The sequence below is a fragment of the Panicum hallii genome, chromosome 4 (genome assembly GCF_002211085.1).
Source record: "Panicum hallii strain FIL2 chromosome 4, PHallii_v3.1, whole genome shotgun sequence".
Lineage (NCBI taxonomy): Eukaryota > Viridiplantae > Streptophyta > Magnoliopsida > Poales > Poaceae > Panicum > Panicum hallii.
This window is the reverse complement of record NC_038045.1, coordinates 45,900,702-45,970,394: the sequence shown is the minus strand read 5'-3', so window position 1 is coordinate 45,970,394 and position 69,693 is coordinate 45,900,702. Positions and strand designations below refer to the sequence as shown.

General features: G+C 48.7%; 5 protein-coding genes, 1 non-coding gene and 1 pseudogene across 15 annotated transcripts; 3 read left to right on the top strand and 4 right to left on the bottom strand.

Annotated features, from left to right (window-relative positions):
- Positions 1-20,263: 20,263 nt before the first annotated feature.
- LOC112888530 (transcription factor TCP15-like) lies at positions 20,264-22,438 on the bottom strand. Its single transcript, XM_025954755.1, has one exon. It carries the CDS (start codon positions 21,948-21,950, stop codon positions 20,778-20,780), a length of 1,173 nt encoding a protein of 390 aa, XP_025810540.1. The 5' UTR covers positions 21,951-22,438; the 3' UTR covers positions 20,264-20,777.
- Positions 22,439-32,377: 9,939 nt separating this feature from the next.
- On the bottom strand, positions 32,378-32,571 carry LOC112891234. The gene has a single exon (XR_003228462.1). It is a non-coding gene; the product is annotated as a U2 spliceosomal RNA (small nuclear RNA).
- Positions 32,572-33,098: 527 nt separating this feature from the next.
- Positions 33,099-36,259, top strand: LOC112890812 (HVA22-like protein a). Its single transcript, XM_025957673.1, has 5 exons — positions 33,099-33,379; positions 34,583-34,609; positions 34,715-34,837; positions 34,973-35,213; positions 35,624-36,259. The coding sequence occupies exons 1-5, from the start codon at positions 33,324-33,326 to the stop codon at positions 35,735-35,737; spliced, it is 561 nt and encodes a 186-aa protein (XP_025813458.1). The 5' UTR covers positions 33,099-33,323; the 3' UTR covers positions 35,738-36,259.
- Positions 36,260-38,119: 1,860 nt separating this feature from the next.
- Positions 38,120-46,058, top strand: LOC112889809 (annotated as a pseudogene).
- A 1,062-nt stretch (positions 46,059-47,120) lies between these two features.
- On the bottom strand, positions 47,121-51,551 carry LOC112889185 (ATPase family AAA domain-containing protein 1-B-like). Its single transcript, XM_025955687.1, has 9 exons — positions 51,507-51,551; positions 50,844-50,940; positions 50,687-50,745; positions 48,656-48,739; positions 48,331-48,515; positions 48,056-48,194; positions 47,882-47,941; positions 47,704-47,775; positions 47,121-47,617 (listed from the first exon to the last, which is right to left on the bottom strand). Exons 3-9 carry the CDS (start codon positions 50,690-50,692, stop codon positions 47,504-47,506), a joined length of 660 nt encoding a protein of 219 aa, XP_025811472.1. The 5' UTR covers positions 50,693-50,745; positions 50,844-50,940; positions 51,507-51,551; the 3' UTR covers positions 47,121-47,503.
- LOC112889184 (pentatricopeptide repeat-containing protein OGR1, mitochondrial-like) lies at positions 51,550-56,003 on the bottom strand. Of its 10 annotated transcripts, none has more exons than XM_025955680.1 (7): positions 53,404-55,999; positions 52,973-53,098; positions 52,714-52,870; positions 52,495-52,619; positions 52,307-52,401; positions 52,142-52,226; positions 51,550-51,597 (listed from the first exon to the last, which is right to left on the bottom strand). In XM_025955680.1, the coding sequence occupies exon 1, from the start codon at positions 55,643-55,645 to the stop codon at positions 53,846-53,848; it is 1,800 nt and encodes a 599-aa protein (XP_025811465.1). In that variant the 5' UTR covers positions 55,646-55,999; the 3' UTR covers positions 51,550-51,597; positions 52,142-52,226; positions 52,307-52,401; positions 52,495-52,619; positions 52,714-52,870; positions 52,973-53,098; positions 53,404-53,845. The 10 variants fall into 10 exon arrangements, with proteins under 10 accessions (XP_025811465.1, XP_025811469.1, XP_025811462.1 ...); XM_025955684.1 differs by lacking the exon at positions 51,550-51,597 and having other exon boundaries at positions 52,076-52,226; positions 53,404-53,700; positions 53,775-56,003; XM_025955677.1 differs by lacking the exon at positions 51,550-51,597 and having other exon boundaries at positions 52,076-52,226; positions 52,973-53,222.
- A 5,945-nt stretch (positions 56,004-61,948) lies between these two features.
- On the top strand, positions 61,949-64,553 carry LOC112890551 (ensconsin-like). The gene is made up of 3 exons (XM_025957424.1): positions 61,949-61,986; positions 63,143-63,688; positions 63,806-64,553. Exons 1-3 carry the CDS (start codon positions 61,949-61,951, stop codon positions 64,551-64,553), a joined length of 1,332 nt encoding a protein of 443 aa, XP_025813209.1.
- Positions 64,554-69,693: the final 5,140 nt, after the last annotated feature.

The following is a 69,693-nucleotide window of genomic DNA, read 5'->3' as shown; positions in this document are numbered from 1 at the left end:
GACCCCCTGGGACAGAGCCACTATGAGTCTAAAGATTAAGGCCTCATACTCCGCCATATTGTTGGTGGCCTCAAAGTTGAGGTGCACCATGTACTTCACTTGCTCGCTATGTGGGTCGATGAGGACCACGCCAGCGCCAGCCTTCTTGCAGCGTGCGGGCCCATCAAAGAAGAGTGTCCAGTGGGGTCCGGTAAACACCGGAGCCCTGGCTTAAGGTGGGGGTCCGACCCATGGTCCGGACCCCCTGAGACACTTGGAGTCGGAGTCCATTCTGCAACGAAGTCTGCAAGGACCTGGCTCTTGATGGCGTGGCGTGGCTGGAAGTCGAGTTGAAAACCAGCAAGCTCTACTGCCCACTTGGCGATGTTGCCCGTGGCATTGGAATTGTGGAAGATGGCCCTCAATGGGTAAGAGGTCACCACCACAATCTTGTGGGCCTGAAAATAGTGATGGAGTCCCCTGGACGCAACGAGAATGGCGTAAAGGAGCTTATGCGTCTCAGGATACCTGGCTTTTGCCTCATGAAGGACCTCGCTGACGTAGTGGACCGGCTTCTGGACAGTCTTGACTTTGCCTGCCGGACTGGGTCCTTCTGTTTGAGCTGGGGACGCGCTGGACCCCAGGTCTCCTGATGCTTCTCCGGGTCCAGACCCGGCCGAGCCCTCCGAAGCAGGGTCGGTTGTCACACTGGTGGAGGCCGGACCTCCATCCCCCACAGGAGGGAGCACGGGGGCCCCTGCAGGAGTTGCTTGGACCTCTCAGTGACCAGCACCATGCTGATCACTTCAGTCGTCGCTGCTAGGTAAAGAAACAGTGTCTCACCTGGGTCCGGTGTGACCAGGACCGGTAGGAAGGTGAGGTACTGCTTCATCTCCTGAAAGGCTTGTTCTGCCTTTTCAGTCCATACGAATGGACCGAGCCCCCTCATCAGCTTGAAGAAGGAAGGGCCCTCTCTGCCAGCCTCGAGATGAAGCGGCTGAGGGCTGCAAGGGACCCCGTCAACCTCTGTACATCCTTGAGACGCGCCAGGGGCCTCATTGCCTCGATTGCCCGGACCTTGTCCATGTTTGCTTCGATCCCCCGGTGGGAGACCAGGAAACCAAGGAGCTTTCCCACCGAAACGCCAAAAACGCACTTCTCGGGGTTAAGCTTTGTAGAGGTCGCGCGCAGCTTGTCGAAGACTTGAGCTAAATTTTCTAGTAAGGAATCCGATTCTCTAGTCTTGACTACGATATCATCAACATACACCTCAACTATATCTCTAACCAAATCACCTAAAGTGATGTTCATTGCACGAGCAAAAGTGGGTAGAGCATTAAGCAGTCCATACGGCATTACAATATAGCAATAAAGACCATCCACTGTTACAAAAGCAGTACGCTTCCTATCATCTCTAGCCATTTTGATTTGATAAAAACCAGAATAGGCATCTATGAAGGACAGCAAGTCACACCCGGAGGTGGAGTCTACAATCTGATCTATTCGAGTAAGTGGATAAGGGTCTTTTGGACATGCCTTATTAAGATTGGTGTAGTCGATGCACATCCGATGCTTCCCGTTAGCCTTTGGGACTATGACCGGATTGGCCAACCACACTGTGTGGTAGACCTCTTCGATGAAGCCAGCCTGCAGTAGCTTACGGACCTCTTCACGGATGAAGTTTTGCTGCTCGATGGACTGCTTCTGTGGCTTTTGACGGACCGGTCTGGCGTCGGGCCGGATCTTCAGATGGTGCTCAATCACCTCCCTAGGGATCCCGGGCATCTATGACGGTTCCCAGGCGAACACGTCAACATTTGCCTGGAGGAAGGCGATGAGCGCGCTTTCCTATTTCTCTCCCAGATTCCCACCGATGCGGGTGGTCTGGGAGGCCTCCGGTCCGACCTGGATGGTCTTCACGGGAACACTGTCCGTATCAGACGGACGGACCTTGGGTGCCTTGGCCCGAGCCTTGGCACGTGAGGATGAGGGGTCGGACCCCTCTGCGCCAGCTGCTGGGGCAAGCCCTGCTGCCAGCACATGGAGCCTCTCAACCGCCACGATGCCGGCGGTCCGGTCGCTATGCACGGTGAGGACACCTGCCGGGGATGGCATCTTGAGGACCAAATACCCGTAATGGGCAACGGCCATGAACCGGTACAGGGCCGGTCTGCCTATGATGGCATTGAAGGGGAGGTTAACTTCCACAACTTCGAACTGCACATTCTCTGTGCGGAAGTTGACCTCCGTCCCGAATGTGACCGGCAGAGAGATGGTCCCTACCGGGTAAACGGGATTCGGGCCCACTCCGGAGAATGGGCGCGAGGGAGCCAGCTTGGACTCCGGGATCTGTAGGTGTTTAAACGCCACATAGCTGATGATGCTGAGGCCTACACCTCCGTCGATTAGCACGTGGTGGAGGCGGACGTTGGCGATGATGGGTGCCGTGATGAGGGGCAGCACACCAGCGCCCGCGATGTTCTCCGGGCAGTCAGATGGCCCAAAGGAGATGGTGGTGCTCTTCCACCGTTGGTGGGGCGCCGCCTTTAGCGTCCCCGGCTTCACCGAGAGGACCTCTCAGCCAAGGGTCTTGACGTCCCGTCGACAGACGAGCTCCGAACTGCCGCCATACATGACGTACAGCTTCTTGCAGCGCTCGTCACCACTAGACTCGGAGTCGGACTGGTGGAAGAGACCCTTGAGGTCTTTGTTTGGGGTTTGATACCCCAACTCCCTCTCCGTCGTGGCAGCATCGGCATCGGAGGCCTTCTCCTTGCCGGACCGCCGCGGAGGGGAGGAGCCTTCCCTGGAGGCTTGGTCACGCCGTTTGCTAAGGCGCTCCGCGAGCTTCTGGATCTCGCGGCACTTGGTGGCGCAGTGGCGAGCCCCAGGATGAGCAGGGCACGACCCGGGGTCGGTGCGCTATTGTCGTGGCGCTTGCCATGGGAGTTCTAGCCTCCGGTCACTGCTGCTGCAGCGACCGGACCCCCAACTCGTGACTTATCGAAGCCACGGTTCTTCTTGTTCTTTTTCTTGCCGCTGCCTGGGGCCGCTCGTCTGAGCGGGTCCTACCTAAGTTGTAGAGTGCCATGCACGACCCTCTGCAGCCCTGGCGCATTTGTTCGCCAAGGCAAACAAGGTGGTGACAGTTTTCACCTGATGTGTCGCCAGCTTCTCCAGCATCTTCTCGTCACGGACCCCCTGGCGGAAAGCCGTGATAATAGATGCATCGGAGATACGCGGAATAGTTTCACGTACCTTGGTGAAGCGGGAGATGAAGGTCCGGAGGGTTTCTCCGGATTGTTGTCTCACGGCGTGAAGGTGGGCCTCCACACCGTGCTGCTGGTACACACTGGCAAAATTTGCCGTGAACTGTGCGCAGAGCTCACCCCAGGATTGGATGGATCCCGGAGTGAGGTTCATGAGCCAGGTCCGAGCTGGCCCGATCAAGGCTACATGAAAGTAACTTGCCATGATGGCGTCGTTACCCCCAGCCGCCGTGATGGCGGTGATGTAGACCTGCAGGAATTCTGACGGGTTGGTGGACCCATCATACTTTTCCGCAGGTGGGGCCAAAACTTGGACGGCCAGGCGACCGCGCGAAGGTGGTCTTCGAGCACTGCGCAGCCCACGCCAGACATCGGTGCCTGAGCGAGTCCCTGCAGCCTAGCTACGGCCGCATCGAGCTCGAGCGCAAGATCCCGACCCTCAATGTTGAGTCAGCGGTTGCACCCCCGCTCAATGGAGACACGGGCGTCCTCTCCCGCACGTCTGCGGTTGAGCTCTGCCCAGAGATCCTCGGTCCGTGCACTCCTTACTGATGGAGAGTGCACAGAGCCGGATGCACTGCCCTGACGACGGCGCTGTCTGGACACAGATCCCCCCGCTGAATCTGGGGAGGCCTGTGCCAGGTAGGGATGGCAACGGGTCGGGTAGAGCAAATACCCGCCCGCGAGCGTACCCGCGGCCATAGTTCATACCCGCCCGCGAGCGTACCCGCGGGTAAAATCTCGTACCCATGCCCAAACCTGTCGGGTTTCGGGCGGGTTTCGAGTACACGTCGGGTTTTCAAAAACAGCGATATACAATTAAATACAACAGCATAATCACTGACCAGCTAACAAAACTCTAATGCAACAGCATTCCAACAGCAATATTAAGTAGAACTGCATTGAATAACATGAAAATATGAATATGAAAGTCAATTGATCAAGTAAAACCACAAATTTTAGTTGATACAACTAGAAATTACAATCATACACGCATTATTGAGTACAATTCCAACCACAAATTACAGTTCATACAACCAGCAGCATGGCAGCAGGCAGAAGCTAGCACATATGAAGAACCACCAGCAGTTAGGCCTACCAACAATCCAGCAGGCAGGCAGCAAGTAGGCCTAGCAATATGAGAAAACACCTCATATGAGAAAACAACATGAAAATATGATGGTAGAATCACTTGACAGCATGAGGAAACACCTCACCTAATCACTTGACATGAAAAAGCAGCATGGATTGTGTTGCTATCTTCCTATATTTCAATCAATGATGGTAGAATCAGGATCATCCTAATAACAATGATAATGTTAAGAGTTGGTTCAATAAACAAACAAAAATAATATAAATGCTAATGAGTTTAACTTTAATATTACCATTTCCTCCTCTTCATCCTCCAAACAAGTCATTAATGCATTCATGAAACCAGATTGATCACCTAACATATCAGCACGAGACCAAGCTTGCATGCACATCAACCCTTCAACTGTTTTAGGAGCAAGTCTACTTCGATGCGGGCTAATTACCCTTCCACCAGTAACACAGATTCTGATGCCACTGTCGTAACAGGAATTGCCATTATATCTCGAGCAATTCTTCTAAGAGTTGGATACTTAATTCCTGCATACTGCCACCAGCTAATGATGTCAAGTTCTTGAGTTCTAGGCAATGTTGGCTCCTCCAAATACAAATCCAACTCAGTGCACAAATAAGTTGAGGATTCTTCGGGTTCTTCCGACAAGAACTTATCAAATATACCAAACATAAGATCATCTCCTTCATTTAGAGCAACGTTTCTATTAGCTGCACCTAGAGCATCAGTTGTTGCCATACCCTCCATGGAATCTTGGTATTCCAATACCAATTCATATAATAAACTTTTAACTCTAGACACTTCAATATCTGTAGCTTCTTCCCCATAAATAGTTCTATAAAATGCTTTCATGAATATCAATTTATACCTAGGATCTAAAACAGTGGCTATCTCCATAAGGCCATGCACATCTGTCCAATACTTTCTAAATTTATCTTTCATCAAGGCTGACTTCTCTTCTACCTTTGGGATACCACTAATTTTCCATTTCTCAATAGCTAAATAGATACCACATATTTTGGGGAAAAAAAGATTTGCTGTCACATAATTGGAACCTGACAATAATTCTGTTGCATCAAAGAACATTTTTAGCCTACCACATAGCTCCCTAGCAAATATCCAATCATCCTCCGTTGGCTTAAAAGGAGCACAGAGTTTTTCTTTACTTGCTAGGCCATCAAAAACTGATTGATACTCTAATGTAGTGCTAAGCATAATATAAGTAGAATTCCATCTAGTTTTCCAATCTAGAGCTATCCTTCTATCATATTTAACATTCATTTGGGCTGCTGTGTGCTCAAAACGCTCATGTCTTTTGGGAGTGGCACACCAAAATCCAACACTATCACGCACCCTTTCAATGCCCTCATCCATCACAGCCATTCCATCTTTGACAATAAGATTTATAATATGTGCCGCACAACGCATATGTAACAGTTTACCATGTAACATGAGAGAGGAAAGAGGTAGCTTATCTTGCATAGTATTCATCAAAGTATCGTTGCTGCTGCAGTTATCAAGAGTAACTGTCGAGATCTTCTTTTGAATTTGCCAATCTTGTAGGACTTCATAAAGTACATCACTTATGACTTCACCGGTATGTGGAGCGGGCACATATATAAACCTACAAACAGCATGCATCAACATAGGATAGTATGATTTTCAGCTAATAGGATAGTATAAAAATAGAAAATACATCATTTACCTCAAAAGAAAAGATTTCAACTTCCAATCATTATCAATAAAATGCACTGTAACTGACATATATCCCTTTTTTGATGATTTGCTGTCCACATATCAGTTGTTACAACAATTCGAGATTGACATTGTTGGAAGAAGTTCACCATAGAACGCCTTTGCACCTTGTACATATCCAATATGTCTTTTTTAATAGTGTTCCTAGACATTACTTTAAAAAGAGGTTGCATTGCTGCACAAAACCTCCTAAAACTAGCATGATCAACCATAGAAAGTGGATACTCATGAAGACATATCATTAGTGCGAGTTCTTTCCTATCAACTTGCTTACCAAAGACATACTTGTCCAGTAATACTGCCCCATTCTCATCTTTACCCAACTTCAAGGTTGATTGCTTTAAACCTTTCCTAACTTGTCTTGATTGACAACTTGCAATGTGATTACGCAAGTGAGTTGTGCCTGCTCTACCATCCCCAGCTAATGTTTTTTTACACCATTTGCACTCAGCTCTAGTTCTGCCACTAACAGTTACTTGTTCAAAATCTAGCCAAACAGCAGGGGGCGGTGTGCGGCGCCCTGGGGCCGGGGCGCCGGGCGGCCGGGGCAGGGGGCGCCGGGCGGCCGGGGCAGGGGGCGGCGGGCGGCAGCCTGGGACGGGGTCACGGGGAGGGTGGGCTGGGTGGGCAGGTGGCGGCTGGTCTGGTAGTGGGGTACTGGGTGGGTGGTGGAGGACTCAGGACTGGAGGTGGAGTGGTGCTGTGAGAGTTAGGGTTTTTATTGGGTTGGGCCAAATCTAAATATGGGCTGAATTCGGTAACCCGTCGGGTACCCGCGGGCGGGAATTAAGACCCGCGCCCGACCCAATTTTTTCGCAGGTCGGGTTCGGGTAAGACCCACGGGTCAAAATACGTACCCAGACCCGTGCCCGTCGGGTCGGGTACCCGCGGGTAACCCGAACCTGCGGGTTAAATTGCCATCCCTAGTGCCAGGTTGAGGAGGCGATCGACGTCGTCACGCCACTACCTCTGCGCGTCAGGCGAGGCTGCCTCACCAGGAGGGTTGCGGAGCAACTCCATGGCTGCCAGAAGCGGCCCGTTCGGTGCAGGCACTGATTGGGCCACGGAGGCCCGCTCCACATCACGCTATGGATCTCCGCACGCGTTGTCGCCCTGGGCGGGGGACGGCGCATGGTGTGTGGCATGGATGGCGCCACTTCCTCACCCAAGAGGAGATCGTGAGGCCCATTTTCCCGCGCCATTGCGGTCTAAAGCTTCAACCAAGCGCAAACCAAACCTAGCTCCCCTATCTGGCGCGCCAAATGTCGGAGGAAATCTCCAACCGGGTGGCGGAATGCACCCGCCTAATCCTAGTTTATGAAGAGTTTGGGGGAGACCTAGGAGCGCTTGATTGATGGGCGGATGAACACAGGAAGGACACAAGGATTTAGAGTGGTTCGGGCCGCCGAAGCGTAATACCCTACGTCCACTTGAGTGTTGTATTGATTGAGTGCGCTTGTGGACGGCTTTGAGTCTAGACCTTGTGTAGACTGAGAAGGAGCTTGTGTTCTAACGAGTGCACTCTCCCTTTTATAGACTAAGGGGAGTTCTTACACTGTGCGGGGCCCCGACAGGTCAGCCCGGCCAACAGGAGCCTGTAATATGAGAGATATGTGATCTTCTTCTCCAGCTCCTTCCTGTAGTCCTCACGATCGAGAAATTGATGTGCGTATCTATAGCCAAGATATGGCCGTGTGCCGCCTTGCCGGCACAGTGACTGCTGTCAGTGTTACCCAACAGTGGAAGCCGTGCTGCCACTGTTGGGTCAGGACCCTCTGACAGGCGAAGGAACAGCGCTGACCCACCGCACCATCGCTGCCGCGCACATTGTTGCAGCGTACGCCTCGGCTCACCTGCAGCAGGCCATCATCACCCACGCGCGGCATCGTGATGTGACTACACGCCGCCTGCCTGTGCACAGAGCACAGTGAGCGCTGTCTTGGAAATAGGCGGGCTTACCGAGGTCTCAGTTGGGCAGACCATGCTTTGACTTGGGCACGCACAGCTCACCTACCCGCATTTAATGCGGTAGTTGGGCTGGTGCCCCGCGAAGGGCCTTCTGCCACGGGCACGTGGCAGGGCCGGCCCTGCAGTCTTGGAAATAGGCGGGCTTACCGAGGTGTCAGTTGGGCAGACCATGCTTTGACTTGGGCACGCACAGCTCACCTACCCGCATTTAATGCGGTAGTTGGGCTGGTGCCCCGCGAAGGGCCTTCTGCCACGGGCACGTGGCAGGGCCGGCCCTGCAGTCGCCTCCGTGGCGGCACGTGGCAGCGCCGGACCCCTTCCCGGGGGAAGAGGGGTCCGGGCCCCCGAGGCCAGTTGGAGTGGTCAGGTCCGTGGGGGTCTGGCCTCCACACGTGGTGGCACCGGACTTTCCTGGGGAGTCCGGGTCCGTGGAGGCCGCGCCAGAGCACCCTGCCTTGTGGGAACGTGGAAGCGCCGGACCTATAAGAGCACGGGGGAGGTCCGGAGACCACGATCCCAGCTGTCAGGCCCAGGCCGTGCGCCATGTCGCCTAGAGAACGAGGGAGAGGTTACGGATAACCTTACGCCCGTCTGGATGGACACCCTGTCAGAAGACTCACTAACAGGCTAGGCCCGCGGAGAGGTAGATCTCCTCGCAGCGGACTATTACGACCTTCTGGTCGTTGAGCAGTTCCTTAGCGATGATGGAGGATAGGCGGCCGAGCATGTGGTGGCACGCGTCCACCACGATGCTCTTGGCGCACACGCCGGAGCCAGACACCATCGCGCCCTTACCTGTGTGGCGACAGTGGCGCTCAAAGGGTTTGAAGGAGGCGGATCGTGGGTCCACCCTGGCACGCCTGGCCCACTCGTCAGGGCCGGACACCCTAGCAGGAGGTACCCCTGTCCGTGTGTACCGACAGGTACACTAGTACAGAAATGGTTTCTGCTGGCGGCTCCCATTTTGGGTGCTGGTGGTTGGTATCGGATGCTGCCAGCACAAATGTTCTGGGGGGCACCCGGTCATGGACCACCTACATTAATATATTTGTACTGGAGGGCCACATAAGCATCCACAAGTGAAAATAGTTCCAATTTTCACTGGTGGTTGTTTACGTGGCCCGCCAGCACAAATCTGTTGTCCATGGAAATTAGGAGAACCCAAGTTCATCAAGCATTGCACAAACATGTCTGAATTCAAGCATAAAATAATAAAAACTATGCTCACATACCACATATGGCTCAAATTCATCAAACATAAATCAAACACAAAGTTTGTCAACACAAGTCTCATCAGTCGCATACACAAATGGTCCAAGTTCTACATTTCACAATTAGAATGGAAACAACAAGCCTAAAACATTGGTACAATACAGCTACATGAGTCTCACCCCTAAGAGACCAAAAGCAAAGAGGTATGCCAACACACTAGCAAATAGGCCCAAAATAACTACAAGGATACTAAATCCAACTCCATTCTTGTTCAAGTCATGCATGAAGTTAGCAATGTTTTGAGATGTTACTCCATTCTGCATCTTCATTTTATACATCTCCATCCTCATATCACACAATTGCATCCTCAAGTCTTGAAACTTCATGCTCATACTACTGGTAGCTGGTTCAACTCTTTGAGGCTGAACAAGACGTGGCTGAACTAGTCCTGGTGCGTCTGCTGTAGTCATGCATGGCGATTAAGCAACAATTCTAGGTGTTTGTCTACCAACCACTTCAGGTAGATGTTTTCATTCCATTAGTAAGAGGGACAGGATGTCGGATCCTCTTACCAAAATTTGACAAATATCTAAGAATACGTTGAAATATGCTAACTGGAATAATCTAACTAAACAAGCAAGTTAAGAAAAATATATAATATTAGTGAACTAGCAAAATAACCTAAGACAAATAAGGCAACAAGCTCAGATAAATACCTAACATTACATTGATTAACTAGAATCTAACTTAACAAGGAAGCTAAGGCAAATAAGCTTAGACCAACAACTTAAAATAAGCAACTTAAGTGATGTCAAACTAGCAAAATATGATCTTAATGCGTAAATACTCACCTTGTAATGGTTCGAGAACTTGTGGAAAATCTCGCCTGCCCTACTCCTTAGACAAATGATCTTGGTTTGACATGATTGGTTGGGACAGTCAGGAAGGGGGAGAGCCACGAACTGGGAGCTGGTCGGCGCCGCGGTTGTGTTGCCTGTGGTGCTCACCATGTGGACCTCACCTTGAAACTCAAGTGATGTTGACGAACTAGAGGTGGAAGAGAAGGTCGACAGATTTGCGTCGGCGGCGGCCGTGGCAGCGGCGCGGTGAAGAAGGGGCGGCAGCGCGGCAGCGAGCATTGGAGCCATGGGGAAGGGGCCGAGCGAGGAAGGAGCAGCGGCGGGGAGGCGGTGGTGAAGCGGTGGAGCGATAGAGGATGCGGCGCAGCGGTGGCGAGCGGCAGGGAAGTGGTGGCGGCGGATGCGGTGGTGACGAGCACATACATAGCAAGCTAAGAGAGGGAGTGTGTCATGCCGTTCGGACAATGAACTCATACATAGCAAGCTTTAGCTTGAATCTCACATTTGTGCTAGCGGTTCCTGAAGCCACCCGGCAGCACAATCATTTGTGCTGGCGATTTCCATAAGCCGTCTGCCAGCGCAAATCAATTGTGCTGGCAGACGGCTTAAGGACCCGCCAGCACAAATATTTTTAAAATAAGCATCGAAAATTATTTAATCTATAGAAAATAGTAAATAAGTTTAAAAATTATTGAATCTCCTAATCCAATACTTATTTCCTGTACAGTATTTGTAAAAAGTAGGTTGAAGTTCATATCACTTGAAACACCTTTAATTTAGTGCACCCTTGAATGTTTCCATTAAGGTTTATGTAACTTCAAGGAAGATGTGTCAATTCGATACATGTATGCATTGATATTTTGTAAATGAGCTTAGTATTTTTATATATGGTCATTGACCTATGAAGGTATCATGGAATGTCTTAGTTTTTTTGGAGTATATATAAGATTTATTATTATTTTTCGAATTGACTTGTAAATACAAACTTGGTTTATGTTAACATTAATTTGTTTATACGAATCACTCTTTTGTATACTATCTATATTATCACTAGGAAACTGAAATATGAATTTTTCTAAAATTTTATTACTAATGTATAAGACACATGTAGTTGAAATATGGTTTCAATTAATTATCCAAAAATTATATAAATTTCTAAAATATAGCAGATGAATGTTAAAATTACCTTATAACACTTAAATATATTTATTTTCTTTTATACAATGATTTTAGTCATAAAACACTACACAATCTGCAAATTTCATCTAATATTTGTAATTACCAAAAAAATAAACTCCAAAAAAGATTTCCCTTGGTGGTTGCTTATGTCACCCGCCAGCAGATATAGCACATTTCTGCTCGCGGTTCCTTATATCGCTCGCCACCAGAGATACCACCATATATCGGTAGGGACGGAGCGAAATTTTCAAGGTTCCTGGCGAACAATCGGACACACACCGCCAGGCTGCCAACTTTTTTTCCTCCGCCGGCCCTCACCCTGCCGCCGGCGGCCCTCATCCGCTCCGCGCCGCCGTGTCCTCCTCCACACTGCCGTGTCCTCCTCCGCATTGGCCCCTCCTCATCCTCCTGCGCTGGCCACGACCTCGTCCTCCACGCCAACCCTCCTCGTTCTTTTGTGCCGCCACAACCTCGTCCTTCTCCCACGCCGCCGGCCCTCATCCGCTCCGCACCACCGTGTCCTCCTCCGCGCCTGCCCCTCCTCATCCTCCACGCAGCCGCGACCTCGTCCTTCACGCCGCCAGCCCCTCCTCGTCCTCTGTGCTACCGGCCCCTCCTCATCCTCCGCGCCGCCACGACCTCATCCTCCACGCCACCGGCCCCTCATCCTCCTACGACGCCGTGACCTCATCCTTCGCACCCCTAGCGATGTGTCCTCCTGCGATGCCGCGACCTCATCCTCCTCCTGCGCTGCCGGCTCTTTTTCACCCGAGAAAATTGATTTTAGTCAAGTGCACTGCAATCTATCTATTCGAATGTGTCATTTATTTATAAAAAGTGTAGAATTTGTTATTTAAATGAAATTTCACAGAATATGTGAGTGTGACTTGATTGCGACTTGTTATTAGAATGAAATTTGATAGAATGTGTGAGTGTGACTTAATAGCAACTTGTTATTTGAATGAAATTTGATAGAATGTGTGAGTGTGACTTGATAGCAACTTGTTATTTGTATGAAATCTGCAAAACAACCTTATAAAATTGTTCATGAATAGGCATATGGAAAGTCGTGGCTTTGGTCATGGTAGTGTCGGTCGTGTCCTTGGTTGTGGTATGGGGTATCAGGATTACCCTTTACCTGTGGCTTGCCCTCTAGGCATCATGTTCAGCAGACTCAACCGAACTAGACCGACTTGATGTACCCAAGCAACCATACCATCTTCAAGAATAGTAAGATCTTTTTTCTTATTAAGATCATTTTAATCCTTAGTAATGTTACATTACCTCTAATACAGCGGATCAATAAGTTTACATGGCTTGCTGACGTAGTAAACAGCTTAGGTGGTACACCTCCTCAGGTGCAAACCATGGAACACCAACAATTCAAGAAATTAACAATATCTTTTGAGATACCAGTAAGAGAAGATCTAGGAACCATGATTCCAATAGTGGCTAATGGTAAAGAATGACCTATTGAGATGACTTATGAAAGAAATGCTATAGAAGCTTGCCTGACAGAACTCAAGAGGCATGGTTATCTAAATCCAGACTTGTTATGGTTCAAAATCCGAGCGCTTCAACAGAATGAACATGATATTATTAGTCTCTGTGAGAGACTTGCACAAGAAAACCAAAATGACATGGTATGTGAATTTTTGTCAATTTAATAATATTATGGTCCTTTCTTTTATTGTGTGAAGCAGTTTATAATATTTGTCTACCATCCCCGTTATAGGATATGTTTGGTAACACCCTCACGGCGATGAGTTTCCAATATATTTTATATCAAGCTTTGGAGAAATTGGGTTACCATTGGTACGAGTCAGCGACACCCCGTACTAGTGAAGGCATGTACCAGACTTCTATTGACTTTCAATCTACCCATCCTCCTACTGCGAAACCAATGTTCACCGTTTACGGCAAAGCACTTCCTCATCGATGTGAAGAGAGGGATAGTGCACTTATCCGTGCTTTGATTTTTATTGATGAAAGTTTAGGGTACAAGATTGGCGATGTTATCTATGTTCAGTACCTCTTGCTTAAGAATAATATCAACTAGATAATGTAATGTAGGCATGCAATTGGACATTTGCATCTTGGATGGAACAATTAGAATGTAATATGTATCGGCTTCATCAAATATTTCAATCGCTTTTATATTTGGGGCCATGCAGTGTGATGTGGTTGTAAATGGATATCAATCTATTTATATATATATGGGGATTGATCAAGCATTTATGCTGGCGGGTTACCAACCGCCAGCATATCAACTTTGTTGGCGGTCAGGAACCGCTAGCACAAATAAATCATTGCTGGCGGGTTTGACCAACCGCCAGCAAAGATTGATCTGTGCTGGCGGTCACGAACCGCCAGTATAATTGGCCATTTGTGCTGGCAGAGAGTTTCTGGCGGATACTCGAACCGCCAGCATAATGCCAATTAGAACGTCAGCAAAAACCTTTTATGTACTAGTGGTAATTAGACCGTCAACAGTGAAAGGAATTTGTATAGTATCCTAATATATCCTTTCCATGTGTTGTAATAGTTCTGCTAGTGAAATACTTAGTACCCTGAAGTTTGCTCAGAACGCAAGGTTCATTCAGTTAATGGCGAGTATATGCCTCAGCAGTCATTATTCAGTTTTTCTTCTTCCAGAATATAAAAAGTTACTCATGACCAACAATTCTTACCTCTTGAAATTTTAAGGCTGTTATGATGAATACACTGCAAGAGATGTGCTATTCAAAGACTATTCTTGTATTCTAGAAAATGTGTTAAACCTGCAGTTGGAATTGGAAATATATAGAACAATGCTTGTGGAAGAGATAGCCCGTGGAGAAGTTCAGCGTTTCTGAAGAAGAGGGACATGGAAATCTGTGTGCTTAATGAAATGTACCAACAAGATCGGGCATCTCAAAAGTTCTTCTGTTGTAAAGCTATTAGAGAGGACTATCTCAGATCTTGAAACTACTGTATTCAAGATTGCGCCACTTCTTATATTTTTATTGGTGTTGATCAATCATCTATCGCTCTTTCTTGATAATGAATTTCGCTATTGGTTGTTTCTCCTAAGTTGGACATCCTCAAGGAGGAAGCTGGGCAGCAAAGGTTGCAGCGAGAAGAACTAGATGAAGAGCTACATAAACTCAGGGCGAGGAGTTTCATGGAAGATGGAATACCATCAAGGTTTCTATTTGTTAAGTTATTTGATCGGTTACCTAATTTTACAGCAGTAAGAACAAACAGTTTAACACGCACCTCGACTCTCTTGCAGGCAGCCTTCTATTCCAATGAACAGCTAAGAGAAATCTTTAGATCAAAGACAGACAGCAAAGGTTTTTGTGTGCTTTAAAATTGTTATAGACTTTAGGAGCGTACGCGCTTCAATCTCGCCACCATATCAAGCAACAATGGAGTGGGGGTGCTCAAATCTTCAGTTTTGTCAGACATCAGCATCAAGGTATACAGAACAAGTCGGCCGCTTAGCCGCCGTCCCGTCGACTTTGCTTTACACCGTTGATTCTTCATCCGACGGCGACAACATCCAGCAGTGCTTCATCAGTAAACTGCTTCATTAATGTAATAATCGAGCTTGTACTATTTAAGCTGAGCCGACTACTATTTAAGCTGAGCCGACTGGTGCAAGAGGTAGGCATTCTGTTGAACACCAAGTAAATCCTAGATAGGCTTTGTCTGAACTTCTTCCTGGTCCGTAAGTTGCAGATGCTATTCCCTATCATTTTGCTTGTGACTCCGTTCTGCCTGTGTTCTTGTTCTCTTTACCTCGACTGTTCTTTGCCATTTCGTTGCTTAGGATTACCGGATCTTGACACCCTACATGATGGTGTAAATTATAGGGTTTTTTGGATTACTCCAACTAAACTTTAGTTTCTGCCACATCGGATGTTTGACACTAATTAGGAGAGGCTTGTACTATTTATATCTGCGTACTAGATATAGACTCATTAGAAAACTAATTACACATATGAAGGCTAATTTTCGAGATGAATCATTAAGCCTAGTTAGTCCATAATTTGATCATGATGTGCTGCAGTAAACATGTGCTAAAAAATTGATTAATTAATCAGAATAGATTCGTTTCGTGAACTCACTTCCATTTATACAATTAGTTTTGTAACTAATCTATATTTAATCCTTATAATTGATGTTGAAACATCCAATATGATGAGATTACCTGCGTCCAGACAAACCCATAATCGACGAGCCGGGCCGGCACGTCCGCGTCCGTGTACGTGGCCGTACATGTCCCGAAACGGCAAATGCCGCTTTCCAAGCGATGATCGAGCAAGCTCTCGCCATGGGCGGCCGGCGGTTTCCAGAGAGCTCTCGCTCTATCCCAACCAAACAGTCGCCTCCAGTGAACTAACCCTGAAACCCGATCTACGTGGTGAGCGTGATGGCAACAACACGAGCACACGACACGGCACGGTCACCGATGAGTCATTGGCAAGATTATTCCTATATAGTATGAATAATTGAAGACGGAAGTTTCCGTTTCGGCCTTTCGGGTGAGATCGCCTGCCGTAAGCGAAGCGATCTTATCTGAAACCTGCCGCATCAGGTCACCGTCTCCAGGCCATTGTATTCAGGCCTCTACGGTCGCCTGTCTAACCTTTGCAGCAGCAGTCAGCACCGATAGCACTCGATCAGAGCCGCAGGGACCACACGGAACCAATTAAAAAAACCATTAGAGCCTTCTAATCCTGATTATATAGCGTCTACTAATATTGCGAAGACGCAGGCACTACCACTACCACTGCCAGTGGCCGCAGTAGCCGCCATTAGGCTAGTCAAACATGTATTTAATCCATGATAAACAATAATTGTGCAGGTAGCCAGCTGTGATTCCTGCAATCCGTGCCCTGTACAGGGACAAGAGGCAGCCAAAACCGCACTAAAATCCACGCCACTTTTTCGCAGTAGATCTTGCAGCTAGCTAGCTAGGACTACGCTAGCCGACTGGCACTACCGGTCTACCGGACTACCACAGAGGCCAGTGACCAGTGACATGTAGTAGCTGGCTGCTAGGTCCTTGATGATCCATGAGATGCTGGAACAACGCTGCAGCTCCGTTCGTTTTTGAGTGTTCGACGGCAGAGGCGCAGCAGGCGGCACGTCGTGCATCATCGGCGCATCGAACGCAAATCATGGCGCGGGATGGCCTCGCCCCGGCCGGCGGGGCTGCAGAAAGGAGGGGAGGTAGACGAGGCTCGCGGCGTCTCAGAGCGACGAGCGAAAGCTGACGAGCCCTTTCTGAAAAAGCTCCGCCCCGCGCCGCGGCAAAGGGGGAAAAACACAAGCAGAATTCATCGCCTCGCGCCGCATGCGCTCGCCGCGGAAAAGGCCATCCGAAGGGACAGAGCGTAGGGCTGATGAGTAGGAGTGGATGGGCTGCGTCTCGGTCACCGGCGGGCGCGCGCGCGCGCACTGTGCCCGCGGCGTCGCGGCCGGCGCCGGCGCCCCCACCCGCGCACGCACGTAAATCTCTGACGGGGGTCCGGATAAAGCTGCGCCGGCTGCCACCCAAAGGCCCCAGAGGGGCACCAAAGCCTGCGGCGGCAGCTGCACACAAATGCAAACGGATATGCTGTGTCGTGTGTGGCATGGCGACGCATCCCGAGCCAGCCACAAAAGCGATAAAGAGAGGGGGGGAGTGCAAAGCCAGCCGTGGCCTCTGTAACTGTGGCAACTGTAGGTGTAGACTGTAGCGTGTCCTGTGCGTGTGACTCCGCGCCCGTACGTGGCCGGCCTCTGCAGATTCCCTTCTGGCTCCGGTAGCGAGGGAGGGAGCAGATGAAATGGTGCAGCCGTGCAGTGCAGCAGGGAGGGGAGGAAGGAAAGTGACGCGACGGCGACGCGTTCGCCGGTTCGCGTCCACTGCTGCCGCCGTCGCTGTGCGTGTTACCGGGCGCGCGGGCGATCGGCCGTGACGACTGGCGCGCAAGCGAGCGAGCAGATGGTCGCTGCCGCAGTGCCGCTTTGGCACTCATGATCCCTGTGAACGAACGAGATGGGATTGATACCCCCTGCCCCCCCCCCCCCCCCCCGCTGCAAACTGTTGCCTGCCGCCTCGGTCGCCACGCACACATGCGCCTGCCTGCGTGCGTGCCTATCTTTTCGAAAGAGGAATTGCGCGCGCCAGTCGAGGTCCAAAGCTCAAATTCAGAGCTCCCTAGTGTAGCTAGTCAGAGTACCCTGACGTGCAGCAGAACTAACACTGAACTTGCACACACACATCGCTTCAGCGTCCTTGGAATCCGGCCGTAATTGTGTTTGAGAATTTTGAAACCTCGGCACCCTGCCCTCCTCTTAATGAAATAGGAGTACGGTCGCGAAAGAAGAAATCTCTGCACCCTGCAGCGCATGCCCACCGGATTGAGTACGAAGTCCTATTGCAAATTCACCTCGTGTATTAACTCTCTCGGTCAAAGTGTGTGGTCATCAGATCATCATCCAGTTGGCCAAGTGAAGGAGAGGAGGATGAATGGCACATTACATGTGGTTAGGGAGCAGCTGCCGCCGGTGGACCACTCGATGCAAATTGCGAGCATGCATCCAATCGGCCGGCTCGACATGTGACGGCGCAGAGAACAACCGACAGCTCCAGCACGTTATTGGCCTCATCATCCCCCCGCGCTCCTTTTCGCGTCTGCGCAAACCACACCGCAGCTAATCATGTGGCCATGCCAGTCAGCCGGTGTGCATATGCATGCTGACGATGTTGCCAGCCACCGGTATATTTGGAAACAAAAGGCCGCTCCGATGGATGACCTAGCTAGCAATCCGAGCCAAACATGAGACCGAGATCAAACTAGCTAGCAGCATTCGTTACCACAAAGCCGTATATACGCACATGCCAGCTCAAAAGTGTTATGAAAAACATTGGGCGTGTTTAGAAATTCTGGGAGCTTGGAGCCATGGGCAGATTGGAGGTATTTGATCGTTATTTTTTTCAAATATTTGTTTAAACTACTCTATTTTATAAAATGTTAAAAGAGAAATTACAACTACTACAAGCGCCATCTAGAGATCCTTACATGTATATCTCCCCAAATGATTGTCCGTGTGAATGAAACCTAGGAGTTGTTGGGTCGATAGTGAGTGATAGCGAGATTAGAATAAGGGGTCAGTTTCAGAGTCAATCGTCGCCCCCTGGTTAGAGGAAAAATATATATGACAGCGGCTAGACTGAGAGTGTGCGAGTTTGGAAGCTGGTCTGTTAAAGACAGGGGCGGAGCTGCCTTGGTCCGTTAGGGTCGTCGGACCTCGATAAAATTTGCAAATTCCAATATACAACACTGTTCACCTACCATTATATTTAACCCCGTTGTGCCAGTAGAGCCGACCCCGGTGGTTTGATCGGCTGGCTTTACCTTAGGTTAAAAACCAAGTTGATATCATGGTGGCGGGGCACTGCAAGAGATGTCGATGACCTGATGGGGCAGGAGAACATAATGTTTTCATTCTGATCAAGAGAACAAGATGAATAAGAGCAGATGGAGAGGCTGATGAGAAGGAGAAGGAAAAAAAACCATCGGAGAAGATGGAGAGGCTGATGAGAAGGAGAAGAAACAAAACGTCGGATAATCCATAGCAAAAGCAAGTCATGACACCCACCAGGATTCAAATATAAGATTATACTTGGTTCATATGAAAATCCTATAACACTTACCGATCCCACGTATTATTTCAGCAACTTTTTTTAGCAAACATATATTCCAGCAACTGATCGACCGTCCATACGGCGGGTCCGCCACATTTTGGTGCACCTAGCGACTCCGGTCCCGGGCCAAGCCCGAGCGGCCGAGCCCCCCATGCATCCATCCACAGTTCCAGTCCAGCACAGTCAACCTCTCAACTTGCATGCACGCACCCTTGCCATCTTTGCCAGTACACTGCTACACGACGTACGTGCCAGGTTTCCAACCCCACACCTCCTCAGTTACTCGTCCTGGATCGATCAGCGCTCGGAATCGCAACGTCCCGGCCGCCAGCTCGCACCGAGCCGCCGACCGCGGCTCACGAGTGCGCCTGCCTCTCCGTGCACAGGCACACACACCCAGACTCATGCGTAGTCATGGACACAAAATGGAACGTGCTGTGCGCGGCGCAGTTCGTCGTCGGTCACCGTGCGAGCCGTCGCGCCCGACGACGACGACGGATCCGCCGGCCGGGCCAGGGGGGCCGGCCGGGGGAGTGTGGGGGGGGGGGGGGGGAGGTGGGGGAGGACAATAAGGGCAACCCTGGAGCGCAGGCCGGGCCACTGGCCGCTGCCATCCGCTCGCCTGCTGCTGCTCTGCATGAGTAGGGCCTGTCCACAGCCAGCGCCCGCGCGTGGTCCGGTCGGCGCGGGTCCTCCTCCGATCCCCCTCCCGGCTCCCGCCCGCGGAACTCGCTCGCCGCCGCGCCCGCGCGCCAGTAGCTGCCAAGGGAGGACCAATCCTGGCCCCGAACGTCTCGCGGTGAATCACCGGCCGGCGGCCGGCCATGCATGGTTGGTGCGCAGAAGCTCGCGAGTCGCGAGTCGCGCCCGCGACCGCGTCGTCGTCGATCGCCGGGGTTGGAAACCTACTGCTCGGAACGGGTCGTGGTTGGTGCCGGCCTGCCGCCGGGCGGGCGAGCCGTGACGTGGTGTGGTGTACGGCGCCCGGGCGGCCGGCCGGTGGCGGTCGGCTCCGGTTCTGCTGGCTGGGCTCATACATAGATAGAATATGCCAACATGGCCGGCGTGTGTTGCTACTGCTGGGTGTTACTGTTGCCGTGTTTCGTTTTCGGCAGCATAAATCCGGGTGCCAACGCGATTCAAACGAAAGGAGACAAACTGGTATAGCTAATTAAGCTAAGCATAGCCCTGCCATCATATGGATGGATGCAAAATTTTAATCAAATGCTGTGGGGAAGAAGAACACGATTTACCATGGATTAATAATAGCTTGTATTACTTCTTAATAAGGGTGGTCTTGTTTGTGCTTGCAAGACAAATAGAGAATGTAGAGAGCTGGGAGAGAAACGCAAGGAAGGTAATTCGGCATCAGAAATCACCTGGTGGTACATCCCGGAAGAAGGATCATGGCTGAATGTTGGTCAATGGAATGTGTCATACACTCATATCATACCACACATGGTTGTCTTCGATCTCCCGGCATGCGCATCGTCAAACCCTAACGATGCAAGCCTCTCCTCCATGGATTCCTTTCCCTCGCCTCGTCTTCTCTCGATGTGGTCAGTGACACAAAAAAGGAGCACAGAGAATCATTATCCCAGATGCATGCAACGAGATGCAACTGTATGATCCTTGCTAGAATTTGAATGAGCTAGAGAGGGCCAGGACAATGCAAGCCAGAAACCGAAAACAAGAAGTCAAGAAGAACAGATTAAAAACAGGAGAGGCGACAACGCCTTAGCGGACCAGCAGCGCACGCCCGCGGAGACCTACGAGTCGTCGCTGGGGCTCATGCTCTCCTGCCGCTCGCCGCCGCCGTGCTGGGGGTGGTGCTGGCTGGAGCCGCCTTCCGCCCCGTTCTGCGCCGCCGCCGCCGCAGCGTCCGAGGCGGCCTGCGCGCGGTACGCGTTGAGCGCGGCGAGGATCCCCATGTGACCCTCCCCTCCGCCGCTGCCGCCGCCATTGTCGCTGCCGCCTGCCGCTTGGCCGAGCCCCAGCTGCTGCCCGCCGGGGAGCAGCGCCATCGGCGCGGGGAAGTTCATGAAATGTAGCCCGCTCGGCACGCCGCGGTACAAGGTCGCCGCGCCGCCGCCGCTTGCTGCTTGCGGGAACGTCCAGATCGACTCGCTGCCGCCGCCCGCCGCCGCTGCCGCCTGCGCGTTGCTGCTCGGCACCATCCACACGGTGCCCGGCATTTGGCTCTGCGTGTACCCGGCCATCTGCTGCTGGTATTGCTGCTGCTGGTGGTGTTGCTGCTGCTGCATTTCTTGCTCCCACCGCCGCTTCCTGGACAGGTCGGAGCTGGCTGCGGCAGATGTCGACGACGGTGACACGTCGAGACCGACGCTGCCGGAGTGGAAGCTCAGCAGCAGCGGGGACGACGCCGAGGAGGTAGCGGATGGCGGACCCTCGGCGCCGCCGAACCCGAGGCCCACGACGCGGTCCCACGGGTCGCCCCGTGCGCCGCCGAAGCGTGGGCCGGGCAGGCCGGCGGCGCGGAGATGTGCCGGGATGGAGAAGGACGAGCCCGAGGAGCGGAGGGAGATGTTGAGAGAGGTGAAGTTGGCCGGGATGGTGCCGGTGCCCGTGGCCGCGATCACCGCCGGCTCCGCCTGCTGCAGCAGCCACTCGATCGTCTCGCCGTCCGTCTTGTGCCCCAGCTCCCTCGTCAGCTGGAACACCCGCGCAGCGCAAATCGCCGGCATCCGGATGCGCCGCCCGCGCCCGTCCACCTTCGTGTGCCGGTCCTTGGTGGAGGTCCGCTTCGGCGGCGGCGCCTTCCTCACCTGCAACTCTCCCGGCCCTGCCGACCCATTAGCCCCGGCGCCGGTGCCCACACCAGCCGCCGGCGACGTGGAGCAAGGCTGCTCCTCCTTCTTCTCCAGCAGCTGCAAGGGGAAGTTGGGGCGGCGACCTCCGCCGGCGTCTCCGGTGACGTCCATGGTCGATTAGACCATGGTATATATAAACAAGATGATCTTTTTTTGGTTCAGGGAGCTGGAGGAGTATGGGTAGTAATGGATTCCGTGACCTACGAACAGTTCTTGTGGGGCTGATGAGCTGATTTGGTGTGATGATGTGGGGCGGTGGAGGCACGGCAGCGCCGTCGGCGGCGGGCGTTCGAGCGAGAGGCAGATAGTGAGTTCAAGCAAAGCACGGGCTAGGTGCTAGGGATTAGGGAAAACACTGTGGCTCCGCAGAATTTTTTTTCGGAAATAGAAAGAGAGAGTGGTGTGCTTGTGGAGATCGACACTATTTTATGGAGTTCTGGTTGGGCTTGTCGACCAATCTAGTGGGTTGCAGGGAGGACGTTGGCCGGAGGAAGGAGAAGAGAGGAGAGGAGGACAGGAGAGGAGCATATGATAGGAGAGGGAGACGGAGGGAGAACAAGACAGGAGACGATGGTGTTCTTTGTCGGGATTGGAGGAGAGAGATCACGACGACGCATTAAAGGTGCGCAGAGAGAGAGAGAGAGAGAGAGAGAGAGAGAGAGAGAGAGAGAGAGAGAGAGAGAGTGTTGAGGACCGATGAGGATAAGGCCGAAGGGAAATTATTAGGCACACACTTGTTGTCCAGAAAACAGAGTAGCTTCATGCTCACTGGAAAAATTCGCCAGTTCGACGGTCACGCATTTCAGCTTAATTAGGATTTCGCTGGATTTTAGTTCAAAAAAAGGTCTTAGTTGGAGCACATGGATTTTTTCCCCGAACCTTACCAAAGCGAACTGATTTCATGCATTTGCTAGTCGATATGAAAAAAAGAACTGAGATAGCATTTGTTCATGTACGCGTGCACACACCAACCCCATCACATCCGCACGCCACACTCACAACCCACGCACACAATTAGACCTACAACTCTACACAGAAACGAAGACCGCGTTCTTCTTAAGATCACCGAAAATTCCGTAGACAACGGGCACATGGTACTCTCGTTTTGGCTCCACGCTAATAGGCTGCAGACTTATTAAATGGGACACGGTGAGAAAATTCAGGACAAGCCCAGGGCTCGAACCTGAGCGTATTCTAATTATTCAAGATTCAAGAAGGTAATGATTTCTTAAATTCGTGCTGACCGATGAGTTGAGGAGGAAGCAATGTTTACTGTTGTTCTCATATGACAAGGGTTGGCAAATAGTAAACACTGTCAATAAATCGATTGGGATTGCAAAGATCTGCAAGGATATGTACTAGATTTTAGGAAGAGCCGGGACCATTCAATTTCTAGCTTTGCCTCTTGAAGAGAGTATTGAGTTGTAGTTAGCGATTCCATATTTATGATATTATATATATATTACTCCCTCGGTCCACCAATGTAAGGCATATCTTTAAGGGATCGATATCTTCCTTCCAAAATATATTTTGATCTTTATTTTTTCTCACAGTATTTTTTTTTTCAATTTCTACCAGGTCGTTATTCATCTTCAAATTAGTTTACTTTTAGCATGAACCTAGTGATAAACCTTTTGTACATTGAGCATTCATATAATTTGACCAATTGTTATTATTCTAAACTTCCAATAATGTTTGACTTTATCCATCGATGAAAAGAATGTTTAAAATTTTAGCTCACACAAATGAAAAATCGGTGCAATAACTTGGTGAATGCAACCCCTAGAGTAAAATCCTTGGGAGACAAAATAGTAGTTTTCTTTAATGAATTCTTGACTAAAGATAACGCTCAAAACTAAACAACCACCATAAATGATCTAGCTACTAGAGCGAGAACATGAACAAACTTAGGCACATCCTCCATTGACGATGTGCAATCCGTGCTTTTCAAGCCTTGTAGTAGGACGATACACCGATATATCTAGTAGAGTTCAAGTAGTTGAACTACAAGGCATATATTATATATAGATACCAGGAATGTACAGCAGCAACAGCCTCAGACGGAAGTGGGCAATGTTCATGTTCTCATCTCCTGCACCCTTTTACCCTGTCTCGTGTTTGCCAGCGAAAGAATCCATCATGATGCCCTAGTGTTTGCTGCTATGGGCTGGTTGTAGCGGAGAATCCTTGCTATTTTTCCTTTGAACCTAAATCCTCACATGTATGTTATGCCCAGAGGAGAGAAACCAAGACACACTTAGCTAGCTATAGCCTATATATAGCGCCAAAAAAAGACTTGAAAAGGCTTAGCCTATGACCATTTGACTAACTTAAGAAACAGTACGTTTAAACAAACCAACGCATTTATGAGCTCTCATCCAAGTGATTTAAATTGTTGGATTCTAAGGCTATACTTGAAAGTTTAACCAACACACGATAAATGTCTTTATTTAGTGTTTTAAGAAGCACTTTAACTGTATTATATTTTATTTCAAATATACAAAATATACATAAGCCATAGATCTTTCCATAGTGCCAATGATCAAAACAGAAACTTTTAAAGATATTTAGTATTAACCATTTTTGAATTGTAGAAAGTATTTTATCCCTAGCCATATACTACATCAATGTCATGTCACCCCAAAAGCACCCAAGGTTCGAGCTAAGATTGAAAGGTGAACTGTTTTAGTAGTTGAGGGTTGAAAATCAAATGGTTTTGTGGTTGAGGGTTAAAAATGTACATGTAAGCCATTGTTGACGGTAGGGTGTTTTCCTTAACGTAATTAATGATGTGCTCTCACAATAATCCAGATTTAGTACATATAGGATTGTTGTTCGTCAAATTTTTTTAGCTTTTATCATCATTAAATTGACATAATATTAACTTTGACCATGAATAGTAAAAAAATTATAAAGATTGGCAATATAAAAATAATATTAGTTTATTCATAATGAAACCAACTATCATAACATTAACATTTTCTATTTAAATATAATTATTTTTAAATATTATTGGTTAAAGATGAAAATGTATGACTTTGACCAAGCGTAAAAGTTGCTATATTTAGGAACGGAGACAGTACTACGTACTATGCCAATATTCTGGTAGGCTTGTTTTTTCGGCTCAAAGGTAGTAGTGTTAAAACCATCATCAGAGAGATTATTATGGAGATTAAAAAATGGGGATCTGGTTAGGTTTGATAAAGCTGGTAAAACTATCAAAGATGACTCTGATGCTATGAGCCACAAGAACCGCTAGTGTGGTCCAGCCTCATGTGAGCTGGCTAAATTAGCGTCCAAATATTCTTTCTTTCTGCTTTGAGTCAATTTAAGGATGTTTCATGTCCCCAAACCAAACATCATCCAAGGACGACTCATCTCTCTCTCTCTCTCTCTCTCTCTCTCTCTCTCTCTCTCTCTCTCTCTCTCTCTCTCTCTCTCTCTCTCTCTCTCTCTCTGGGTCCCAACCCTCCTGCCTAATCTGTGTTTTGCGGTTTTGCCTCTCACCATCCTTTGTTGCCCACGAGATGGAAATCAAAAATAACATTCCTCACAGCAGAGAACAACCAGCCCCTTTCCGTTGACCAATGAGCAGGGAAGATCTCCTTTTCCCCGTCCACTTTCAAAGATTAAAAATGAAAGCCACCAAAATATGACCAGCTGGCGCGCGACTCTGTTATAGACAACTCGTTGTAGCAGTAGCGGGTACGGCCAGTTTCTGCACATACATACTTTTCAGTGTGTATGTTATTTTACTGTTTGGAAACACCATTAGACGAGACATATGCTTGTTAGGTCATAGCTAGTACTACTTACTAATTGTGCCTCTTGGTTTCAATTTTGTAATGATGATTAAGTAGTTTTTTTCACTTATTAGGTAGCGTGTTACTGCAATAATCTTCGAGTTGCAAATGCATACATATTGTAACCATCAAGTTAATCACTTTGAAATCTTCACGTTACCACAATGGATAGAGTTTTATTCACTTTTAAAAATGGCTGCTTGAAAGAGGGGATAAATATTTTTAAAAGTTAAAAGAGATCTTGGTGAACAAAAACCATCCCAATTATTTTTCTCCCAAAAAAATATGCAATTATAAAAGTCGTTACACCATATTACTGTAGCTCTATCACTTCAGTAACTGAGAATAATAGCCCAAGACCACATTCTTCCGAAGTCTCTGGATATGATCGTTGTTTCTATTAAAAATTTGCAACCACTTGCAGAACCACAAGCCATCCTTCACTGCTAGACAAACTAGCATTACTACCGAGGCAGAGGACACGCTTAGTACCGGTCGGGCTGACCGGTACCGCCTGGCCGGTATTAAATGGAAGGGCCATCTAGAAAAAACAAAAAAAATATTACAAACCATCGGGAGGCCCACGCACGCGCATAGTCTCAAGTCACAAGTCACGCGAATTTTTCACGTGTAAATGCGCATGCTCTGCCACGAGGATTCAAACCAACGACCTCTGGTTTCGCATGTAGCTTCCTTACCATCCCACCTACGCATCACATGTGATTAGATGGGAAATGCCTTCCTTTTTTAAGCAAACCGTGGAGGACAATTTAGTATCAGACCAAAAGACCGACCGGTACTAAATTGTGACATTTAGTATCGGATGGTGTCATTGACCGGTACTAAATGGACGCGCCATTTTAGTACCGGGCCAACTCACAATTAGTACCAGTCGGTATCTTGGCCTGGTACTAAAATGGTTCCGGGGGCTTTCAAATTTGGACCCGGTACTAAATTAGCTCCGTAGCAGCTTGTACCGGACCAAATTATGTCTGGTACTAACATGCACTACGAAAGGTTGTTTTTCTTGTCGTGCTTTCTATGGTCACCAGGAAGAGATATATATATATATATATACATATATATATATATATGGCTAAGGTACATACATATGTATATATATCCATGTGTGTTATCATGTGAACTCATAGATAGATCATCCTTCTGGAACAAGCATCTACAAATCCATTGTGCACTAGCCACACTCAATGCATTTCTAGCTTTGATTTGGTTGTTTGCACAAATAATGGAGGAACGTTTGTCACGAAAGGAGGTATGATACCTCCTGCTAAACCGATGGGCAGGCCCACATGCAGGGAGATTGAGCGATGTAAGTCGTGATCTCCATGTTAAGACTAAATTAATCCAATGTGTGTAGAAGCTTGACATGGAGGAATGATAAAAGCAGAGTGGTTGGTTGTCACAGGTAAGGCAGCAAGGAATTGCTCCAATCAGTACTCTCCCTTTCCATGCATATCACATTCTTAATTACCCCAAAATTCAGATATAGGCAAAACAAAGTCAACGGGTGAAAATTCAGATTGAGGAGCCATATGTATTTCAATGGAGAGACAAAGTCCCATTTTATAACATTAAAATGTTGATTGCGGGTTTAAATACATGTATAAACCTTGGTGGATTAAAGCATTCCAAAATTTTTATTTATGTAGTAGGTGTGTGGATTGCTGCCACAGGCTGTTAAAGGGTTAAAGGTCTAAAGGGTTGAATTCCCCGTAACTTTTTTAAGAAAGGGTGGAAAAGAAGGATAAAAGATGAAAGGAGCAATCAACGGTTTTTCAGCTTTAGTAAGTCATAATGTTAGATGGTTGGATATTAGCTCCGTAGTAGCAATACATTGTTCCAGGCCTAATTGGGAATTAGGAGACCAGATTTCAGTTTGTTCAACTACCCAGACAGGTCTACTCATATTACCAAACCCGAAAATCAGATTATTTCTTCCTGTGTACTTTTTATATACTGCGTTGTATATAATCTCATCGACTAATCCCTAATTTTTATTACAGAGACAAGGATATGAACAGGACTAACAAAGAACTATCTTGCCAATGCAATCCCTTGTTTACTTCCCAATTTTTGATGAACCTGTCTGCGTGTTGTTTGCTGAAATGCATTGCCACTTCACCATCTGTCCATCTGACTAGCATGACATGTGACCCTAGGTCCCTTGTATCAGCTGCTAAAGAATGAACTGGTATATCTTCAAACTCCTAGAAAGAAAACAAAATTGTGCACACAAAGGGTTAAGCTGGAGGACATGCTTGCAACATTATTTAGGTTAAAACGTGTACCTAGAGTAACTACCACTGCGTTATTTTGTTGGGTGGACCATCTTTGACCTGAACAAAGGTATAGGATAGCATATTTTTCAGATCTCAAATTAAAGCAACACCAGAAAAGGAGGCCAACAGCACATTGTTGGCTGCAACAATCCTAGCAAAGTTTCAACAACATGATTACTACAACCAGTCAACCACTACCTAAGTAGCCAACACATATGTGCGCGCACCCAGGAAATTAAAAAGGCTGATCAACAAGTACATGAATTGGCTAGGATCATTAGTTCACACACGCAAAAAAGGGAAGCACTGAGTGATTCTCGTGATTATATAAGTAGGCGATGTTTGAAATGATATGACCTATTCTTTAAAATATAGACAATTTGTATGAAAAGAATCGCTGCATAACAACAACGATGTCCTATATTTCCTGAAATGTCAAGCTAGAATATTCGTCGTGTTATGGGGGCCATAAATTAAACCGCGGGCATCTTGTGTCGAATGATTGAGGGTTGCTAGCGCAACGAATTCATCACTTTGTTTAGTTGACAAAAGCACCTGTGTGCAAGGATTAAATAGTGCTACTTGTCCTAATGAGTGTACATGATGACATGGGGCTGGGACTTGTGCCTCCCCTCTTGGTACGGTCAGGGAAGATAATCTTTTGAAACTCGTTTTGAGGCCTAAACGCACCTGCAAGTTGCAATGCTAGCTAATAATAGTCGCCACTGGCGATGAAAGGGGAGCAGCTTCCTATTATTCTAACAAGGGGTCATCAAGATTGGTAATGATCGTCGGCTCAGGCTCGTCACAGTGTTGACAAGTGCACTCGGATTTTGAAATGCTGCATTGTCAGTTTTGCTTTCTAGGGTTTTACCGTGACTTGATTTAGTTTAGTGGGGTTTCAGGTCGCAATAAAACTTTCATGCTTTTGCTCAATTTCTTGGTAAATTAGTAGCAGCAATGATTTAATTGATCAGGATGGTGCTACCAAAATTCGAGCTCAATCGAGCAGAGATATTCTTCGTAGAGCTGAGTGCGTGTACGTGAGTGTCCGCCACCAGACCAGACTTTCTAAGGAAATGCCATTGCTGAATTTTCCTGAAAAAAATAATAAGACAATGCTAAAGGGCCAGCAGTCTGTGTGGCAGTTGTGACATCAACTCATCATCATGATTGATAATTTCATTGTTCAATGTGGCTTAGTATCTACCATCAGTTATTACACGTTCTGCACACTGCTGTTTGGCATGCACAATTGGGTGAGCCTGTGCATGCTTCCAAGGTATGTCGGCTCATTTCACTTACCAAGTGAATGTACTGATGATGACGTGTCCGCGCATGCACACTACTGCCGGCATGGCCACAGCAGGGCAGTAATGCTGTGCATGGAGAAGGAAATGCTGAGTTGGCAGAGTGGTTGCACGATTCAGAAGATGCATCCACATCAGTCAACAGGATTGGCTAGAGGGGTTTTAATTTTTTGTGGTTTTGCTAGTTATTGTTGCTCCAAGATCCCTCAAACAAGGCCTCACATATGTATGGTCTCTACCATTTGTGCAGAAACTCTGGGAGATGGAACTGAAGATAGGGTTGCGTACGTACTTTCAGAGGGGTTTTCAGAGGGATGAGTGTGCGTGTATGCATGTGAGCGCCTACTATGTTTAAAGAAAAACTGAAAATAAAGATCGACGGCGGCAATTTTTTTTAAAAAGATAAGTCTCCAGATAGGGTTGATTACCTGGATTGATCGATGCGTTAACCTCACCTGAATTTTCCTATGATTCAGAGACTTTAAATATTAACTGCCACCAGAGCATGCGAAAACAGGAATCATGACAACAAGCACCCACTTATGGTGATCGGTTGCATGCATGGCTCGCAACTTTTGTACCAAAAGTGCTGACCAGATACAAAATTAAGAAGATATGAGATATACTGGGTTATTTAAATCGTCAGCAATACCGGCCGGCAGGTCGTCAAGAGAACATGCATGTACAGGAGATGATCATGCCCTCATGAAAAAAAAAGATAAGAAAATGCAGGATATATGACCAGGATGCTATGACGTGGCACGCAATAGTAGCTCGTGTATACGCTAGCAGCACAAAAATTCAGCAAAATCGATCTTAAAGCGACACAACCATATGTTGGACCGGCTAGTGCGGCATACTTTATTTTTGCTGAGAGAAGATCAGTCCAAGATCAGTTCAAGTTGCTTTGCGTTGCCTGAGGGAGAGACATGGTACGAGATGGGTGCTGTATATGTCACGGCAATGGTCCTGACATTTTGTTTAAGAAAAAAGCAGCATGCGTATGTGTGTCACTCCAGTAATCCAGTTATTAGGGGCCATTTTCGCCAGAGGCATCACCGTACCATCCAGTCATCTTACACGGCAACTGCAAAAATGGGAGAAGAAAATCATGATGGAGCGCCGCTGAAATTAACCTGAAAGCCGCAAGGTTGATTGAGAGGCCCCCGTTGCATTCGTTGCAGCAGACAGGAAGAGCCGCGGGAAGACGACGGTGCTTGGTACTGTTTGACCTGCAGTGCGACGCCACGCGGACAGGAAGGAATCTACGAGTACCTCCAAGATCCCAAGGCAACGGACTTCCTGTCTCGCCTGCGCGCCGTCGCTCCTTGACCGACCTCTCGCGTTTCCCTGGCACGCGGGCCCCACCAGTTGCCACGGCGAAAGCTGCCTGGCCGTACGTACGCGCGGACCTGGCGGCTGCTGGCCGTCAGTTTCCGCGGCGTAGTATTTCAGCACGTACTGTACGTACACGCGCGTACGAGAGCGCACGATCCAGCGGCCCTCGTCGCACGCGCCCCCTTCCCATCCAGGTTTCAGGTCCCCGTCCGTCGACGGATCGCTTTCGCCAGCTCCTCCTCGCCACGAGCGGGTAGCCGCCGCTGGCCCGGCGATTTCCCTCGCGTCGCGGTCACGGAAAGGGACGGGACTCCTGCGCGCAGCGCGTAGCCCCGCGCCCCCGCGGCCCCGCCGAGTCATCATCCACATCCGTGTCGGGCCGTCCCCGGCCCGCCCCCAATCACCACGGCGCCGCGCCGCACGCCGCCGCCTTGCGCTCGCTCCAGGTGTCCTGGAGGCTGCAGCCGTACGGCCGGCCCGGCCGGACGGGTCGGATACGCACGCACGCACGGCCGCCGCGCGTGAACGCGCACGGCTTCTCGTTCGCCAGGCGCTCTCCCCACGCGCACGCGCACGGGCATTGATCGATGCTCTAGTCTCACCGTGTGTCTCGCGGTAAAAATCTCCTGCAGCGGCGTCGGTCTGTCCTGGTCCTAGCCCCGGCCCCGGCCCGGCCGGGGCCAGTGAGATCAACAGTGGCGCGCGCGCGGCGTCGGCTAGCGGCCGCCGCCGGCCCGTCGGGGGCACGTGCTGTTTGGACCCCGTCGTCGTCCGCACCTCCCGAGCGCGGGGTGGTGGTCTACGCCTGCGTAGCCCGGCCCAGTCCTGTCGCGTCGCGTCGCGTCCGGACCTGACCCGACCGCGCCGGCGCCGCGCACTGTATCGTGAATGCGCGCGGCAGGCGGGAACGAACGAACGAGCCACAGCCTACGGCGCGGGCCGACGGGCACACGCAGTGGTCACTCACATTAACAACCGCCACGCGGACCACGCGCTTGGCGCCACTGGATCTCGGATGGTCACATCGCCTAGGCGGGTATGCGCGAGCTAGCCTATTCGGGCCATCGCCGCTCGCCATTGGTGTCGTAGATGCCCCCCCCGGCTGCACGGCCGCGGGAGCAGGACCATTGCTGCTCGGCGGTCGCTCTTGGTCTGTTGGTTTTCTTCTGAGCAGTGGTGGGAGCTTCTGGCGTCGGGTCAGGGTAACTAGCGGTCAAGGTGTTATATAGTTATATTTTTTAAAATTATATATTCAAATCAAAATTCGACTGCATCACTATGTTTGTTGTGATGAAATCTTCAAAATAATAACACGCTTGGATAGTATTTTTTATAGAATATTTTATTTTTAAACGCGGAACATTATTTCAACGATATAAAAAACATTCCATCCTATGTGATGATTTAACTGTGTTTACACATTTAACCCCTACTGTTTCTGTCGGGCCGGGACGGCGCCCGGGCGTGTTCTCACAGGTGGCGGCGGTGGCGATGCAATCAAGCCCGGCTCACGAACAAAGCGGGCCAAAAAGTCTGTCTGTCCACGTGGTGTCACGGACAGGGCGCGACGGCTGGGTCGGGCTCTATCCCATTGTGGGCCCGGCATGGCACCCTTGTGCGGAGGCCCACGATTCCATCACACACGTACAGGAAAAAGGAAAGTCACCCAACAGAAGACGGCCCAGAGCAGATCGTACAAAGAAAGATCCTTCGGGCTCAAAACATATTCCAGCCCGTAACACCACAAATGGCCCAAAGTCACAAAAACAAACTTTTCTTTGATTTGGTTGGGCTGCGCCAGGCCCGGCCAGCAGTGCAACGGCTTGGCAACGCTCGAGGCCCAGTGGCAAGCACTGTAGTGGACTCTTCCCCACAAAAGCTAAATTTAATATCAAAGTGAGCACATAGCCCACATATCAGATATTAAACTGATAAGAACAGATACTACACTTGACCTTAGCCAAAAGGCCGAGAAAGGTATGAGTTGCATTGATGCCCTGCCCCTGCTTTGTAGCACCCTCCCTCCGCGCTCCGCTCTCGCCAGGCGGGCGCTGCATCCGGGGGGGGGGGTTGCGGGGGGGCGGGGCGGGGCGGACGTAGGAACGGGAGCGCTCGCGTCCGGCCGATTTGGGCGAGTGGTCCCATTCCGCATCTCGCAGGAATATTTTTATCTTGAGCCACTTCACTCCTAGTCAGTTGCAACCAAACACGCGGAAAACAGGAGCGGAGCGGCTCCGTTCCGATCCGCTCCCCAACCAAACATACGGTAACAGACGCTGCGGCCGCAGGCGAGGTCGGCAACCCGAGGCGTGGAGGCGAACTGGGCCGAGTTCTATTGTTGGGCTTCACGTTGCATTCGGCCCGTTAATGCGTGAGAAAATGACGCGAGCGGCGAGACGGTCGGTGACCGCAGCATATTTCTCCGCATTGACGGTAGGGCCCGCCGCCTGCCACAGAGAGAAACGTTTTTTTTTGGGCAACCACAGAGAGAAACGTTAGGAGTGGAGGACAGCCACGGGGAGGGAGAAAAGGAAGAGAGAGGAGGGGAGAGAAAGCGAGCCTGCCTGCCTTCTCGAAACAGCACGGCAGCTCCCTGCCTCCCAACGGCTGGCTCGCGAGAATCCAAGCCATTTTCTTCACGCGCTCCCAGGTTTTAGCTCCGGCGCCATCAGGGCAGGGGGAGAGCGATAGTTCTGTGCTATTGGGAGAGGAGGGGGAGGAGGAGAGTGCGAGATGGGGTCCGGATCTTTCCTCAAGGTGCTGGCCAAGAACTTCGACGTGCTCGCCGGGTACACGGGCCTTTGCTTTCCCTCCCCTTTTCTCCCCCCTTCCGGCGATCCGTTGATTCTTGGGTGCTGCAGCAACGTTGTGCGGCCATTCTTGGTAGGGTTATCCACTCATCCTGCGTGAGCGGATGTTTATCCCGGTGATTACAGGGCCGAGAGGGTGTGGGGAAAGTGTGCGGGGGCAGGAATCTCGCCTTGCAGGTTGTTAGGTCGTGGTAGGTAAACGCTTTTGGGTTCGCTAGGATCTTGCTGCTGTTGCGATGAAACTGTGCGATGGGTAGTTGTGGCTGGAATTTGTTTTGATTTGTGCTTCGATCGAATGGTTGGTAGGGCTTACGCTGCGGTTTTCTGCGAAAATCTTCGAAGGATGAGAGTTGTGGAGCCAAAAGTTTGCTTTGTCTTTGGTAGAGGATACGGTACAGCAACCAATGAGGAAACCTTGGAACTGTTCGTATAGTGGGATCTGGATTCAATCCGTCGAATTTAGTTCAAAGTTTAACTAACCACAATACCAGATATCTCTAAATCCCCATGCTGGGTCTTCAATGGCTTCATATCAAAGTTAATTCTAATTTTTCTTGTGATATATTTTGTTTTGTTTGTATTTGCCATTTGGAGTCGATAGAACCTGTCATAGAAAGCAAATTGATGTGGTGTTGAGGTCGATCACATTGTGCTTGTGCAGCTTAGCCCTGGTTCAGTTGATGGTCTACGTTACCCAGCTCTGTCATATAAGAATGAGAGTAATGCAAATAAATGTATTCTATCATAAATTATTTCTGGGGTGCATTTTGTAGATCCAATCTGAAAGTTGGCATGCCTGCAGGCAGAATGCAGCAGAAATAAGTGATTCAATAGCACTGGTATATAATTTGAATTCAAATTAATCTGCAAAAGCAGATGCATTAAAAGCCTGCTGTCCTGTGAACTAGTACAATCATGTCAATACTCATCCGCGTTTTCATCTTTATGGACTATGGACGATGGAGCTGACTTCTGTTGAATGAAGATTATTTGTTTTAGTAAATGGCACTGCCACATTGTGACATACTGTTATCTGGGATTTAGAGCTTACTCTGGGAAGTAAATGTGGTGCCTGTTAGTGTTATGACTGGATAGATTGTCAAATGCTTTCATGTAAATTCTAAGTTTCAAGTCCTTCGTATTGACACTGAGTTTCTTTTTCAAATATTGTTTTCTTTTCAGGCCAATAATATCACTTGCTTATCCTCTGTAAGTATCACCTTTATCCTTAATTAGATTCCATGTCTCGGTTTCATCCTCTCGATACTATGTTGTTATAATTCTAATCACTTTTGTATTTTGGCACCTTTGCAGGTATGCTTCTGTTAGAGCAATAGAGACGAAAAATCCTATAGATGATCAACAATGGCTCACTTACTGGGTGCTGTACTCGTTTATCACTTTGTTTGAGCTAACTTTTGCTCCAATTATTGAGTGGTAAGTAACACTTCTCGTCCTGATCCATTGTGTTCATTTTTTTAGTGGACTTTGATATGTGGTTGTTGCTGTGTTTGGTGCATCAAATTTGTGAATTGAGAGCTATATATGCTTACTTGAAATGTTGATTTGCAGGCTTCCCTTTTGGTCATATGCAAAGCTGTTCTTCAACTGCTGGTTGGTCTTACCTTGGTTCAACGGTGCTGCTTATGTTTACGACCATTTTGTGCGGCCAATGTTTGTGAACCGCCAAATAGTAAACGTATGGTATGTCCCAAGAAATGAGAAGTCAAGTAAACCTGATGATGTACTGTCAGCTGCAGAGAGATATATTGAACAAAATGGACCAGAAGCATTTGAGAAGCTCATCAGCAAGGTACCCCTGTTCTGAACAGAAATAACAGCAAATAAAGTATTTCCTTCAGTAACATCATTCCTATTATCTAATGCAAGAATTCTACATTGCTGCTTCTGATGTCATTAGTGTTATATTTATATGCCACTTGCTTTCATGCAAATCTGTTTGTTGTTCTTATGAATATGAATTATATTTTGTTGGATTTTAGTCAGTCAAGTTGACTCGTTCATCTGCGAATGCTTGTATTTGTATTATCCAATGAGGTCTCTTGATAGAACTTTACTGTATACTGTATATCAGTATACCATTGCTTGCAAATGCGAGTAGAACTTCCCCAAATGCATGGAGCATATGTTATGGTAGTATCAATTATGCGTGTTCTTTCCCTTGATTTAACCACCGCCACCGCTTGAAAACTCTTGTTGCAGTCTACAAAGTCTTCAAAATCAAGGACCACAAGGCGTTCGATCTTGGAGGAGGCTGAGGCTGAAAGAGAATCCTGGGGTGAAAATCCTTTCTACGACAAAAATTTCCGACACTAAACTACTTTCAAGTCCACTCAGCAGGTCTGTGCAATCAGAATGTGAAGGCGAATTACCCAGTTTTTTTCAACTGCGAGATTTCCTTGACACATGCACTTCATGCATCCTTGCTGGGCCACACAGCCTGGAGACGACCTTCCTGTATTCCTGACTTGAGGACTGTACCTTGTTGCATCCGCTGCTACGAAACTACGATGAGTTCTAGAGCAATTGTGGACTACTGTAAATGGAGGTAGATGCTAGCGTTTGCTCGTTTATGTGAGCTTTTGGCTTGTGTAATATCGACAGCGCCTGTGTTACTAAACCTTTAGGAGGATACAAGCCTAGATTTTCAGTTTACATTTCGTTCTGAGCATATAGTCGGCTGTTGCATTTCTTGCGTTTCTCTTTCTACCTCTGCTCCGTGGGAATTTCGCACGAACGGAGGATTTCTTTCCAGCGTTCCCTTTAGTTTCCCTTTTGTTTTCAAGCAGATATGGGTGCTCGTGAATTTTCCCGAAGGAATCGAGCTATTTTTATTTATTTATTTTTCATTATTGCGTTGGGTTACTAAGGAGGTTTTGTTGGATTAATGTGCTCCGGACGTGCAAATTGAGCTCAGTCCATGGCCTATGAACGAATACTTCATGAAAAGGTTCAGTTTACCTTCTTTGACTTGGAACGAGTCCGTGTTTACTCTCAGCACAATTAGATAATGAAACCGTCCGTCTGAACTTCTCGGGCTTGCGGCACCGCACAGACGATCTCTCCGGCTATTTTCGGACTCGTGACACCGCACAGATGATCTCCTTGGCTATTTTCTGTCAGTGGTTTTCTTTTATATTTATTTTAGCTGAATATTTAAAAAATCATAGTAAATAAAAAGAATCATAAAATGAAAAATCTAATTTTGTTGAACTCCACACTTAGTAGCTCTATACAGTGAATATGTGATATGATATAATTTATTAAAAAATGCATATGTGATATGGTATAATTTAGTAAAAATATTTTATTATACTTTTAGATATATATTTTTCTATAATTAATTTATATTATACTTTTAGATATATACTTTGTAGGTTACGATTGCAATTCTCCAATTCAGGGTCGAATTCCTGTGAGGCTTGCCTCTATCATCGGAATGTGACTCTTATTGGGGGCGATTCGGGTCGGTTCTGCAGTTCGTAAGGGTATTTTTCTGTCCATTGCTAGGTCCATCCTGAGATGTATCATTCTGGCAATCGGTTGAGGCCTAATGGCGGTAGCTGCAGTCTGCGGAAACCCCTGGTATTTGAGGTGTAATGTTAATCCATCATTGATCATTTGGTGGCCCTCTCATGTTTCTGCAGTCATAAGATGATGGGGAGAAGGGGCAGATGCATTTTGTTCATCTGATCATTTCTGGACGATAATGCATGGAATGGCGTGTTCTTATGTCATAGTTTAGCTGAAGGGTTAACTTGTGTATTGCGCTGGGACATTGTAACCGTTTAGGCTTCCGTTGATCTGAAGCATTTCTATCTCAGTGTTCAGAGCGTTATATATTGTTTGAGGTTCATTTGTTTTATCCACTGTGATCTAACTAAAAGAATAAGACTCGCGGTAGGGAGAGAAACGTCCACCCTAGCTGCCTAGCATTGATTTATGAGGTGAGAATCGGAGTATTATCAAGTTTGAATCTCGAACTTACTATGTTCCAACTCAGGATGCAGGTTGGCCTAGGTCGACCCAGTGACCCAAAAACCCAATCAACAAGAAATGGTGTTAAAACTCTACAGGGCCAACCGATAAATTTGTAGTGCCATTTTGGGTCTAACCATGTGGGTTAGCAGGTTACCCAAACAAAACACCTGATGATGAGGTGAAAACTGAAGAAAGTCTGATTGCGGACAGGCAGAGCATATGGCAGGCGTGCGCTTGTGCTGCTGCAGGCCTGCACGCATGCGTCCTTAGTTCATGTAGGCGCCAGCAGGTTCTTTTCTGCTGCTTCAAAAGTAAGGGCACGGAGCCATGGACAAAGCAGAGGTGGACAATGTTCTTTTTGGTTGACCCATTGGGTCATTTGGGTTAGATGCTGTGGTGGATTGGGCCATCCCAAAAATGAAAGTAGACTTGATGGGTAGTACTGATCATGCAACTGGTTGACCCATTACCGACCCACCTGCATCCCGAGTTCCAACCATGATGTTGGTAGCCTTGTCGTTTATTGTTGATGTTCGGGCATAATCTCACACATACTTATAGCTCTTCCAACTAGGGATATTTGTTGATATTGTCTTATGTTCACCTTTACGGATGCATAGTTGTAAAGGCGCTAAGTAGAAATTCTTAATCCAGCTGTTTCTCTGTAGCTGAATGAGTGACTCAGACTTTGGTTTGTTATAGATCATTTGCTAAGGGTTTTCCTTTTGCCATTTACAGGGACGATTCAGGGGAAAGCCATGCAGTTGCATTAGATGGTTGTTTCTGAAATGATCTCATTTTGTGACACATGATTTTGTGTGCTATGTGAAATGGCTTCAGAGTTTTTGAAGAACGGTCCCTTTGATAGAGATGTTGAACAGGTAATTGTTTTCTCAGTAGGATTGAATGAATCTTACTCATGTATACATTAGAATAACATCCTTCAAACTGAATAACATACTGGAATGGCTTGATGCAATAATTTTGACTTAATTTTATTATATGGAAACTGGAAATGCTACAAGGCAAAATTTATCACCATGTAAGACCGTAATAAAATGCAAACTGATTGGCTTAATAATATATTGGTGGTAGGAGCGTTAAGCATGCATTCTTGTGAATACCAGGTTCATCTAAATTTAGTTGGATCTTCTAATTAAAGAACCCCAACTTGTACAAGCGGTGAACTCTTAGTTGGGAACTAGCACTAGACATGATTATTAATTTGCTCCATGATCCCTGATGTTCTCATAATTATACTTTCATTGCTTTCATGTAAGCAAAAGACGTGCAATGGCATGTTTTATATCACTTGGTGTTTCTGAATTGCTAGGCAATAACAGGCTTGAAGAAAGGGACACATCTGTTGAAATATGGCTGCCGAGGAAAACCAAAATTCTGTCTGTTCAAACTTTCAAATGTAAGTAGGAACATTTTTCCTTAGTTTTATGGTTTTGTGGTGGCTCATGGCTCATGTCAGTGTTGATTAAACAGTTTAGTGCTCAGTTGTCTGGGCGTTGCAACCGATTTCAATAAAAAGTACTTAGGGTCCACAATTGAGCTAGTCATACTTAGGGTCCACAATTGAGCTAGTCATTCTTGCAAATATTATTTTTGTCAAAAAAATTACATTTAGAATTAAGCCACAAAGAAATCACATATGTAAAAAGTGGAAGGCCATATATGTATTCTCTTGAACACAGTTACACAAAAAGCATTGCATAGAAGATCCTTATGTTGAATCAGCTACCACCACCACTATCACGACTGTTAACTGTGGTTTGTATAGAAGTAAAAACTTACCTGTTTTCCCTAGCACACGTTTTGGCATTTTGCATTTTTCATGAAAATGAGAGCAGATCCATTAAGTATTGTGTTAAATACTGATATTAACAAAGGAACAGTAAGGAGTTGCCAGAGTGAACATGCATGTTGTTTGAGTCAAAGCACGCAGGCGAAGTTTTTAGACCTCCAGGTGCGAATGGCGTGCATGTAGGAGTTAGTTCAGGTTGTGGTTATTATTTTATTTAATTGCTGATGTAACTTAATGGAGGTAGATAACGGAGGGTAAGAAAAAATGTAGTTGGCATAATTATGTTTCATCTTTAAGTGAAAGCTACATTTTATATCCATGGACATTATTTAAATTGTCTATATGTCAAATGAACATTCTTTTTAATATTTGGAGGAAAAAATTATTGTCATAGAGAAGAGATCTTATATGGTTCTTGGGAGTACCAAGAAGCACCAAAAAGTTTTACTTTTTAATGATATCTCAGTACTACTACCTATATCACGAGGAACCAAAATTAACACTGTACCTCTTGATATATATTAATGACTGAAAATGCTCAGTGGAGGAAGCCTATCTTTATTCGCCTACCATTTATATTGATCATGTTTTCTTCTGTTGCCAGGATGAAACTATGCTCATCTGGTATACTGGGAAAGTGGAGAAGCAATTGAGACTCAATCAAGTTTCAAGAATAATACCTGGACAGAGGACGGTAAGTATATATTTGAGTACTAGTATTACCCTATTCTGAAACTAACTTCACTAGTACTAGGAGAGCTTCCAGTTTTTTAACATTATCAGCCTGATATTTCATTACTGTTGGCCTTTTATTGAATCCTTGATGTAATCACTGGCATTCCTGCCTCTTTTTGCTTGTGGATTTGTCTAGGTTACTCGCCAGTTGTGTTCAAGAAATTCGAAGTGATATATGCGGTTGATATTGTTCTTATGTTGTCTTCCCTGCCAGGCTATCTTCCAGCGATACCCAAGACCTGATAAGGAGTTTCAGTCGTTTTCCCTTATATATGGCCATAGATCATTAGATCTGGTATGTGAACTTCCATCTAACTTGTTCCTTTGCTTAAGTTTACATTTGGATATATTTTTCCTATTTACATGCTTAGCAAGTATAAGTGTTGGAAAAAAATGTGCAGTGATATCATTATGAATCATTTGATTATCTCAGTTTAGTTACTCTCAGTAGATAATTTGTGGCAGATTTGCAAAGACAAGGATGAAACGGAGGCATGGTTTGTTGGTTTGAAGGCCCTTGTTTCTCGATGGGTGGTAGAGACAAAAGATGGAAAAGTTTCTGATAACCCAGCTTAGCATATTCAGGAAGTTTCACCGTTGGTGTTTCCATTTTATGGTAGTGATGCCAAAAAAAGGTAAATACATAGTGACTTATATATGTTACTTCTTCCATGTTAATAAAGTACATAATTGTGTTGGGCATCTTGTAGGACTTGCAAAATGTCAATGCTCATGAAGTCATTGGATTTGGAAATATTTTCTCTGATGCGGTATGCACTGGACAGGACAGGAGTAGAATTAGTGCAGGGTCTATCGGTACTTCTAGCTCCTTCTCATCTGGAGGTGCAGATACATCCAGTGGAGGAGCATCTGGAGTTAGCTATTCAAGATCAGTAAGTTCATCCAGCTATGGATCAGGTGATGATTTCGATTTGTCGGGGGATGTTTTCATTTGGGGAAAAGGTGTCGGTGCTTATGCTTCGCATACATCTGGAAATCTGCATGATTCTAGGAGTGATGTATCTTCACCAAAGGCACTGGAATCAACATTTTTGTTGGATATTCGCAGTATAGCTTGTGGGAGTAAGCATTTAGTGCTTGTCACCAAACAAGGAGAAATATACAGTTGGGGTGAAGAGTCAGGGGGTAGGCTTGGACATGGAGTTGATGCTGATGTTTGCCACCCTAAGCTTATCAGAGCTTTGAGTGGAATAATTATTGAATCTGTTGCCTGCGGGGAATTCCATACTTGTGCTGTTTCTTTTTGCGGGGATCTCTACACGTGGGGTGATGGCACACATTATTCTGGTGTTCTTGGTCATGGAAATGATACTGCCCATTGGATTCCAAAGGAGGTCTATGGCCCTTTGGAAGGTCTGCACATATCTTCAGTATCATGTGGACAATGGCATACGGCCATTGTGACATCATTAGGCCAATTGTTCACCTTCGGTGATGGAGTATTTGGTGCACTGGGCCATGGAGATCGCCTAAGCACAAACATCCCAAGGCACGTGAACTCTCTGAAAGGAATGCGTGTTCTGCGTGCAGCTTGTGGCGCTTGGCACACAGCTGCAATAGTTGAGATTGTAGACTTTCTTGATACTGCTGCAGCCACCAAACTATTTACATGGGGAGATGGGGACAGATGTCAGCTTGGAAATGTCGACAGAGAAGCAAGGTTCATACCAGCCTGTGTGGCATCGCTTTTAGAACCAAGTTTTTGCCAGGTAGCTTGTGGGCATGACTCTACTGTTGCTCTATCAACCTCTGGGCAAGTGTACACCATGGGCAGTAATGCTTTTGGGCAGCATGGAAATCCAAAGACTGATGGAAAGTTCCCTACTCTTGTTGGAGGGATCATCTCTAGTAGTTTTATTGAAGAAATAGCATGTGGTTCTCATCACATTGCTGTGCTGACTTCTAAAGCTGAAGTTTATACTTGGGGCAGAGGTGCAAATGGTCGTTTAGGACATGGGGACAGTGTCGATCGAAATACTCCAACTCTTGTTGAAGCTTTAAAAGATAAGCAAGTCAAGAGTGCAGTTTGTGGAGCTGATTTCACTGCTGCTGTATGTCTCCATAAGTGTGCATCCGGTTTAGATCAGTCAGTATGCTCTGGCTGTCACTTGCAATTCGGTTTTAGAAGAAAACGACACAACTGTTATAACTGTGGTTTAGTTTTTTGCAAAGCATGCAGCAGTAGAAAATAAATGAGAGCTTCTTTGGCACCTGACTCATTCAAGCCGTACCGGGTATGTGATGAGTGCTACACCAAACTCAGTACTGTGGCAGTTGGAAAAATTCTGAGAAATTCAGGGCTTCTTGAGGGAAATCCTCGTCAATTGTCCAGGGAAGCCACTGATCCAGATAAGAGCTTGCGATCACGACTGTCTAAGCTTTTGACTTGTGATTCGTTCAAGCCTGATGGTAAATACTCACTGGATACTGGCCAACTTCCTCTACCTCGCATACGAAACATGAACCGGAGTACTACAAACTTGATTGGACATTCCAAGGAGTTGATATCTTCTTTCATTCCTACCTCAAAAGTAGGCTCCCATTCCCAGCCAACATCGCCTCCTTCCTCTGGACCAAGTTCACCAAATCCTATCCGACAAGAAAATAAGTTAAGTGAGAATCTAACTGAAGAAGTTGCTAGATTGAAGTCCCAGGTATTTCATATCACCATCCTATACGATACAGTAACATTTCACTTTTTCCTCAAGCTGTCTTTAGATCCTCATAAATAGCAGAAATTATCATTCAGATAATTAGGATTATTATATCAGCCAATCCTTTTCTTGCCTAATATGTACTACTCTAGTTCATAAAGTTGCATGATTGATTCTTGTAGGTGAAGGAGCTGACCCACAAATCGGAATTACTTGAAGATGAACTTGCAAAGGCTAATAATCAATTAAGGGAGGTCAGGGCTACTGCTGATTTAGAAAACTTGAAGTGCAAAGCAGCGAACGAAATTATCAGTGTCCTTACAACTCAGGTAGATATTCGTTGTTAATGTGGTTGATTTTTGAGGATGAGTAGTGATGTTTGCTGCGCTGATGATTGTTACTCCCTCCGTTCCAAATTATAGGTCATTTTGGCTATTTAGATACATAGTTTTTCCTATGTATCTAGACATAGCGTATATCTAGGTGCATAGCAAATTCTATGTATCTACAAAAGCCAAAACGACTTATATTTTGGAACGGAGGAAGTATATAGCAAAATATAGTCACTGAGAAATGAAGGATGAATGAACAATGTACTGGCTATGCCCTTGTAGGATAGGACAGAAAACTGATCGCAGCTATTCTTAGCCAATGTACTAATCCATGCGTTACAAAGACAAGCATTTCATTGGCTCCATTGCAGTGCATTCTTCCAGTATTTGTATATTTGGAAAAAAATTGATACCATAACTGCATGAAAGCATATCTCTTAAAGTTCAGAGTTGTAACTCTAAAATCTTACAAGATTTGGTAAAGAAACACAGATTCTTCTAACTGATTGTATTCCAAATGACAAAGTACAATTAAAAAACTGGCTGTTAATCAGTTCGTATAATTTTCTGTGCATCAGGTTCTGAAACTGTGATGTATGCTGACCTTTTTTATGGAACAGTAAGAATCTACTTCAAATAACTATATTTTTAAAACCAGTGAATAACATAAATGTAAGAAGTATCTATCCACAAACCACTTACAGGTACAATTAAAACAAGAATAAAGTGTGCTATATAATGCTGACTTACCAATTTTTTTTCCCAAAATAAAACTGAGCTACCAGAGAGATAAAGACAATTCGTAATGGAAACTGTAGATTCTTAACTTTAATTTGGAAATAGGATCATGAACTAGTTTCTCATAATTGCATCATATTTTGTTGTTCATATACTCCCTCCGTTTCAAATTATAGGTGGTTTTGGCTTTTCTAGATACATGACATTTGATTTGCACCTAGATATATGCTATGTCTAGATATATAGGAAATATTATGTATCTAGAAAAGCCAGAACAACCTATAATTTGGAACAGAGGGAGTACCATTTTATGATATTCAATTCTTTTGTGTTATCAGATCAAAGCTATGACACCAAGAACACATGAGGAGTGTACTTCGAATGGCAGTTGGGCTGATCATGTATCTAAGGTGTTTGGAAGTCATTCCCGTGGCAATAGTTTGCAGGATCTTCATAGGCCACCTGATTCCAGTGGCCAGCAGGCTCATCAATCGTCCTGCAATGGAAATAGCATTGTAGCCGATGCAGAATGGATCGAACAGGTTGAACCTGGTGTTTACATCACTGTATTCCGCTCACCTGCAGGTCAGAAGTACCTCAGGCGTGTGCGTTTTAGGTATTGGTGCATTCTAGCTCCATCTGACTCAAATATATGCTCAGTTCTTGGTTTTGATCATTGGATCTCTTAGCATTTCTTATATATCTTTATTAGATGCTGAGCATTTCTTATATAGTTATGGTTTTGTACAAATTGCATTTCTTGTTTATCCATCAAAGATTGCCGAATTTGATCACAACTTACAATAGATTTATGCTTTTACTTCATATGGTCTGAGCTCTTATCTGAGTTGTACACGTGAGATAATCCATGAGTTTTGTTTTATTTTGACCAGTAGGGTCAGATGTACTTTGCTTAGCCATTAAGTTATAGGCAGCTGTTGACAGCTGATAGTAGTAGTAATTTGGATTTTGCTTTAGCTGTAAAGCGCAGGCCAGCACAATGTCGGTTACTGTAGTGGTACTGTAGCACCGACCTAAAATTCCTATAAAAGGACATGTACCCCTCCTGTGTATCTAAACTTGTGTAATATAGAAATATACATTGTTAGCTTCACTGCACAAAACCACTCCTCTCATGTCTCTCTCCTGTTCATAACAGAACAGAAGTGATCCTAAGCTAAAGAATCTAACAGTACAGATGCTCTAGACATGTTCCAGCTTCAGAAAATGATTGTAAATGGTGCCTTCCTGAACTTCTTATTTATCACTATTTTTGCTGACCTGCAGCAAGAGACGTTTCACAGAACACCAAGCAGAACTATGGTGGGGCAACCACCGCTCAACCCTGCAAGAGCAATATGGTATTCTGACTGGAGACAGTATCTTCCCATCAAGAACAATTCGCGAAAAGGGATAGGATAATATCTTCGACTAATTGGTGCATAGATCAACTTTTCCTGCCAGCAAATGTATATTTCCTTTTTCTTGAGCAAAAAATGTATGTCTTCTTGGCATTGATTTCCTGTTCTTTCTTCTGGGTAGATGCATTCGAGGAGCAATGGGAGGTGTGTGCTGGGGACTGAGCTCACTGAATTCCTTGGCCTCATCCCACTCCAGCTGGATGGATGTTACTCGTGGCTTCCATCGTTGCGTTCTCGGTACAAAAGATACAGCGAATGATGAGGTTCTTGTGGCCATTTGTATAGCTAAACTGGCATGGAGGGGTCTTAGTTTAACTAGTAGTTTGTGCAAAATGTCTCTGCAGTGGTGGTTAACTTAGGTAATGCTTGTGTTCTGGAGCTTCACTGTGGCCTTTCCCCGTACACCCCGGCTCCTCTTCTCGTACTTGATCTGGCACCCTGCAGATACTTGACCCTGCCATAATATGGTCCGATTCTACCGTACATGTATGAGTCAGGAAAAGGATCGACAAGTCAGCTATGAGAGCTTTCGACTCTATGGCCATCCTTACCTTGTGGATGCTATGGAAGGAGCACAACAGACGGACTTTCGATCATCAGACTTTGAAGGCACCTTTGGTTGCGGTGGCGATTGCAGAGGAAGTTTCTGTTTGGGTGCAGGTGGGGTACACCTTATTGTCGGATTTTGTTCAGTCCGTCTGGTCGCTGATGTTTCATTGTAATCAAACTTCAGTCTTTGAGGTCGCGCTATCCCCTGTATGGAAAGCCTGCTCAGTATGTATACCTTTTTCCCTCGTAATGAAAAAGGTGATAAAGCATGGTCGGGAAAAAGAAATTTAATTCACAACGGCCATAGCATGTTGTACATAGCGTGGAACCGTTCTCTGGTAGAGGATTATTATTTTTGCTTGATTCTTATTCAATCTTCTTCCCAGATTTGTACGATTTTGGCTGTGCGTAGGGTCCAAAAGGGAATAAAGAGGTTGCAACTGACATTGGTCACTTTTTTTCTGAACGAGGATTTGGCATGTTCTACGATGGTTTTTTTTTAGTAACGTTCTACGATGGGTTAGGGGGTAACGGAAACATGTGTATTTAGTGCCCCAGATTCTGAATGTACAAAAAAAAGAGATTCATAACAGTAGCGTGTAAAAGAACATGTGTGAACAGGTCTAGAATAGCGGTGTTCTGCAATTACTCATTGAATAAAGCCTCGATGTACATGTATTTTGGGCAAGTGGCATTGTTCACTTTTTTTTTTCTCATCCATTGAGCTATGTGGCGACCTTTGGGCAGCAGCACTGGGTGGACGGTCTAACCATGCTCTGCAACCCGGCTGTGGGTTCACACTTGACAGCCTAGTGTGTACGAGGTTTTTTCTTCAGGAACCTACTGAATCTGCTCGGAATCATCCAAGTCAGCTGCCCTATTAGCAGACAAATCGATGCCAGGGGAATCCCAGCATGTCTTCAACCTCCAGCCATACCAAGATCAAGAGGAGATTTACGTGCCATTCCTATTCCTGATCCCTCTGTTCCAATTAGACAGCTCGAACGGCCGATCTGCGAGCTCCGACCGGCCATTGACCGGCATCCGTAGCGCGCCACGTCGCCGGTCACACCCACCCGCCGTCCACGCGTTCCTGCGAGCAAGCAGGCACGAGCCTCCAACCAACACTCCTCCTGCGACTTGCGTAGGCAGCAGCGGGAAGCAAACAGCATCCGCCAGTCGGTCACGCACCAGCACCACGGCACAAGGCGGCAACTTTGACAAGCTAGAAGCCACTGCTGCCGCCTGCCGGAGCATGATCATCGTGGACGCGAGGAAACCCACCAGGCGGAAACCCACCTGCACGGCTGATGTCTGCTATGCTAACACGGACCTCAGTTCATTTCTCGGCAAGATCCGTGGGCATGCATATCATTTCCATAAGTTAAGAGATATAATGTACAGTACCAAGGAAATGAACAGCGCATTGCCTGCGTCACTCGGCAGACCAGAGCAGTCGTGTAAAGTTTATTGCCCAACCAGTAAAAGGGCGGTAAGAAATCAAAATTGTATGGAATTTGACAAAAATAGCTAGATTGTCAGCTCTGGGGCAAAAACTTTTTGGGCTATTTACATTTCGATCAGGCCTCTCGGTTGGGAACTCATAACGCTACAATATGGGGTATATTATCATGAAAACTTGGCATCTGATAAACCATTTTGCTATCGATACATGATGACAACAGCACTGTTCTAATGACTCTGGCTTAGCCTGAAGGTGAGGAGCGGGCGGAGCAGAGGTTACTGCCTACATCGAGCAACTGCTGCTGGTTTCCTATGACCAAATTTGGGCTCATACGCTCCAGAAACAATGTGGGAAAACTTACTACAGGAGTATGTTAGCTGCCAAACCCGAATGGTGATTTGCTTCTACTGCCACCTTCTCCATACTGCTCGTGCCATTTTCTTAGCTCCTTCATGCTCGTCGCATCGAAAGCAACAGACGAGCTTACCTGCGCAGTGAAAACAATCATGACTCGAGATACATACACATCCTGGGAAAGATCTGCGCAGGTGAAGATACAGTAGTTTACAATACCTTGGCCTTTGCCTGCACAAAGTCATCCAACTTCAGTGCCCTTAATGAAGTTTTCGTGCTACCAGTGTCTCCCTAAGAAAATATGGCAACAATATGAGCAAACATGGAGCTTGCGGACCATGCCCATGGTGATTAACAAGAATGCAAGTACTAATATCAGAAAGCAAGAACAAGCTACCTTGCTTTCTTGTTCCAGAAGTTCATGGACTGGCCTATATGCTACAGCTATGCAAAGATTCTGCAGAAAAAGGAACAAAATGACTCCACACACGCACAGGAAAACAACAGCTAGTAGATTTTTGTGATGCTAGAGGGAAGATCAGAAGAGTAATGGAGGGCTTAAGCATAGTACCTTCAAATCACTCCCAGAGTAACCCTCCATCGCATTAGCAAGTTCGTCGAATCTAAAATCAGATTCCAGGTTTTCTTTGGCAAGTAAAATTTTTAGAATTTTCATCCGATTCTTGGCATCAGGCAGATCAACTAATATCCTATAAATTGATTGAACAATCATCATTTTAGATCAACTAATATCCTATAAATTGATTGAACAATCATCATTTTACTAAGTCAATCAAACCCAAATATTTTTTGAAATGAATAAAGAAAAATATATGCAGAGCTTACCTCCTAGGTAAACGCCATATTACTGCATCATCTAGATCAAAGGGGCGATTTGTTGCGCCAAGAATAAGGATCCTTTGGTTCTCTTTGGACCTTAGACCATCCCAAGCTGCCATAAATTCATTTCTCATCCTTCTCGTTGCCTCATGCTCATGTGCACCACCTCTTGCACCAAGTAAGCTATGGACCTTTCAGTATTAAATTGCAATAGTATTTGAATCGTGAGGTAACATTTGAAATGGAAGTAATTAAGAATGATGGAAACACTCAGGATATCCTCCAGAATACTAATGACCATGTAACTGTGTTGAATTGAAGCAAAACCTACCTCGTCCACAAATATTATAACAGGAGCCAGTCGACTAGTGAAGGAGAAAAGGGCCTTGGTGAGCTTCTCAGCATCTCCAAACCACTGTTAACAGAGATAGATGAGCAAAGTGAACAGAGGTGAGCAACATTATGGTACACTCGAGCTCTGTGATGAGAGGTTTCATCAAAGTCATGAAATTTTGATTTGTGATATTGGTATCTATTTCATATAGGGGAGGCAGGTACACCAGCAAAAAGAGAAGGCAAGGCTTACACAGTAGATGCAGCCCTACCTGCTGTTAACTAGGCGATAGAAGAGATTAGCCCTATGGCACCAGCATATTTCATGGAAGACTAATATATACCATATACCCAAAGATTATGATTATGCTTGCATTACATAAAGACCCCGTTTGTTTCAGCTTCTGGCCGATTTTGAAAGCTTGATTTTGGGAAATTCAAAAGTCAGATGACTCCCAGAATCGAGAATCCAGCTGATTATGGATTCTCGATTCTGGATTCTAAGAGTCATCTGACTTTTTGATTTCTCAAAATCGAGCCTTCAAAATCGAACATAAGCTGAAACAAACAGGGCCAAAGAATCCCCAGTGATACATAGGACTGCCTCCAAGAAAGTATGCTGACAGCTATACCATTGCTCTGCAGCTTACAGCAAATTTGATAAAGGAGATAGAGAGAAAAAGGGGAAGGGCTAATCATGCAATGCAAGTATCCGTAAATTACTTAATAGCATAAAACTCAATGTGAAACAAAGGAAGGATACTTTCAGAATTCAGATGATATAAAATTGATACGTATTCTCAGTTGCCACAACGTGACTCATCAAACCATACAAAACAATAGACTAGATACGAATAAAACTACCTTTTATGTGAGAGTAGAACCAGTTATGCTTATAAAATTTGCTCCAGCTTCTGTTGCAAGTGTGAAGGGCGGGCCTGGTGCAGCGGTAGAGCCTACCGTCTGTAACCGGAAGGTCCTGGGTTCGAGCCCCAGCCTCTGCACTTTGTGCGGGAAAGGCTTTGCGCTACAGATACCCTTCCCCAGACCCCGCACAGTGCGGGAAGCCTACAGCATGGGAAAGGCTTTGCGCTACAGATACCCTTCCCCAGACCCCGCACAGTGTGGGAAGCCTACAGCACTGGGTACGCCCCTTCTGTTGCAAGTGCCTTTGCCAAAAGTGTTTTCCCTGTTCCAGGAGGCCCAAAAAGCAATATACCTTTGCAGGGCTGAAGAAAGGTGAAAAGTGAAAAAAAAAATGCCATGGTGAGCATGCACAATGTTGAAAGAAAAGGTGTGAAATCTCAGACAACATAAAAGAGGACATCTAAGACTTCCAAGGCTTGTTTCCCATGGACTTAGCAACTTCGTTCATAGCTTCAAATATACTTGGGTCTTTTCATGATTTCATCCATTACGCGTTGACATGCAATGCAAGTTTGTAACTACTGTAGTAATTTGTTCCATTGATGAGACGTTACTATACTAATATATCAGTGGCATAGAATTTAGAAACAGATGCAGAAATGCAAAGACAGAGTTGTACTCAGGTTGTTTCTTCCCTAGAACATTGTTTTCCATGTTTAGCTACAGACTGGCAATGTTATGCAGGCCCATGCAGCAGGTTAAGTTAGGAATAAGTCATAACTTAGGAGTCAGATGGTTTATATAATCAAAAGGGAAGTGGCAACAACAAACCCAGTTCACTATCGGAAACCCAAATTCATAAGGAAAATAATACCCTTAGCAAGTTGCTGTGAGAAAAAAGCTCTGGCCTCCTCATTGGAAGAGTAACAAGTTCATCAAGTGTCTTTTTGACATACTCAAGAGCACCAATATCATCAAACTTAACTCCAATTTCATTGGGAGGCACAACTGCTGAAATGAAATTGCGGTCATACTCATATTTTGCCAACAACTGTAGTGGAGACACCTTTTAGGGTTGGGCACTCCCACAGGCCACAATACAAAGAATTTCCAGGAAGAAAAAGTATGTCTTCTTATAATAAAAGCTTAAAACTAAAACTACCTTCATGTTTTCAGATGGCTTCTTATTGGAAGCTTCCTGCTCCTTCAACCTCCTAATTGCTAGGTCCAGACTTGAAAAAAAAAACAGAGAGACAATAACGTTAGTTAGTGACCAGCCAAGACAGATGGCCGACTGCCATGACCCACTGATACACTACCTTTCACGGGGAATGGTCAACCTATCACCCTTTATGGAAGGATTAACTGCTGATGATAAATAGTGACTCCTAGCCGATCCAACAACCATCTCTGCTACTGAAATCAACAATACATACAGAAGAAGAATCCAGCCTGAATTCCATGTTGCACAAGAGCAAGTAGAATGTATGCACACAGTTAACAGTACAGCTGTACTTTGTAGCTTGCTCATAAAATAAGCTTCAACTCAAAGAGTGGCTATATGGTACAACTGCACTACTGCAATATAGTGAAGTGTTGTTATGGTAAGGTGGTGTTTGGGTTCACCCTAACAGAGTAACTGTAGAGTGTGATTGGGCATGTGCCTGATCGAGGCCAACAGGTGTTTCTCCGTTGCGCTTCAATAATAAGTTGTCCTTTGTGACATGACATATTAGCTCAAAGCACAACAGAAAAACAACTTAGCCTAGCAAATGCACTGAGAAGGATCCAAGAGGAAATAGCTACTCGCCAAATATGATCAAATGAATCATCGCCAAATATGATCAAATGAATCAAGGTTTAGCCCATAACAAAGCACATTGTGCCACAGTTTGGGGGGAAACATATCATTGTTATATAGTTTAGAGCCAGCTTGGCAAAAACACTCAGTGCTGAGAACGAAAAAGATGAAGTCATTTTACCCTTTTGAAGAGATCTCTTCTCTTCTTCGGATGACTCAGCAGCGCCAGAGGATTCTGCTGCTGAAGAACTTTCCTGTATACCAACAACTCTCTGCAAGCACAAGCAGTGAAGGTATAAATTGTAAGGCAGAAAGAAAGCAAACCAAAAGATTTAAAGAATCAAGAAACAGCAGCTCAACAAGGATTAACGTTTGTAGTAGAAAGAAAGAAAACAGCATCACATGTGGCAGGTTTAAATAGGATTCAATGTTTTTTTTTGAGACAAATAGGATTCAATGTTATGCAGTACTACTGGTGTTAGTTTTAACAAGTATATTGTTGGTAGTCTAGAGGTCTCACAATCAGACATAAATTAGTTGTGTAGATACATGGTATAGGTAAAGGTAAAAGAAAACACATTATTTTCTAAATAGAATAAAAAGAACCAGATATATTGAGACAAGACATAGGTAAGAATCTGATAAAAAAAGTCATAGGTAAGAATTGTCAGGTGTCATTATATTTTTATAGTTTTCGCAGCTTAATTGAAATAGAAACCTTGGCAAACTCCTCAAGTGTGCATGGAACTAGCATCTTTAGGTCTGCCACGGATTTAATAGAATCGTCATCATCGCTTTGACCAGATTCCTCATCACCTTCGCCATCCACCTCTGATTCGGAACCTTCATCCTCTGACTCTGCATGATTATCCTCTTCCTCACTCTCTGAACAGTCTCACCACTATCCTACAAGGTCGGACATTAGATTCCAACACAAACTGAGATATTAAGATATTTAATATATGGGGCGGATTATCTTACATATGGAGCTAGAACACTGCTGTCCAGAACCAATAATGACGCACGCAACTCACTGGTAAGTGCCCTCACAAATCTCTCTCGGTAAAGTTCAGTCCCTGCATTTTAGCAACAAAAAAAATTCTCAACATCCATATAGGCGCATGGAAGCATATATTGATGAAAACATTAGCTCCATTCCTGATCAGTACCTGGCAAGCTCTAGAGCAGTATCCTCCCACTGGAGGACTGCAGCCCGGAACCGTACTCCAGAGCTACATCCTTGTGCTGTAGGTGCGACGCCATGCACTCGCTCAGCAGCTGCCTCGCATTCTGGCTGGCAATTCGAAAAGAGATGATGCGACTGTGAGCCTCGTCGTACACAAAACAGCAAACAGGTGGCGTGCACGCCCGGTGTTTGTCATTCTTACTCGACGTAGTACGGGAAGCTGTTCCACGAGAAGCCGGTCTTGTCCCACAGCATGACACGGCGAAGGAACTCATTGCGGAAGCGATCCCGCCTAGTGAGGACGGCGACTGCTGCCGCTTGCAGCCGATGAGGAACTGCTCACCGCTAAGCCACTCCTGCTGGTCCCGCTCCAAGTAGGATGAAAAATAGAAGTAGACAATATGTAGATGAAAGCATCAAATTATAATGATAATTCCATTTTGCACAGTGAAATTCCATACCTACTGCCAATACGTTTGGTAAGAAAATTTGTCAGGCTGGGGGTGTTGTCCCCACCCCTCCCCTCCACCGCTAATTTAAGTGAACAAGAATGAAGCTTTTGAAGAATTTTGTGACAGATGCATTACCTAGCAGAATCAAGTGGATTCAATTCCAGTTAGTACCATAGGCTTAAAGACTAAGTCTTCCTTGAAGACTACCAACTATCAAAGATGCATATTTTTCTCAGCCCCAAATTTCAGACAGTTGAAGCTGAAATGATGTAAATGGATACAAATAAAAATCAGTTCATGAGTAAAATTCTCATGGTAAGTTGGTAAATGGTAACCCAGGATACGGTTGGGAATCAATAATGTAAAGAATCTACAAATGTGGAAAATTTAGCTTAATTCCTTTGATGAAAAAATAAGTAAAAGGCACTGTCAGCATGCACCTCAAAATTCTTCATAGTTCCATACTTGAGTAATGCTAGTAACAAGCTATAGTCCACTTCGCCTCTTAGACATAGGTGCAAATGAGAAATACCAAAAGTGTTGTGTTGTCACAAACCATGTAGGACAGTGAATATTGGTAGATAGCAGTGGTTGAGCAACTTAAATTCCAAGCTTGCACAGTGCACAAATTTTCCTTCTGCTTCCAAGATGCTCCTCAAATAGGCATACCCAAGAGCTCATCGTGCAAATGTAAGTAGATAGCCTTGCATCTTCTGAGAACCTGTTGATGTGGTAACCTAAGCTGACAAATGGTAGTCAAGTTCCCACGTTATCCAATTTTATCCACATTTCACACTAGAAAAGGAGTCACCTCACATGATCCCGTATCCAAGATCTCATGCCATGTGTAGTAGTCCTGCTCATGACAAGTGTGCCAGCATTTTACCAGTAATCTCTACAGGAACACTGTCCATCTTCAAACTTGTGGAATCTGGCCCTGTCCCGGATGATTATCACCCGGCCATAAGCTTTAGAGATAAGTTTTGCCACCACATGACAGTCTCCACATATTCGGAGATTTTTTATCACTCGAATAGTCTCCCCAGGTGGTGTAGAAATTAATCCGAATGCAATAGCCAGCTTTTCACTGTGGTAGCACAAAGCATACTGCTTCTCCTCCTCCCCAATGTCATGTAGCACATTGCTTGTTTCTGGCTCATATCCCAGCTCACTAATTCTTGACACAATGTCATCTAGTGCTCTGTATATATCCCTCCACCTATCGTGCTCTTTGTCACCATTAATAAATTTATGCATTACACCATCTATTTGTGTGTAGCTGAAGCCAGGGACTTTCCTCACATCATTGCTTCTCATGGTGTCACGAACTCGACCAACATCCGCCCACCGAGCCTTGGATGCGTACACATTGGAGAGGAGCACGTAGTCACCATCAACATTAGAACCAAGCTCAGCAAGCTTTGTGGCAGCCGATTCCGCTAGCTCCACATTTCCATGCATCTTGGCCGCACCGAGCATTGTTTGCCAGAGGACAATATCTGCTGGAAATGGCATATGCATAATCATGTCATGTGCCTCATCAAGGTGGCCTGCACGGCCAAGAAGGTCCACAACGGTGCCATAGTGTTTCATATTGGGAGGAACCCGCATGGAATCGAAAACCCTGCGCCCATCATTAACAAGCCCAGCATGGTTGCACCCACCCAAAACAGCAAGGTAAGTTACTTCATCTGGCTCAATCCATGCTGACATTTCATCAAACAACTTCAATGCATCTGCTCCGTGCCCATGGGTGGAAAGCGCCTGAATTGTAGCATTGTAGGACACAAGTGTTCGGTCTTCTAGCTTCATGGAATGGAACACTTCGAGAGCCCGGCTCAATGAGCCACACTTGGAGTACATGTCAATAAGCGCGTTGCAGACACGAACGTTGTTTGCAGTGCCTATTTTACGAGCAAAATCGTGCACACCCAATCCGTCCTGTAATGCTCCAAGCTGTGCACATGCAGAAAGCGTGGCGACAACGGTCACCTCATTTGGCTCCTCCCTTGGCAGCAATTCCCGGTAGCTCCCTGCCAGCCTGCGGAACAGCACCAACGCAAGGTCCGGCTCCGTCCCCTGCGCCAACCCTGCAAGCAGCGCGTTCCATGTGGCCACGTCCCGAACGGGCATCTCATCGAACACCTTCCGCGCAGACGGGAGGTCGCCGCACTTGGCGTACGAGTCGAGCAGCGTGGTCATCAGGCGGACGTCGGCGGCCACGCCGAGGCGGACGAGGATCGCGTGGAGCTGGAGCGTGGCGAACGCGTCGGAGCACCGGGCGGTGGCCTTGAGCGCGAAGGAGAGGGAGAGCGCGTCGAGGCGGGGTCGCGGCGGCGCGCCCGCGGGCGCGGGGGGGAGGCGGCCGGCGAGGAGGAGGAGGCAGCGCGCGGGCTGAGGGGAGGCCGCGAGGCCCCGGAGCGCGGCGTTGAGGTCGTTGGTGGTGGGGCTGGGGAGCAAGCGGAGGAGGCGGAGCGCGTGGGACAGCGCCGCGGCGTGCGGTGAGAGCGCGAGGCGGTCGAGGAAGCGCGCGCGGAGGGGCGGGTGGGAGCCGAGGAGGCCCGAGGTGAGGAGGCGCGCGTGGAACTGCTCGTGGTGGGAGAGCGTGGCCACGCGCGGGAGGAGGGACTCCAGCTGCTGCACCGCCGCCGCCGCGGCCGTGAACGGCAGCGGTGGTGGCATGGGGCGGGCCTGGACCGGGTGGGTGTAGGGATGGTCGCAATCTATTTTCCTATATAATTCAGAAGCGAATCCCAATCATTAAGGATATCTGGTAGTCATGCAAGCTCGTGAACCGTGTTAGTGTGCTGAAATAGATGTTCAGTCAAATTTTCTCTCCTAAATCTGGTTCAATGGTTAGTAGCTCCTCGCTTTGGGAGCCAAGCTAATGGCTTCTTCACAATGGCTGGAACGAAGGCAGTTCCCTTTGTACCCGCTCGCACGGGGAGCCTCTGCCCTTCTGTCTGGTAAGTGTGCAGTGGGCACATCCAGTCTCCACCTCCCCTTTGTGCAGGTCCATACCATTTTCAGTTCATCTTGCATACTGCTGCTTTAGTTAATAATTGTATGGCTGACCAGTGTTCTTAAGAGCGAGTAATAATTGTAGAAGAGTCCAATCTGTCCAGTTATGCTTGGAAGCCTCAGAACTCAGAATAGGTGATTTGTTTATATCTAACAACTACTGCTTTAGTTAAGAATCGATAAATGGTTGGCCATGATCTAACATACCCCTAATTCAGCGTATTCATCAGTTAAATGAGAATATCAGTCATCTTATTGAGATCATTTGCTGTTAGGTTTGAATAACTATGCCATGCCTTCTGGCATCTTGCTCTCTTGCGGCTATGTATAGTAGTAAGTTCTTATCCGATAATGAAGCTGTGAGATGGGGGGCGACTGAAGATGATGCTTGAGATCTTCCAGCGCCTACGCCGCCTCCTTTGTCCACTGGAACTTGTCATGCCGCTTCAAGAGCTTAGAAAAAACGTAATCCTCTTTCCATAAGTTGTGAGATGAATCTGTTAAGGACCGCCAAGCACCCTGTGAGCTTCTAGACATCCTTGATCGTCTATGGAGCTCCCATGTTTGTGATGGCAGTAATTCTTCGGGTTGACTTCAATTCCTCGGTGACTGACGATGAAACCGAGTAGTTTCCCTTGCGGTACGCCGAAGATGCACTTAGTTGGGTTGAGCTTCCACCGGAACTCGTGTAAGCTGCTGAAGGTTTCCTCGAGGTTGGATATGCACTCGTCGTGGTTTCTGGTCTTAACGACCACGTCATCCACGTAAGCTTCAATAGTGCGATGTAGCTGATCAGTGAGGCAAAGCCGGATGGCTCGCTAATATAGTAGCCCCTGCGTTCTTCAGCTCGAAGGACATAGTCTTGTAGGCGTATGCTCCAAACGGGGTGACGAACGCTGTCTTGATCTGGTCTTCTTCTTTGAGGGTAATCTGATGGTAGCCCGAGTAACAATCAAAGAAAGAGAGCAGGACGCAACCAACCATGGAGTCGATGACTTGGTCGATACGTGGGAGCGTGAAAGGACCTTTTGGGCAGTGCCTGTTGAGATCGGTATAATCCACACACATCCTCCATTCATTATTATTCTTTTTCAAATGAGTATAGGGTTAGCTAGCCACTCTGGGTGGTAGACTTCCTTGCTGAAACCGGCCGCAAGTAGTTTTACTAACTCCTTTTTAATGGCCTCCCTCTTGTCGGAGGAGAACCGGCGCAGTCATTGCTTCTTGGGGATGGCTTTCGGATCGACTTTTAGTCAATGCTCGATCAACTCCTTGGGAACCCCTGGCATATCTGCTGGTTTCCACGCAAATATATCTCAGTTGGCCCTAAGAAAGTCAATGAGCGCAAGTTCTTATTTGCCATCCAGCCCGGCACTGATGAGTGTTGTCTTAGACGAGTCGCCCTCGTGCAGTTGGATGGTCTTCACGCCGACGTCGCTGGTGTTGGGCTTCACCGTTAACTGGCCCAGCTTCTTCTATCGAGGTACGGCTGGAATCACCATCTTTGACCGTGAGAGCTGTTGCGCGGTCGTGAAAACTTCAGATAAAGGTTCTGGCACGCATGTAGTCGAGGCATACTCGATTGCCTCTTGATCACAGTCGTAGAACTTCTTTAAGTCGCAGCGGAAGGTGAGTACCCCTATCGTGCCTAGCATCTTGAGAAGCAGATAGACGTAATGGGGTACGGCCATGAATTTGGCCAGAGCAGGTCTGCCGAGGATGGCATGGTATGAGGACTCAAAATTCGCCACCTCGAACTTGATGTACTCCGTACCGTAGTTTTGCTTTGTCCCAAAGGTAATTGGCAGTGTTACCAAACCAATCGGTGTAGCCTGTTCCCTGGGACGATGTTGTAGAATGGAGCCTTACTTGGGGTGAGCATCTTGGAGATGTCCAGCCCCATCTTCTTCAAAGTACTCACGAAGAGCAAGTTGAGGCCGCTCCCGCCATTTATGAGTACTTGGGGTGAGCTGTGAGCCGGCTACTACAGGATCCAGAACAAGCGGGAATTTTCGCAGCTCAGAGAAACTCGTCCACTGATCCTATCGAGAGAAAGAAATCGGGACCTCGCCGTATCTCAAGGGCCACTATATGGCTGGCTCGACAAATAAGATCTCGCGCCGAGTAAGCTTCTGCACGCGCTTGGTTGGGAAGTTGCCGTCGCCGCCGAAGATAGCATTGACGACGTTCTTGGGATCTTGATATCCCTGGGCCCCCGATTTGTCTCTCTCCTTGTCGTCCTTGTCCTTCCCCTTTTCGTCCTGATTAGGGAGAAGTGCGTTGAGAGACTTGCGGAGACTGATGCACTGGAAGAGTGTATGCTTGGACTTCGGGTACATCGGGCATTGCTTGTGCAAGATCTTCTCGAACCGATCCTCTCGGTTCCCCGAATTATTGCCATGCGAGTTGCGCTCTACAGCCGTGACTTCATGGTCTGGCTTAAGCTTTCGGAAGGGTTTTGAGTAGTTCCACTGGCTTTTATCAGAGCGGTTGCCGCTGTTGCGCTTCTCGTTGTTGCGCTTGGGGAAGCGCTTGTTCTCCTCGTCCTCCTGGTCAGCCCATCGCTACATCACGTCGTGGAGTTCCACGATAGTCTTGGGGCGATTGCGGCCGAAGTCGCGGTAGATGTTCTTCGAGTCGAGGCCAATTTGGAAGCAGTGGACGACGTCCTTGTCGGTGATGTTGGCGATTGTGGCACGCATCTCAAAGAAGCGCCTGGTGTAGGACCTCAAGGTCTCGTTCTCCTCTTGCTTGACCTGTGACAAGTCATGGCGCATACATGCGCGGAGCATGAAGCTCTGGAAGTTGTTGATGAAGGTTTTCTTCAGGTCCCCCCAAGAGTCAATGGAGTCTATCTTGAGGCTTTTGAGCCAGGTGAGCGGTGGGGATTCCAGCGCCATCGGGAAGTAGATTACCTTGGTCGTGTTGGAGCCGCCCGACACTTCAATGGTGGTGGAGTAGCAGCGAATCCAATGTCATGGGTCTTGTTTGCCATCGTACTTGGTGATGTTGACTGGCTTGAACTCCCTTGGGCAGTCGCAGGAGGTGATGTTGCGGGTGAAAGCTGGGAAGGAATCACTGTCGTCGAGTCGTGTGGATCACCACCGCGCTCGTGGCGTCTCGAGTTGATGATGTCTCGAGCGTCACGGCCTTCGTTGATCTTCTGTCTTAGGTCGACTGTAGGCAAGTCGCGAAGGTTTCCATGGTGGTCGTGGCCTCCCGCAGAGTGACCGCCGGCTTGAGGCCTTGCGACCTTGTGGTTGCCCAACTGTCATGGAGGCTGTCGGAGGAAATCTCCAGCCGGGTGGCGGAATGCACCCGCCTAATCTTAGTTAAGGATGGGTTTGGAGGAGACTTAGGAGCGCTCGATCGATGTGCGGATGAACACAGGAAGGACGCAAGGATTTTAGAGTGGTTCGGGCCGCCGGAGCGTAATACCCTACGTCCACTTTGGTGTTGTATTGACTGTGTCAACCTGGATGATACTTAGCCTGGACTTGTGTTCGTGTGTATGAACCTTGTCCGTGTCTCCAAAAACCTATCTTCTAACGAGTGCACTCTCCCTTTTATAGTTTAAGGGGTGTGCTTACACTGTGCGGGGCCCCGACAGGTGGGCCCGGCCAACAGGAGCCTGTTGTATGAGAGATATGGAGACCTTCATCTCCAGCTCCTCTCCGTAGTCTTCTCAATCGGGAAGTTGATGTGCGTATCCACAGCCAGGATATGGCCGTGTGCAGCCTTATCTTGCACGGTGACTGTGTAACACCCTAATTTCGCAAAGTGCAAAAATATTTTGGATGGCATGATAGGTCAAAGGGTTACATGATTTTTGGTAGGCAATTTTCTTAAAGTATAAAATAAATGTAAGGGAAAATATATGTCATGCGCATTCATGCTCTTTGCATTGTTCCCTCCACTTGCTGAGTACCAACCATAAGTGTACTTACGCTTGCTTTATTAAAATAATGCTGCTCAGAACAAGATCATTTCCCGGAGTTTCCTGAAGACATTGGAGATTTCTAGGCGTATGTCTCCCAGTCAACTGCCTGTGAAGTTGAAGTCCGCTGCTATTTATCGACGCTTATTTATTTGCTTAAGATTAAGACTGTCGGTCATGTAATAAAGTACTATTATACTCTTATTCGTTAATGCATTGTTCGGATATTCGCTTGTGACGTCTACTGTATGTGCGGAACTTGATCCTGGCGCACATATGGGATGCATTCGGTTACTTTTTCCAAACCGGGTGTGACAGACTGCTGTCAGTGTTACCCAACAGTGGTGCCGTCCTGCCACTGTTGGGTGAGATCCTGTCATGCGAAGGGGCAGCGCTAACCCGCCGCGCCGTTGCCTCCGCGTGCACTGTGGCAGCGCACGCCTCGGCTCTCCTGTTATGGGCCATCATCACACCGTGCACAGCACTGTGACAGGACTGTACGCCGCCTGCTCACAGTATACGGTGACGGGGCGCGCCGCCTTGGAAACAGGCGGGCTTACCGTGGTGTCAGCCTACCTGCCCCGTGTGTTAGTGGCAGGCCACACTTTTTAACTTGGGCGTACCCGACCCAGCTACCGCATTAAATGCTGGTAGGTGGGCTGGAGACCCGCTGAGGGCCTCCTGCCACAGGCACGTGGCAGGGCCAGCCCCGCACCCTCCGCAGGGGCGGCACGTGGCGGCACCGGACCCCTTCCCAGGGGGAGAGGGGTCCGGGCCCCCGGGGCCGGTTGGAGCGGCTAGGCCGGTGATGGTCCGGCCATCACACGTGGCGGCCCCAGACATCCCTGGGGCGTCCGGAGCCGCGGGAGCTACCTGAGAGCTCTCTTGCCTCCCTGGGCACGTGGAGGCCTCGGGCCTCTAAGAGCGCGGGGAAGGTCCGGAGACCATGGCCCCAGCTGTCAGGCCCGGGCCGTATGCCACGTCACCCAGAGGGCGAGGGGGAGAATACGTATGGTGAGACGCTAAGGGCCTGGACACCCTAGCAGGAGGTACCCCTGTCCGTATGTACCGACAGAGGCTCTCGGGCCCACCTCGGGTGAAGGATGAACCCGCAGGTGGGGCCAGTTCCCAGCATTGCGCCGGGTGGACAGCTTGTTCCCGCCGGGGAAGGGCACGGATGACCTTTCCCCAAAGCGGGATCCCCGAGGGGCCCATCCCCCGCCCGCGCCGTGCACGTCAGGCGGTTCAGATTCTTGTCTTATTTGAGCCCGTCCCGCGGCTCGGGCGGTTCAGATCCAGCCCTTCCCCCTTTCCTCCAGCGGTCACGCCTTTGACTGGCGGGCCCGGGCCCACCGGTCATTGGGTGTGAGAGGAGGGGGCCTGGTGCAGGCAACCGTTCGACTTCTCCTCGGTCGTCGCAGAGCGCAAGAGGGCAGCAGCCTTTTGCATAAAAGGTAGGCGCCGAAGGGAACGGCTACCTTTTCGCTCTTGCCGTCAACAGACACTGCAGCGCCCCTTCATCTCCGCATCCTTTCTTGCGATCAGCTTCCTTGCGCTCGGTTTCCTTCTCTTCCCTGCTCCCTTGCGATCCATCCTTAGCGATCTCAACATCCATCGCCATGTCTTCACTTCCTTTCCCGCGCCGCTTCTAGAGCCAGACTCAGCTGGACTCGGTGCGGCACCTTCTGGGGTGGTCCGCGCCAGCACAAGCCGGGAAGATTAGGGCCGGCAAAATTCCCCTCCGCGACCTTGCCGTGGGGGAGTTCGTTCTCTTCAACTCGTACATCATGTGCGGATTGGTTCCTCCGATCTCCTCCTTCTTCCTCCTGCTCCTGGAGGAGTTCGGCCTCCAACTTCATCATCTCACCCCCCACTCCATCCTTCTCGTGGCAGTCTTCGCCCATTTCATGGAGATGTTCGTGGGGGTGCGCCCCTGCACCACCATCTTCAGGCATTTCTATGCCTTGGTCGGGACCGGGAAGAGCAGGCGTGAGGTCGGTGCGTACTACTTCCAGCTCCGGCACGGGATGGCGAGCTCCTACATCGCTGCCTTCTCCAGCTCCAAGTGGGAGGACTGGCGTGAAGGCTAGGTCATTGCGGAAGCTGACCCCCATGACTGCCTGGAGCTGCCAACCGACGGACCCCAGAGTGAGCGGAGCATCTGGAAGGCCAAGCCGACGATTCCGAAGGAGCTCGACCCGGTCCTTTATCGGGTCAAGAATCTCCAGCGGAGCGGCCTGACATCCTTGATGGTGCAGGGCGACTTCCTGAAGCAGCGAATCGCCCCCCTACAGCAGCGGTCCCGGATGGCCTACATGTACACGGGACTGAACGACTGCAGCAGGATCATGCGGGGGCCCCGCTCCGAATTCACCAGGGCGGAGCTGGAGGCGGCGCTCCGGGCGATGACCGGCGAGGCGTTCAGCCCAGAGTCCCTGGTCCTCCCGAGCGGGGTCAAGGCCCTGTGCGAGGACCAGGCGTTGCGGTCATCTGTCCTGGCGTCGATGCCGACCCTAGATGAGGGCGGCCTGGCGGTCCGGCAACTGGGAGGCGACCCCAATCGCGGGCTCCTGATCCCCGGCGCCACACCGGACCACCAGCAGCGTACCAGTGAAGGTCCCGGGGGGCCAAGACCCGGAGGTCCGGCCCCCGGCGGGAAAGGAAAGGAGAAGGTGCCGGTGCCGGAGCACCGGCACAAGGACAATGCAGGTGCCGCCCCGGCTCGAAGGAGCAACGAGGCCTAGGGGGCGGCGCCCGCACGGAGCAGCCAAGCCGAAGGGAGCAAGTCCCGGAGGCTCCAGCGTGGCGACGGCTCCTTGGTCGGGGAGCCGGCCCCCAAGCGCCAGAAGACAGCGGAGGCGGAGGGGCAGAGTGGAGCTCCTCCACCTCCGCCACAACGCCAGCAGCGGGAGAGGAGACCGGAGGAGGCGCGACGGCCTTCTCCGAGGCAGCAGACTCCTCCACCACCATCGCCGACACGGCGGCCAGCGACGCCACCACCACCGTCCGAGCCAAGGCCGCAGACCCCACCCCCGCCGCCAGAAGCACCGGTGGCCGGGGACACCCGCCAAAGGTCCGGTGGGCCTTCGGCAGAAAAGGTAGTCCCCCCAAAAGTGCGGGGCAGATGGGAGTGGTTCGGCTTCGAGTAAGTGGTCTCCCCTGAGATCTCTTGTTACCCCAATTTGTCTCCTAGGACCCTAACTTTGCTGATGATCTGACAGGTCCCACACGTCGGACGCTTCAAGCACGTCCGCTAGAGCCGCCCCGGCTGGGGGGTCCGGCCCCCAACCAGCACGAGTAGCAGCCGGACCCAGCGGTCTGGAACCGGAGGCCACCACACCTCCAAGGGCTGAGCCCATCCCGGAGGAGGAGGCCGCCGGACCAGCTGCGTCGACCGAGGCGCCCGAGGCAGCAGCAGCACCGGACGCCGAGCTGGAGCCTCCTCCAGCTGAACCAGCAGCGGCATCTCCGGAGGAGGCGGCACCGGAAGCGGCAGCGGCGCCGGAGGTGGCGCCGGAAGCTGCGGCTGCGCTGGAGGTGGCAGAAGTCGCCCGCACCACCACTCCACCCGCGCAGGAGGAGCCGGAGGTGGTGCTGGGGAGGCGTCTTCTTCCGAGTCCAGCAAAGGTCCCGCTCCCCCGCCTTTTTGCCAAAAGCCTGCAGGTTCATGAGGAACTGGAGGCAGGGATCCGACGGGAGTGGGAGAGGCTGGAGGCGGAGCACCACCGGCTCCTCGACTGGGAGCAACGCCTGGGGGACCGCATCAAGTCCGTCACCGCCCGCTACGCCGACGAGCGCGCCAAGCTCGTGCTGGAGCGCGAGCTCCTGTAAGAGCAGCTGCAGCAGGCTCTCAACTGTGAGGCAGCTGCAGCCCAACGGGAGAGAGCGGCAGTGCGGCGGGAGGCGGATGCCCTCGAGCGGGAGCTCCTGGCGGAGACGAGGGTGCAGGCGGTGGCGGAGCGGGAGAAGATCTCCCTGGAGTTGGCCGAGCTGGCCAAGAAGGTGGTGGAGGCGACCACGGCGCAGGAGGCCACCCTTGCAGAGCTGGCGGCAGCTGCGGCGAAGAGGGAAGAAGAGCTCGCCGCCCGCGAAGCGAAAGATGTGGCACAGCTCGAGGAGCTCCAGGAGCGGGAGGCGGCCGTGGAGAAGGAGCTGGCGGCCGGGACCCGGAGGCTCCGGGAGCGCGAAGCGGCCCTCCAGGAGAGGGAGGCGAAGGTGGAGGAGTTCCAGGCGGAACGGAGCGCGAGCACCGGTCGCATCGTTAGATGGGCCGGTGAGGTGAACTCCTCCCTGGAAGGTCTCGGCGCAAACCCCATCTGGGTGGCGGAGGCTCCTTCATCATTTAGCGTCGCCCTCCAGGTGCTGGACGCCGCAGCCGAGCGACTACAAGGCCTGGAGTCCGGCATGCTCGACCTCCTGGAGACAGAAGGGAGAGCAGTTGCCCGGGGGACGGCTAAGTACATCCTTACCAGCTTCCGAAGCCACGACCCCGCCATGCAGCTAACTCCCGTTTTGGTTGGTCCTATCCAGGCGACAGCAGCCGCCGCGAAGGAGGGCGTGCAGGAGGCGGTCGACATGGTGGTGTCCCGCATCCGACGCCGTCCCGACACCTCCGGACCACTAGGGCAATAGAATTAGCATTTTTATATTGTTTTTGTAATATAACTTTGTGATTGTGATGTAATATAGTTCCGTGTACATTGTTAGTAATGTACTTAAGTGTCTCGTGCTTCTACTTTCTGCGAAAAACTTATCTGTTTTCCCGATTGTCGATCTGTAAAGTGTTCTTAAGCACACCGAGGTCCCGTGGCCCCCTGGGAGGTAGTCGCGATAGGTCGAGACTAGCTGCCATAGAACCGAGGTCCTGCACATGACTTAGGATCGACGTTTAGTAGACGTCCCCACGAGGTCCCGGACTGGCTAGCGAAGGCCTCCTAAGTTGCGTAGCGAGTCAGAGCACCAGGGCCTAGGTTCGGGAATTAAAGGGGTCCCGGCCCCCGGGTCCATGGTTGGAGGTACGACGGCACTCACTCTAGGGGGGCAGGGCGTGCAGGCTTAGGGTACGGAACCAGACTAAGCGGCTACATGACCCTGGACCCCAGCAAAGAACGAGCACGACTCCCTGAAACCAATTCCCGGGTGTCCGATTCCTTTTCTCCTGTGAGACAGAGGTCCCGGAGCAGAGACGTAGCGTAGCAACTTAAGAAAGGCTTTGGGCACGACACAGATGCGAGAGGACACGTGGGGGGTTAGCGTAATAAGAAACAAAGAAAAATAGAATCGCATAGACTTCAAGGACACAATGAGAAACAAATTTTTCCTTAATGAATTGGTACAGAAGAGTTGTGCGATGTACGCCAGGGGCCGGGTTTACGAGGGCGGACCTCCATCGCCCTGGTCCGCACGTTGATGCTACCAATTACAAAGGAAAATTTTCCTCTCAACTAGGTCCTAGGGATAGAACTTACGGAGGTGCTCAATGTTCCATGGATTGGGTAGTTGCATGCCTTCCTCCATAGCCAGGCGAACAGATCCGGGTCGGCACACCTTTGCCACCTTGAAGGGCCCCTCCCAGCTGGGGGAGAGCTTGTGCAGGCCCTCTCAGTTTAGGATTCGCCTCAAGACTAGGTCCCCGATCCGGAGCTCCCTACTACGCATGAACTGTTGGTGGTACCGCCGAAGCGCTTTGTTGTATCATGCATTTCGGATTGCTGCTCGCCATCTGCGCTCGTCGACGAGGTCCACGTCTTGGCGACGCTGCTGTACCTGCAAATCCTCATCAAAGGCCTGGACTCATAGAGAGCCCATGGTAATCTCCGGGGGAAGGCACGCTTCGGCCCCATAGACCAAGAAAAAAGGGGTCTCCCCTGTTGCCCGGCTGGGTGTGGTTCGGTTCCCCCACAGCACACTCGGAAGCTGATCAACCCACTTTGCGCCATGTTTCTCAAGATCACAGTAGGTCCGGATCTTGAGTCCTCTGAGGATCTCGGCGTTAGCCCGCTCGACTTGGCCATTGCTCCTGGGATGCGCCACTGAGGCGAAACAAAGCTGGATGCCAATGTACTCGCAGTACTCCTGGAAGTATTGGCTCGTGAACTAAGTCCCATTGTCGGTGATGACCCGGTTCGGGACCCCCGAACCGGCACACAATTGACTTGAGGAAAGCGGTTGCTGATGCCTTGGTGATGTTGACCACTGGGGTTGCCTCCGGCCACTTGGTGAATTTGTCAATGGCGACGTAGAGGTACCGGTACCCGCCGACGGCCCTAGGGAAAGGTCCCAAGATATCCAACCCCCATACAACAAAGGGCTAAGAGGGAGGTATCATTTGCAGCACCTGAGCTGGAGTGTGTATTTGATTTGCATGGAACTGGCACGCTTTCCAGGAGCTTACCAACTCAGCTGCATCTTGGACCGTTGTCGGCCAGTAAAAGCCATGCCGGAAGGCTTTACCGACTAGCGTGCGGGATGAAGAATGACTTCCGCACTCGCCTCCATGGATCTCCGCGAGCAAGTCGCGGCCCTCTTCCTGGGTGATGCACCGCATGAGGATGCCGTTGGCGCCACGGCGGTAGAGATCCCCTTCTACCACCGTGTAACGTTTAGCCATGCGGACTATGCGCTCAGCAGACGCTTGGTCTTCAGGAAGGAAATTATCTTTTAGATAGTCCCGGACCTTAGAGATCCATGAATCGGGACCTTCCTGAGAGTTTGGGCATGGCTCCCTGAAGTCTTCGGGACCCTTGAGGGAGCACACGACCCTTGGCGGGCTCCACGGATGGAGCGCCGCGGGGACCGCTAGTTTCGAGGTGCTAGTCCGACCCCCTTCGCCCAGGCCGGCAGGCTGGGCGGAAGGCTTCAGCAGACGTCTCTGGAAGATGCCCTCGGGCACGGGTGCCTGAGTCGATGCGCTCACAGAGAGTGCATCAGCTGCTGAGTTGCCCTCACGTGGAACATGTTGCAGTTCCAGCATATCAAAGTCCTTCTCCAGTCTCTTCACATAAATGAGGTAGGCTGCGAGCTGGGGATTGTTACAGCAACACTCCCCCCGGACTTGCCTGATGACGAGTTGGGAGTCCCCTTTGACCAAGAGCTCCCGGACCCCTAGGGATAGAGCCGCCGTGAGTCCAAAGATCAAGGTCTCATACTCCACCATATTGTTGGTGGCCTCAAAGTCGAGGTGCACCATGTACTTTAATTGTTCGCCACGTGGGTCGATGAGAACTACGCCAGCCCCTGCTCTCTTACTGCGGGCGGACCCATCGAAGAAGAGTGTCCAGTGAGGTCCGGTGAACACCGGAGCCTTGGCCTCCTAATGTGGGGGGTCCGAGCCATCACCCGGACCCCCAGGGACGCTTGGCGCTGGTGTCCACTCCGTGACGAAGTCAGCGAGGACCTGACTCTTGACGGCATAGCGTGGCTGGAAATCGAGCTAGAATCCAGCGAGCTCAGCTGCCCACTTGGCGATGTTGCCCGTGGTGTTGGAATTGTGGAGGATGGCCCTCAATGGGTAGGAGGTGACCATCACAATCTTATGGGCCTGAAAGTAGTGGCGGAGTTTCCTGAACGCAACGAGTATAGCATAAAGGAGGTTATGTGTCTTAGGATACCTGGCCTTTGCCTCATGAAGGACCTCACCGACGTAGTAGACCGGCTTCTGGACGGTCCTGACTCTACCAGCCGGACTGGATCCTTCTGCTTGAACTGGGGACCCGTTGGACCTCAGGTTGCTTGGTGCTTGTCCGGGTCGGGACCCGGCTGGACCCTCCGAAGTAAGGCCGGTTGTTGGAGTGGTGGAGGCCGGACCTCCTTCTCCAGCAGGAGGGTCCGCGGGGGCCCCCTGCGGGAGATGCACGGACCTCTCAGTGACCAGCACCATGCTGATCACTTCGGCCGTCGCTGCAAGATAAAGAAACCGTGTCTCACCTGGGTCCGGAGCGACCAGGACCGGTAAAGAGGTGAGGTACTGCTTCATCTCTTGGAAGGCACGTTCTGCCTCTTCAGTCCATGTGAATGGACCAGACCCCCTCATTAGTTTGAAGAAGGAAAGTGCCCTCTCCGCCAGCCTGGAGATGAAGCGGCTGAGGGCTGCAAGGGACCCCGTCAATCTCTGTACATCCTTGAGGCGCGCAGGGGGTCTCATTGCCTCGATATCCCGGACCTTATCCGGGTTGGCCTCGATCCCCCGGTGGGAGACCAGGAAACCAAGGAGCTTTCCCGCCGACACGCCAAAGACACATTTCTCGGAGTTAAGCTTGGTGGAGGTCGCTCGTAGCTTGTTGAAGACTTGAGCTAAATTTTCTAGGTGGGAATTTGATTCTCTAGTCTTGACAACGATGTCATCAACATACACCTCAACTATTTCTCTAACCAAATCACCTAAAGTGATGTTCATTGCACGAGCAAAGGTGGGTAGAGCATTAAGCAATCCATAAGGCATTACTATATAACAATAAAGACCATCCACTGTTACCAAAGCTGTATGCTTCCTATCATCCTTAGCCATTTTGATTTGGTGAAAACCAGAATAGGCATCTATGAAGGATAGCAAATCACACCCGGAGGTGGAGTCTACAATTTGGGCTATACGTGGAAGTGGGTAAGGGTCTTTTGGACATGCCTTATTAAGATTGGTGTAGTCGATGCACATCCGAAGTTTCCCGTTTGCCTTCGGGACCACGACTGGGTTGGCCAACCACACTGGGTGATAGACCTCCTCGATGAAACCAGCCTGCAGCAGCTTGCGGACCTCTTCACGGATGAAGTTTTGCTACTTGATGGACTGTTTGCGTGGCTTCTGCCGGACCGGCCTGGCATCGGGGTGGATCTTCATATGGTGCTCAATCACCTCCCTAGGGATTCCGGGCATCTGTGACGGTTCCCAGGCGAACACGTCAACATTTGCCTGGAGGAAGGCGACGAGCGCGCTTTCATATTTCTCTCCCAGATTCCCACCGATGCGGGTGGTCTGGGAGGTCTCTGCTCCGACCTGGAAGGTCTTCACGGGTACATCGTCCGTGTCGGACGGACGGACCTTGGGTGCCTTGGCCAGAGCCTTGGCACGCGAGGTGGAGGGGTCGGACCCCTGGGCGCTAGCTACAGGGGCAAGCCCTGTTGCTAGTGCATGGAGTTTTCCGACCGCCACGACGGCAGCGACCCGGTCGCTCTGGACGGTGAGGACACCTGTCGGAGAAGGCATCTTCAGGACCAGGTACCTGTAATGGGCAATGGCCATGAACCGGTACAGGGCCGGCCTACCGATGATGGCATTGAAGGGGAGGTTAACTTCCGCGACCTCGAACTGCAAGTTCTCGGTACGAAAGTTGTCCTCTGTCCTGAATGTAACCGGTAGGGAGATGGTCCCCACCGGGTACACTGGGTCCGGACCTACTCCGGAGAATGGGCGAGAAGGAGTCAGCTTGGACTCCAGGATCTGCAGGTGTTTGAACGCTGCATAGCTGATGACGCTGAGGCCTGCGCCTCCGTCGATCAGCACGTGGTGGAGGCGGACGTTGGCGATGGTGGGTGCCGTGACAGGCGGCATCACACCAGCGCCCGCGATGTTCTCCGGGCAGTCGGACGGTCTGAAGGAGATGGTGGTGTTTCTCCACCGCTGATGGGGCGCCGCCTTCGGCATTGCCAGTCTCACCGAGAGGACCTCTTGGCGAAGGGTCTTGACATCCCGCCGGGAGACGAGCTCCGAACTGCCGCCGTACATCACATACAGCTTCTTGCGACGCTCGTCACCACCGAACTCGGAGTCGGACTGATG

Excerpts from the sequence above, each read along its gene's own strand:
- LOC112888530 (XM_025954755.1), bottom strand. The coding sequence starts at position 21,950 with ATGGACGTCACCGGAGACGCCGGCGGAGGTCGCCGCCCCAACTTCCCC.
- LOC112890551 (XM_025957424.1), top strand. The coding sequence starts at position 61,949 with ATGGCGAGCTCCTACATCGCTGCCTTCTCCAGCTCCAA. Across the intron at positions 61,987-63,142 it reads GCTGCCTTCTCCAGCTCCAA|GTCCCACACGTCGGACGCTT; the intron begins GTGGGAGGACTG and ends ATGATCTGACAG. Across the intron at positions 63,689-63,805 it reads CGCCTGGGGGACCGCATCAA|AGCGGCAGTGCGGCGGGAGG; the intron begins GTCCGTCACCGC and ends CCAACGGGAGAG.
- LOC112890812 (XM_025957673.1), top strand. The coding sequence starts at position 33,324 with ATGGGGTCCGGATCTTTCCTCAAGGTGCTGGCCAAGAACTTCGACGTG. Across the intron at positions 34,610-34,714 it reads ATATCACTTGCTTATCCTCT|GTATGCTTCTGTTAGAGCAA; the intron begins GTAAGTATCACC and ends GCACCTTTGCAG. Across the intron at positions 34,838-34,972 it reads TTTGCTCCAATTATTGAGTG|GCTTCCCTTTTGGTCATATG; the intron begins GTAAGTAACACT and ends GTTGATTTGCAG.
- LOC112889185 (XM_025955687.1), bottom strand. Across the intron at positions 48,516-48,655 it reads TTATAATATTTGTGGACGAG|GTCCATAGCTTACTTGGTGC; the intron begins GTAGGTTTTGCT and ends TAATACTGAAAG. Across the intron at positions 48,195-48,330 it reads ATATGGCGTTTACCTAGGAG|GATATTAGTTGATCTGCCTG; the intron begins GTAAGCTCTGCA and ends ATCAATTTATAG.
- LOC112889184 (XM_025955684.1), bottom strand. The coding sequence starts at position 55,645 with ATGCCACCACCGCTGCCGTTCACGGCCGCGGCGGCGGCGGTGCAGCAG.